This window comes from Triticum urartu, chromosome 7 (assembly GCF_003073215.2).
Source record: "Triticum urartu cultivar G1812 chromosome 7, Tu2.1, whole genome shotgun sequence".
Classification (NCBI taxonomy): Eukaryota; Viridiplantae; Streptophyta; class Magnoliopsida; order Poales; family Poaceae; genus Triticum; species Triticum urartu.
In genome coordinates, this window is record NC_053028.1 from 650,136,703 (window position 1) to 650,208,791 (window position 72,089).

Here is a 72,089-nt window from a genome sequence, read left to right on the forward strand (position 1 = left end):
GCCAGGTCCTCATCTGGATCTTTATAATCCTTCTCATTCCAGCCCGGGAACAAGAATATCTAGTGAAACTTCTTTAGGAGGGAGCTCCTCATATTTTCTATCTTCTGTAGTTTCTCATCGTTGATGGTGGCGGTTGTCTGTACGATGCAGCCTATTTGATTGCCGTAGCATCGACGTGCTTCCTCGGGCGCCGTTGGCTCAAAATTGTCGTTGTCCACCTCCGTGACCACCACTCTAGTAGTCCTGAGTTTGTTAGGAACACGTTGCCTCTTTGCTTTCGGTTCTACACCGGCTCCGCTCCCCGAGGCAGCGCCGGTCTCAGTCTCAGCGCCGGTCTTGATGCCGGTCTGAGTCTGAGCGCCGGTCTCAGTCTCAGCACCGGTCTGCGTGTCGGTCTCAGTCCCGATGCCACTGGTGGGCCCAGCAATAACATCGGTTGATCATCGGTAAGGCTAAAAAATTCGTCTGCCGCCCGGTAGGAGTCGTCGCAATCACCAGAACCCTGTCCTTCATCGTTGCTAGCCATGTTTCCTATGATTAAATCTAGTCAATTAATTCTAGACCTAATAAAATGAATAATGACATAAAAAAGGCCTATTGTTTTGCAGGAATGTTGACTCCTTCCTGGTGCGGCAAATCACGGGCACTCGATATGTCCTAGTTTGTAGCACAAGTCATGCCGAAATTCACGGAAAATTTCGGCATGAGCTTTTCTATAAAGTGGAAAAATCGAGAACCTGAAATTTGCCGGAAAAGAAATGAATCAACATTCTGGCAAAACATAGGCCACTAAGCATCATTCCCTGCAAACAGTGTCCAAATATACACGAGCAAACACATGTCCAAATTTCGCAAGCTAATTCAAAAACAAAGTGTAGAAGAAAATTCATTTAACTACTAATAGAACAAAATTCAGTTAACTTTAGTGCTCTATAATGATGAAAGGAAAAAAAATTCGGTTAACTACTAATTTCATTCATTTAGGTTATTCATTTAACATCACCTAATTAACCTACTGTACCAATACTACTAGCAGCACTACTAACCTAATTAACCTAGCAAAACTCTAGTGCCCTAACTGAAAAACATCTAATTAACATCTAATTTTTTCTCTAAAATACAGAGAGAGATGAGTGAGGGGGAGGGGTGGGGGACTTACAGAGAGGGGAGAGACGGTGGCGGGGAGGTGCTCGGTGACGGAGGCAGGGGCGGAGAGGGTGGGCTCGGGCACGGGCAAGGGCGGTCCTGGGCAGGCTTGGGCGGCAGTGAGGTGGAGGGCGCCAACGGTGACGTGGAGGGCGGCCTTGGGCGGTGGCTGTGAGGATGAGGGCGGCCTCGGGCGGCGGTGAGGCTGAGGGCGGCCTCGGGCGGCGGCGGTGAGGAGACGGCGGCGAGGGCGAGGGACGATTTGGGGAAGAATTGGTGGCCGGGGGGCGGGGTGGGGGGAAACCGTTGTTTAAGTGAAACGTAACGGTAGCGCGTTTCCGGAAACATGCTATAGCTAAGTTAGCTATAGCGCGTTTACTGAAACCCGCTACTGCTATTCCTTTCTCCTTTTTTCCCTTTTTTCACTTTATTTTATTTCCGTTAGCAGCAGCGCTTTACACGTAAGCGCACTGCAGCTAAGGAGATTAGCAGTAGCGCTGGGCCATTATACGCGCTACTGCTAGGTTGGGCTAGCCATGTGCGCCCAGTTCAAACGTAGCAGCAGCGCTTTTCGCTAGTACGTGCTACTGCTAAAGTCATAGCAGTAGCGCGGTTTATTTACGCGCGCTGCTACTAAGTAGCAGTAGCGCTTGATTTTGTACAGCGCTACTGGTAAAATTCTGTGTATAGGCTTTTCCCTAGTAGTGAAGAGTTCCCGGCGCCAGGTGTTATCGGACTCATCGTCCGATAACTCTGCGGCACACTCCTCCCCGAAGACGAGGAGGAAGAAGAAGATGCTCCCCCTCCAGGCGGGGGAGACAAGAAAAGGAAGGCCGCCCCAACTGGGGAGGCCGAAGGGTCCAAGAAGGGGAGGACTCTCCTTCCGGTCAATTCCACCGCCGCCGACGACGGCGAAGACGAGTGGTTGCCCCGGGCCAAGCCCCCAGGGAGATTGTAAGTATTCGGATACCAGAGTAACTCATATCATTCCTTCGTCGCACTGCTTTCCCTAACGCCGAACATGATTATGCAGGCCGCCGCGAACCAGCATCGATGTATCATCGGACGGCTCCCTGGGCTCGTCGGACATGGATAGCGATCCAGTCCCGACCGCCACCTCCCCTCATCCTGCTGACGACGCCGAGGTGCTGTCCCAAGAGGCACCGGGTCGAGGGGAGACAGTCCTGGAGGCGCCTCAAGGCGACCTTCTGGACTCCGGGAGCCGCGGGGACGGGGCCCCCGAGAGCTCCGAGTTCGGCCCTCAGCCGAACACCGCGCCGGACCCTCCAGCGGTTCCGGGCTCGGGCAGGCGGCCTCCTTCTAAGAGGGGCAAGACGCTTGTGCCGGTGACCTCTGTCCATCCAGAGGCACCGGACAATCTGCTGGAAGCGCTTCGCAGCGCTTCCATCGACGAGGAGCACCGCACTATCATGAGTGCGGTGATCCAGAAGGTTCAGTTCTAACAGGCTTTGAGGTAAGTGTTTTAAAATGTAGTAGAAATATTACCGCATAGACAGTAGCCCCTGATGCTTTGTTCGGTGTTCACAAAGAAAAGCCGAACAGAGGATCAAATAATATCGCAGGAGTCTAATATAAGTATGTCAATATGCGTATGCAGGCTTCGCTGCTGGCGTCCGCCGCACTGACTGCGGAGGTCGCCGTACTGAAGCAGGACCTCGAGGGGTCCAGGAAAGAGCTCGGTCTTGCCAAGAGGCAGCTCGAGGAGAACAGGGGTAAGTAATACCCCGTCTATAGATATTTATATATAAAAAAGGACGCGATTGCCAAATGACAGGATCATTGTATGTTTGCCAGGGGCCACAACCGAGGTGGCGACCTTGAAGCAAGCGCTAACCAAGGCAGAAGATAAAGCGGCCAAGGAGCGCACCGAGCAAGAGAGGCACGAGGCTCGAGTGGGCGAGGTGCAGCAAGAGCTCCAGGATCTCGTGACGAAGCACGAGGCGTTGGAGCTTGACTCGAAGACGCGAGAGTCTGAGCTTGTCGCGGCCCTTGAGAGCGCAAAGAGTGCCAAGGCCGAGGCCCAGAAGGCCCTCCAGGAGATCGACGCGATGAAGAAGATAGCGGCGGGTAAGGCTTTCTATATGCAAAGCAAGCATGTAAAAGTAAATTACCGATTACTTACCCGGATCCGGAGCTCTTCAGGAGCATTCGCAGATTTGCCCCGCAGTGCGTCTGATGCCGCACAATTTTACCAGGCCGAGGACGGAAGCTCGACGGAGAGGCTGTTCTGGTCTCAGTATGCTGAGGCCGAACATCCGGTGCCAATGACCGACCAGCTGAAGCAGATGGTCGAGCTGCACAAGGCGGCCGAACAGGCCATGAAGGGCCTTATAGTCCGGCTGTGGCCTGGCGACGTCCTTCCGAACAGCTACTTCGGCCTGGTGAGGCGGCTTGTGGATGCCTGCCCATGGCTGGAGGTCATCAAGCGGTCCATCTGCATCGAAGGTGCACGCCGGGCTTTCGCCCGTGTGAAGGTGCAGTGGGCCAAGCTAGACGCTGTGAAGCTGATCAAGGAAGGGCCGCCGCAAGGCAAGGAGCATCGCACCCCCGAAATTTATTATGAGGGTGTCCTGAAGGGTGCCCGTCTTGTGGCGGACGAATGTTCAAAGGATGTAATATTTGAGTGAACTTGCTCGTGTGATCCTGTATGATGAAAACTTGTTTCATATGCGCTATGCAACGCTTGTGTGAATTTAAAATATTACCTTCTGTTTGGCCGTTTATCCAATCTGAGAGATGGCTAGTCCTCGGCTTCTGCCCCCATGCCACGAGTGTTGGGGTGTTCGGGATAAACCTGAGCACTCTTGTTCCCATATTTGGGTCCTTCGAGGGAAGTGCTCAGCACAACGAACAAGACAACCGGACTAATAATGCTTTATCACTCTCACTTAGCCATAGAATTCTATAATTTTAAATTCCGGCGAAGCCCCTGGTATTCGGAAGGCCGAATTCGGGGCGCGATACATGCCTGTAAGTCGGACAGGGCCGGCCCCTCGCCCTAAGCGGCATAAGTCTTTAGGGACTCGAAAAAACCTCGCCGAACAGCGACTAGTCTCTCGCCTTATCATGACAGTCAGTTTTAGCTTTCTCTACTGAGGTGCTAAGCCCGGCAGAACCGGGGCACAATCGCAGTAGTTCTCCTAGCGCTACCTTAGACGATAGAGCGGAACGTAAGGTACCAAAACATAGGAGCCGGGCAAACCCAACATTTGACCAAAGACATGATTCGGAGCTGATGCATATAATGTTATAAGTTCGGGGTGCCGCACTTGTGAAAGTGTTCGGACTTTTCACACCGTATTGTGAGGTACATAAGCCCCTGGTGTATTAGTCGTACCAAGGTGTACGGTTGCAAGGTGTCATTAATGAACACACACACACACACACACACACACACACACACATATATATATAAAACAAGAATGCAATAATAGTCGTAATGTCATGCATTGTTTATTAAAAAATTGCGTTAAAGCAGAGTGATACAGATAGTGCGATAAGCAAAGAGTAGGACTATGTCCCTTCCAAGGGCAAGCTGAGGAATGATATTAAATTGAATATTTCACTCGTTACTGTAATCAACCTAGGAATTCCGTGGTATAACGTAGCTGTCTGCCTTCTTGGTTGCTGCATCATGTGTTCGGCAATAGTGTTGCCGGACAGTGTTTCCAGAGATTAAGGTCCTGAAAGAAAAAGGAAAAGAAAAATAACCAAACGGGAAGCCCTTAGTGCGGTTTAGGCCGCGTTTTGGGGCGTGCCGCAGTTGTGCCCCCCTCCCCACCTGTGCCCATGGTATTTTTAATGCGTAATTATGTACGCGCGACATGAATATCGCCGTTGGGCTGGGATTGGGGTGGCCGCCGTATTGCTACGCGAGCTCAGATCGCGCCAGGCGGTCTATTTGCCGATTGCCCCGAGCGCGCTTGAAGGTGTCCGGGCTTTGAAGCGCCGAACTGGTTGATTGCCTTGAAAGGCTGCTTTGCACTTCTGCTGCGAGGGCCGCGGTGTGCTCCTCTGTTCGGAGAGAGCGCTCTGTGTTTCCATTGACTGTAATGAATCCGCAAGGTCCTGGCATCTTGAGCTTGAGGTATGCATAATGCAGTACCGCATTGAATCTAGCAAATGCGGTTCGCCCGAGCAGCGCGTGATAACCACTGCGGAACAGGACTATATCGAAGATTAACTCTTCGCTTCGGAAGTTATCCGGGGATCCGAAGACCACTTCCAGTGTAATTGAGCCTGTGCAATGGGCCTCTACACCTGGAATGATGCCCTTAAAGGTAGTTTTTGTGGGTTTGATCCTTGAAGGGTCTATACCCATTTTGCGCACTGTGTCCTGATAAAGCAGGTTCAGGCTGCTGCCACCATCCATAAGGACTCGAGTGAGGTGAAATCCGTTGATGATTGGGTCTAGGACCAGTGCGGCAAATCCGCCATGACGGATACTAGTGGGGTGGTCCCTGCGATCGAAGGTGATCGGACAGGAGGACCAAGGGTTGAATTTTGGGGCGACTGGCTCCAACGCATATACGTCCCTGAGCGCACGCTTCCGCTCCCTCTTGGGGATGTGGGTTGCGTATATCATGTTCATCGTCCGCACTTGCGGGGGAAACCTCTTCTGTCCTCCAGTGTGCGGCTGCCGGGGCTCCTCCTCGTCAACGCTATGCGGCCCCTTGTCCTTGTTTTCGGCAATTAACTTGTCGGCCTGCTTGAACACCCAACAATCCCTGTTGGTGTGATTGGCTGGCTTGTCTGGGGTGCCGTGTATTTGACACGAGCGATTGAGTATACGGTCCAAGCTGGACGGACCCGGCGTACTTTGTTTGAATGGCTTTTTCCGTTGACCGGGTTTAGATCCTTTGAATCCGGCATTGACTGTCGTATCCTCAGTATTTTTGCTGTTAATGCGGCGCTTATGCCTGTTGCGACGTGACCTGTTATTACCGTCCTTGGTATCTGAGGTACCATGGTTCTTTGATATGTTATTACTGCGAGCCAGCCAGCTGTCTTCTCCCGCACAAAAGCGGGTCATGAGCGTCGTGAGAGCTGCCATAGATTTCGGCTTTTCCTGACCAAGGTGCCGGGCTAGCCACTCGTCTCGGATGTTGTGCTTGAAAGCCGCTAAGGCCTCCGCATCCGGACAGTCGACGATTTGATTTTTTTTGTAAGGAACCGAGTCCAGAATTGCCTAGCTGACTTTTCTGGCTACTGAATTATGTGGCTCAAGTCATTGGCGTCTGGTGGTCGCACATAAGTGCCCTGAAAGTTGTCGAGGAATGCGGCTTCCAGATCTTCCCAACAGCTAATGGAGTCCGCTGGCAAGCTGTTAAGCCAATGCCGCGATGGTCCTTTGAGCTTTAGTGGGAGGTATTTGATTGCGTGTAAGTCATCGCCGCGGGCCATGTGGATGTGGAGGAGGAAGTCCTTAATCCATACTGCGGGATCTGTTGTGCCGTCGTATGATTCAATATTTACAGGTTTTAAACCTTCTAGGAATTGATGTTCCATTACTTCGTCAGTGAAGCATAAGGGGTGTGCGGCGCCTCTGTATTGGGCTATATCACGACGCAGCTCGAATGGGTCTTGCCCGGTGTGTTCGGCCCGGCCGGATTTTCTTTTACTGTATCCGGCGTGACGTTTGTCGTCTCGCAGAGTGGTGCGCCCTCGTGATCCGTAGATCGTTCTTGAATGCTTTGCCTTGTCCTCCAATATGTCTCGCAGGTCTGGCGTATCTCCCCATGCCTTTTTATTTGAATGGCGTTGGGGTGGAGGCTGAGCTTTTGGCTGGAATGCCTCTCTATCGCGGCCATGAGGTGGCCGATCAGCCGTATCATACGCTTCTTCCTCCAGTCGGGGTAGTAACCCGAGCCTTGGGTAACTCTTGGAGGGGCGCTCGAGTTTATATTCCTCGGCTGCGAGGACTTCAGTCTATTTTTCAGCTAGCAGATCTTGATCAGCTTGAAGCTGCTGCTGCTTTTTCTTCAGGCTATTTGTCGTGGACATAAGCTGGCGCTTGAAGCGCTCTTGTTCGACGGGATCCTCTGGTACGGTGAATTCATCGTCGCCGAGGCTTGCCTCGTCTTCGGAGGGGGGCATGTGATCACCCTCCTCCTCTCCGTCTGCTTCTCTCTCAGGAGAGCTGGCTCCTTCATCCTCCTGCTCTAAATCTTGCTGGAGGGGATTGTTGTTGTCTTTGGCACTATCCGGAGTGTTATTATCTCCTGTGCCGGTATCACCACTTTTGCTTTGGCAGGACTTAGAGCGGCGCCGCTGACGTCGGCGTTTGGGTTGCTTCTTGGAGGGGTCATCCTCCGCTATCCCGTCGCCATTGCCTTCTTTGGGTGTATCCACCATGTATATGTCATATGACAAGGTGGCTTTCCAGTGCCCTATAGGTGCTGGTTCATGTTCATCTCCTACATCGTCGTCCATACCGTCGATGTCTTCGGAGTCGAAGTCGAGCATGTCGGTTAAATCATCAACAATGGCTACAAAGTGGGTGATGGGTGGGCGTCGAATTTCTTCGTCGTCCGCATCCCAATCATGTTGGCCATAATCCGGCCAGGGCTCTCCTGACAAAGAGAGAGACCTTAGTAAATTCAGAATGTCGCCGAAGGGCGAGTGCTGAAAGATATCCGCGGCGCTGAATTCCATGATCGGCGCCCAATCGAATTCGATTGGCAGGGGCGCGGGCGATTCGGAGTCAGAAAAAGAGTCTGGCACCTTGGAGTCACGGGCTGCGCAAAGGATTATGCTGGTGTTCGGCTCGATCGCCGTTGAGACTGCAGCCCCTGAGGCGGTGTCTAACCACCCATACTCGATTGGCGCAGTTGGCTCTGAACTAAGGGTCGGAGCTGATGCGGGCACGGCCTCTGGGGTACTGTTCGGCGGCAGAGCTAGGTCATACCCATCGCGACAGTGCGGCGCGCCCGGCTGTGGCTCGAATCCGTCGAAGATCAAGTCTCCGCGGATGTCGGCCGTGTAGTTCAAACTTCCAAATCTGACCTGATGTCCAGGGGCGTAGCTTTCAATCTACTCCAGATGGCCAAGCAAATTAGCCCGCAGTGCAAAGCTGCCGAATACGAAGATCTGTCCGGGGAGAAAAGTCTCACCCTGGACCGCAACGCTACCGATGATAGTAGGAGCCATCAAGCCTAACGGCGACGACACAGAGGAACTCTCAATGAAAGCACCAATGTCGGTGTCAAAACCGGCGGATCTCGGGTAGGGGGTCCCGAACTGTGCGTCTAGGACGGATGGTAACAGGAGGCAGGGGACACGATGTTTTACCCAGGTTCGGGCCCTCTTTATGGAGGTAAAACCCTACGTCCTGCTTGATTAATATTGATGATATGGGTAGTACAAGAGTAGATCTACCACGAGATCAGAGAGGCTAAACCCTAGAAGCTAGCCTATGGTATGATTGTATGTTATGGTTGTTGTCCTACGGACTAAAACCCTTTGGTTTATATAGACACCGGAGAGGGTTAGGGTTACACAAGGTCGGTTACAAAGGAGGAGATATCCATATCCGTATCGCCTAGTTTGCCTTCCACGCCAAGTAGACTCCCATCCGGACACGAGACGAAGTCTTCAATCTTGTATCTTCATAGTCTAACAGTCCGGCCAATGGAGATAGTCCGGCTGTCCGGAGACCCCCTAATCCAGGACTCCCTCAGCTAGGCTTGAGTGGCGGCGGAGGGAGGGAAGAGGCGGATGTGCTAGGGCTGGTGGTGTCGGCCGACTTAAATAGCCGGCTATGGCCTTGGTGGCGAGCCGGAGCAGCGCCACGCAGCGTTCACACCACGGCGACGGACGTGGCATCCGTCAGACCGCCGGGTTTCCGGGCGTTTCCGTGTGGGGCCACGCCGTCAGGCCGGCGTGGCGGGCATGCCCGGGCGCCCCATATCAGCCCCATATTTGGACATAATGTGGGGGGTGCTGGTCAGTCCGGGCATTTGAGGGCCGTTTGAGGGGCCCGTCTGTGTCAAAAAATCATGACCGTACAGTGACGGACGGCCCGCCCGGGCATATGAAGCGGGTTTGAGAGGTTTGTTTGTGGATGCTCTGAGTGATTGAATACCATATGTTGTTAGCAGTGGTTACTAGCATGAAGGGAATCACCCTTAGGAAAATTAATTGCTTTGATTATTCTTCAGCTGAGAGCTCGGGGTTCCGCATGATCAGGCAAACTTACTGATTGCGGAGTGGAAGCATGTAGAGGAGCGGCTAGAGAAACGTTTGAGCAGGTGGAAACGCAAGTTGCTCTCAATTGGAGGACAACTGATTTTAATAAACGATGTCCTAAAAAATATGGTTCTCTATATGCTTTCGTTCTTCCAGCTCCCAAAAGGGTTCTTGCAAAGACTGGACTATTTTAGGTCCAGATTATTTTGGCAAGGAGATGGTGAAAAAAAATATGGGCTGGCCAAATAAAGCGTGGTTTGTGGGCCCAAAGAACATGGTGGCCTTGGTATTCATGATCTTCATGTCAAGAATGAGGCCTTACTTAGTAAATGGTTGTTCAAACTTCTCACTGAGGATGGTGTTTGGCAAACCATGCAGCGCAACAAGTATGTAGGCCAAAAGGCGATGTCTCACATATATGTTTCTCCTTTGCAGGTTATTTTCCGTTGTTTTTAATGATGCACTCGTTTCGCACTCATTTCCGTTTTTAATGATGTTGTTTTTAATGAAAAAAATGTTTCTCCTCTGGAGTTGTTTCCTCGGGATGAAGCGTCCGCATTGAAACTGCGGCGACGCCTGAGAGGTCAAGTCCGTCTGTGCGCGCCTTCCTGTTCGGTCAAATCACGGCATCTATCAGTTGATGAAATGGTCACTGTTGATGGAGTTGTCTATATGTGACCGAGTCTGAAGCAAATAAGTAGTCATGAATGGAGAGACCCCATACAAACTATGTGGAGAACCAGCCAGTTCTATTCAACATTTAATTTTGTTCAGTTCATAATACACGCTCTACAACGGACCATTTGAAATCAAGACCATTTCAACGTTGTTAACCTTCAGAAGGAGGGCAGGTCGTCTGCTTGACTTGGTTTAGCTGCGCGACCTCCGGGGCATGCTATATCCTATCATCCCACCATAATTATACCACAGCGTACAGCGATTTAGGCATCGTACGGAAAATTCACAATATAAATATTATTTTGCAGACTCTATGACATGTGGGTCCCAACATTATTAAATGTTCGTAAAGGAGTATATGTATGCATTGGACTATTTTTGTAGGGATTGCTTGGATAGCAAGTTTATAGAGAATCGGTTCTCCTTAAACTTGATTTTGTAACAACCTAATATGTTGTTTGGATTAGTTAACAAAATCCTTTATATACAAAACCGAGCTTTGCAAAGTCAAAAAACCCCAGTTTATAGTCATTTTTCTAAAAAAAAAAGTTATCCGTAACAGGTGTCCCCGCGTCATACATTACCTTGGACAAGTCGAGCTACATCAGAGGTTCGTCTAAAGCGTGTTTCCCTCAAAATCCTTCAAAAACTGATTTAACACTCCACTATCCCAAAAACGACGTACGGTTTTCAGTCATGAAAATATATCAATAATTTTCAATACACGATGAACATTGGAAGATAAAGGTGTCAAATACAGAGTGACTATTTTTAGAATAAGCAATAATCAATATTTTAATACAACATTTTTTTACTGCAAGTAGACGGTGTGCTTTTTTCAAATATGCGATGAATTTGGCTTGAAATAATTATTTTTAATTTAATTTACAGGAGCGAACAAACAGCGATTTTTTTTTTGAAATTCACTAACCTTTTTTTAGTACTTGTTTTTTAGGGATTTTTTTAGTTTTTTTAGAACTAGGGCTTTTTTTTTACGGGAACTAGGGCTTTTTTTTAGTATAGTTGTAGCATTGGTTTCTGGGAGCGAACCAGGGATAAATGGGCCGGCCTGGCTATTCGGCGCTGAGCTCTCAAGAGACAGGATGCACCGAAACCCTGGTATGTTCCTCCGCGGCGCCGGCTCCCTTCTCCGCCCCACCGCCGGCGCGGTTCCACGAGCCGTGGCAAACACGGCACAGATTCCCCCACCGACGCGGCGTCTTCTCTTATCCGCACACAGCCGCTCCATCTCGAGGACTTCCTACGGCGCGGGCAAGGACGACGCTGCAGCTCCCGTGGACATCAAGGAGCAGTCGGGCGCCAACGAGTACGTGATGGACGTGCCAGGCCTCCGCGCTCGCGATCTCAAGGTAAAGCTTGTGCCGGACCGCGTCCTGCAAGTCACCGGGAAGCGCCTGGAGGAGGAGCCCTGCGTCAGGTACCTTCGGAACGATCGCCTCAAAGACACGCCTAAGGAGTGCTTCTGGTTCTGGCTCCCGCAGGATGCGGACCTAGGGAGGGTGTCGGCGGTGTGCCGTGACGGCGTGCTCCGGGTGACCGTCCAGAAGCTGCCGCCGCCAGGACCGGTCGAGATCCCGAGAACCATCGATGTCATGCCCTAGTTGACTGTATTACTATTACCTACCACTATAGAATTGAGAAAAGCATATCTACCATGCACGGGATATCCCGTGCATGTGCCTGGCCGTTGATTTTGTTGGAGATTCACCTTTATGCATGCATACTTTATTATTATTGCTCAATCCATCTATCGTATTCCATCAATGTGGTCATACCAACCAGTCACTCACAATAAAACATGTCAGTTGATGGTTGCATAATGTTTATAATCTTTTTTGGGGCTGTAGTTTCATAATGTTTATCATGTTTGCTGACTAAAATATCAAATCTTGTCAAAATATATTGAGAATGTTTTTGTTTCAAAGGCCACGTCACCAGGAACATTATTGAACTTTTCCCATGGAATTAACAAATTTCGATGAAACAAGTTTGAAGCCTGAGATTTAGTTGTCAGCAAATTCAATTTCAAAAAACATATTCAATATTGGTCTTGTTTTCAAGATTTTGCCTGGAAAAACACATTTGTGTAAACAGAAAGTAAAGCTAATTTTTATTTCAAAATATATCAGGCATCTACTCCCTCCGTTCCATAATATAAGAACGTTTTTGACTCTAGTGTAGTGTCAAAAACGTTCTTATATTGTGGGACGGAGGGAGTATTTGTTTGAATGAAACTTAATGACTAGACAATAACACATGTTAGGGGATAGAGAGAACACTATAAATGATATCAATGGCCCCATGGAATAAAAAATAAAAAATGTGCACGCATACACGGGATGTCCCCTGCATGGTAGAAATTCCACTCTCCTATAGAATTGTGCAATTGTTCGTGCGTATTATCCTCTAAAAAGAAGGTTTGTCAGCAACAGGCACCCAACAAGAAACGAGCACGCCACAACCCGTGAGCTAAAGTAGACGATCAGATGCTTTAGGTTCGGCCTATGTCTCTCTCATATCCTGTCTGTTTCGGTTATTCTTCAGTTCTAGAATCATCTACTTTTAGTGCAAGTCTAAGGTGTGTCCTCTCCTCCTAAAGAGATTCGTATACCTGCTGCATGATATGCATCTTTATATGCTCTGTTTCATTAATGAAATGCTCCAGCGTATTTTAGTTAGTGCATGCATGCATATCACTATTTAAGCTGTCTTTTTCTCCCTCATATGCTGTCTTTTTTTTTTGCATGGACTCATGCTGTCTTTTCTATGCCCTTGGGAGATATTGAACTGCTCTAACGAAAATACAGTACTAGCTAAACTCATTAAGCGTGTATCTTGCTTCTTAATGAACAGAGTCAATCATCGATTTCAGCTTGATTTACTTAATAAGCCTAACGGACGAGCTAACAAGTTTCACGTGCACATATGCACCTTCTTAAGCAATTCTTATCTTATGTGACAATATTTCATGGCACCTCAACTCATCTATTCAATCTAATCGACCCATCCCAGGCCCAACCCATTGTAGGTAGCAATTAGCACACCTCCTCATGTAGTCACCATCCTTCATAAAAATTACACCCACATACTCATTTCATAGGCCACATTGCAGTGTACTACTGAGCGCTCGCGAGCACTCACGAGCTTAACGAGCTTTAAATGAACAAAACCGAACAATTTTTTTGCTCATTAAGTTAACGAGCTGAGGCTTAACAAAACAGGCTTAATGCGTCGAACCTTAAAGAGCTGAGCAGCTCGTTAATCCACCCCTACTGCCAGATTGTTCTTTCAGTGTTATGCTGTCCGTTGGATCCTCGGATGGGATTTAGGTTGCTTGAGATGAATCTAAGGTCAGCTGTCAAACTATCATGGTCCATAAATTTCACATCACACTCAGCATAAACTCCGAACGTAAATATAGCTTTTTCCCTGAGCACTTTGTATGCTCCTTGTCATGAAGCCGAGAGACGTGATTTGTTTCTTCCTATGGATCAAGTTGTTACCGACTTATTGTTGCCTCTGGCCTCTGGATTCTTCTGGGGGACTAACATTTACAGACTTGATTACGAAAAGTCTAACATGGGAATATAGATTGGCATGTGATGGAAGCTTTTAAAAGCGGGATATAGCACTATGATAAAGAAAATGCGGGTGAGCACTATGATAAATTTACATTTATATCTATATATTAATATAAATGGAGCGATTTATTGTCCCTTAAATATTACCATTCAAATATTACTATGCTAACCAAGTTTAGCTTTAAAATCGAATCAACAAAGGTCGTTGGAACGATGCGGTGAATGAGAAATCTGTTGCATCATAGAAACGGTGGTAGTAATAGACAATTATTGTGTTCGTAATTATTATTATTACTACTAATCTATTGTCATGTAATTACCGCTATCTAATTATCTTCGAACACATGTAAATCGCCCCATTACATCAGTAGCCATATGATATGTATTAGCATGAATAATTCCTCTCACATTCATTGTATATGCTCTATTACTAAGAGAGCCAAAGGAGCAGATATCCAACCAATCTCGTCCATCAAACAATGTTAATCCAACGTCCTGGATTGCTCTAATGTTATGCACCCAATATATTAAGCGCTTACTTATTACTATCATATCTACCAATGTCAGCACTAGCCATGCAATTAACTCATAATTACTATACTACCTAACATTACATGGAAGTAATGTCCTATCTAATATAAATGTACTATATTTTTTAAAACTAATTGTCTTTTTGTAAACACTTGCCTTTTGTGTACAGCGAGACCCTCAAAACACGTACGTACATTGCCACTGATGGCAGCCGTGCTCGCGAGCGGCATCAATGACGAGGCGCAGCCCACGCGGACCGTGTGCCTGGCGCTCAAGATCGACGACACAGAGCGCCACCCGACCGTGGCGAGGGCCCGCGGGGACGGCAACGAGGACTACATCCCGGCGAGAAGCTTCACCGTGCTGGGCTACGAGTGGCAGATCGACTACGACCCGGACGGCCACCATCCCAACCACGTCGAACGCTACGTGAAGCTCCGCGTCAGCCTCGCCCGCACTCCCTCCCCGGTCGCCGGTACCATCACGGCGTCCTTCACCTTCTGCCTGGTGGATCCCAGACGGGAGGTCAGGCCGATGCCGGAGGTGGTGGCCGTGTGCCCTAGGTTCAGGCAGGGGGACTCCAAGGAGGTTCTGCTCGTGTCCCGGGCCGTGCTGGAGGCGTCGGGCCACCTCGGCCGCGACGGCAACTGCTTCGTGCAGTGCAAGATGGAGCTCTCCGGCTGCGGAAAGAACCGGCCTCCCTCCCCGCGACCTGGGCCAGGACCTCGGCGACCTCCTGCGGAGCCAGAACGGCGCGGACATCACCTTCATCGTCGGGACCTAGGCCAGGACCTGGGCGACCTGCTCAGGAGCCAGAACGGCGCAGACGTTACCTTCATCGTCGGCGCCGCGTCCTTCCGCGCGCACAGGTTGCTGCTGACCGCTCGGTCGCCGGTCTTCGGGGCGGAGCTCGCCGGAAGCTTGACGGACAGGACGCATAGGATCAAAGACATGGACGCGGACACCTTCCGGGCGTTGCTGATTTTCATCTACACGGACACGCTGCCGCCCCAGCTGGAGCACATGGACTGCTGGCTGGGGACCTGGAAGGAGGACCAGGAGGCGGTGTCCATGGCGCGTCGCCTGCTCGACGCCGCCGACCGGTATGGCGTGGAGCGGCTCAAGGTCATCTGCGAGAAGAACGCGTGCGTGAGCGTCGGCGTGGGTAGGGTCGCGGCGGACCTTGTCCTTGCGGAGCGGCGCCGGTATAGGAAGCTCAAGGCTAGGTGCATTGAGTTCCTGGTGGCCAGCCCGGCGGACCTGCACGCGGTAGCAGCGGCCGGGGGTTTCAAGCTTCTGGAGGCGAGCTGCCCCTCGGTTTTGACCCAGACTGTCACCGCTGTTCATTACTAGGAAAATGTTTATAGCTAGACATTTAGCAGTAGCGTTGGTTAGAGACTCCACGCTACTGCTATTAGCAGTAGCACCGGACAACACCAGCGCTACAAGCGCACGTTAGCAGTAGCACGGGATTTCCCAGCCAGCGCTACTGTTGATGAGCCACGCTCTCGCCCCTGTTGCAGTTTTAGCAATAGCGCTGGGCCTCCTCCCCGGCGCTACCGCTAAGCCCACCTCTGCTTCCTTCCGCACCGGCCCGTGCGCCCCTCTCCCCTCTAGCTCACTCACTCACACTCACACGCACACACTCACAGGTCGAATCCCTCAATCGTCCCCCGATTCGGCCACCGCTCCCGCGTCCTACTCCGGCCGCCCTCCCCGCGCGGGCCCCTCTTCCCCCATCGGCCGCCCTCCCCCGCGCCGGCCCTCCTCCACCGGGAGGTACTCCTCCCTCCTCCCTCCTCCCTCCCTCCCTCCCTCCCTCCCTAGTTATAGTTTTTAGAGAGTAATTATTTTGAATCCTATATAGTTGAAAAAATGTAGGTTCTTAGAATAATGTAGGTTATGATCGAACCCTAGCTAGGACAGATTATGTATGAACCCTAGGTTTTTAAATTTAGCTAGGTTTTAAAGTTAGGACAAAAATTTAGCTAAGTTTTTAATTAGGTGTAGTTAATAGAATTTAGGTGTTTTAAGTGTATTTAAAAGAGTTTTAGGTGTTCTAGTTGTTTTAGGTGTAGTTAACAGAATTTTAGGTGTTTTAGTTGTTTTAGGTGTAGTTAGCATAATTCTAGGTATTTTTTTAGTTAAAGCAATTGTTGTTTATTTTTTTTAGTTAAAGCAATTTTTCCTGTTATATGCAATTTTGTAGTGGACATGTCATATTTTTCCGAGTGGCCTATGTTTTGCCAGAAATGACGATTCGTTTACGTTCTGGCAAATTTCAGGCGCTTGATATGTCCTGCTTTTAGAAAAGGTCATGCCGAATTTTGCTAAGTGTTTATTAATTTTATTTTCATAATTAAGCATTTTGTTCTCGACGTCGACGATGCCTATCCCGCATCCTCGTCGTCGACTCGGCGGAGGACTCCTGCTTGAGCCGAGGGGCCATGTCCGGGACTGGGCTCCGCCGGGCTGGTACTGGGTTGTGCTACCTTCTGGTGAGCGCAGCTTAGTGAGGAGCCAACCCGCCGTCGACCCGAAACTTCTTTCGTGGCGGTCAAGTGGGCCTGCATCGGTGCAGAGGCTTGAGTCCCCCGCGCAGGTGGTACAGCACCGTGTCACGGAGGAGAACACGCATGTCCAGCGCTACATGGTTGTGTTGGCGAACGGCAGGTTCTCCAATACCTGGCAGATTCTTTGGGGATCTCACCGGAGCTATGATCCTGTGATGGTTCCTTCTCTTTAGGTGTCCACCGCGGCCCACTGAACGTAGAGGAGCTACTATTCGAGATGTATTAATGATATTATATGATGATCTTTGCTACAAACTAGGTTCGATGATGATCTTTGCTACAAACTACTACAAACTACAAATTTTAGGTGTTCTAGTTGTTATATGATGATCTTTGCTACAAACAACTATATATGTATTCGATGATGGATTATTAATTACCTATTAGTAAATGTCTGACGACGAAAGGGAATTCGCTATGTGCGAGTACTGCGAAGATGAGCGTGGTCTGTGCGACAGGCCTCACCTGGTAGAAGGTCGGCTCTTGAGCATCAAGCTCCAAGAGACCTTCGATGTTGAAACGGTACGCAACGATGACAAGTATTTTTTGTTATTTTTGCATGACTTCTCTGCTTCTTCAATGTGCAATTTCCGTCTTTTACAATTCGACTAGCTTATCCCATGTCATGCAAGGCGCTATATCTTGGAGAAGATGGGTTTGAAGATCATGAAAGCATGGAGAAGATAATTCAACTAAGGACTCATCATGGTTATGATTTTGCTGTAAATCTATACAATTCTGTGAACTCATCCAATTTTGGTTGCCTGAATTGGGAAGCCCTTTGCAAGGCATATGATTTTCATGAGGGTATGCTTCTCACCTTCGATCTTGGTGATCCTGACATCGACGAAAAGAATATGACCATTTTGGTCCTTTTTGACACGCTTCCAGTTCTACCGCTGTGTGAGTTTCTTAAACATATTTATTAAGTAATTTATATTGTTTATTTCAAAATATTTGACAGCTTATTTTTATTCTTCAAAAAATATACGGAAAATGGTAGACAGAACCTACTACTACAATGATGAAGCACAATTAACTAATAAGGAGAAAGATGGTCTTATCGCATTTTTGACTGATCTTGAGAATTACAATAGCTATTATCAAACTCCTCCACATTATGGTCAATACGTGCCACTAGTGCACACATTGAACTACGGTAACATCAATGGGGATAGCATGGTAAGATTTTCTACTATTACGACATCCGTGCATCTTTTGCATAAATTCTTCTAAAACTAAACTACATTGCTAACTACAAAGTTATTACTATGTTTTTGAACAGAAAATCCCGATGGATTGTGTGCCTCATCTGATGTTGCCGAGAGGTCGCGTTGATGTTATGAGCTTACGGCCACCACGGCCAGGTCAGCCGCAATATCCACATCACTCATATCCATACCGGATTTCTAAAAGCGAGGAAGCCATGATAATAAATGATTTCAAAAAATGTTTCGACCATCGTAGAGAGCTACTTGGAAGCAACATTGTGCGTAGGCCAAGACTTGGAGACAGGATGATCTCCGTTCTTTATTATGGAGAGTCAATTTTCTTTAATGGAGAGTCAATGTCTATCTTGTTTTATGATATTTTACCTAAGAGAGGGTAGAGTACGTCCTATGAGAGGAGTAGGTCATAGCTAGAATGTGTTATTATGTGCTACAATGTGTTAGCGTTGATAATGAGAAGGAGGAGTTGTGATTATGACTAGTGACCAACTTGTTATATGATGTCTCATTGACGAAACATTGTTTGGTGGTGATGACAAGTGGTAATGAATATGCTATTTAAACAGACTAGTTCATGATGAGTTGTTATTGTATAAAAGATATATCTGTTTAAACATATACAGCGCCAAAATGCGAAAAAAAACATAAATTTTAGCAGTGATGCGGGCCAAAATATTACCAGCAGCGCTCATTTACCAGTAGCGCTTTTCAGTGCCGCGCTACTAGTATCTGAACTTACCAGTAGCGCTGGCCTAAACAAGCGCTACTGCTAAAAAATAGCTGTAGCGCCGTAGCAGTAGCGCTGGCGCCCGGGCTACTGGTAGCTCAAAAACCAGCGCTATTGGTAAGGTTTTCCCTAGTAGTGGTCGCAGCTAGGAGCTGCCAGCTGCTAGGGCTTGGGAGGAGGTAAACGATATTCAACATTATGAGGTGCAAATTGTTCAAGAACGTTAGGGATCTGGTTTTCTATGTTGTGTAATGAGAGGATTCATTTCACTGTCCTAGCTGCTAAAGTGCTACTGATGGAAGAATAGGTGCTAAACCGCTAGCTAAGCTTTGAATATCTAAACAGTACTATATATTTCATTTAATTTGAGTTGCTACAATCAATTGTTGTAATTAACTTGTTTATATACTTCTATATATTTATACCTATTAATAAAGAAAGACATGGTATGTCTAGACGTGTCCTAGTTATTGCACATATCTAACTGACTTAAACAAGCATAAAAAGGAAAAAAAAATAAGGAAAAACGAAATATCCTTACGAATCTTCACGTAAGATCAATGACATATATAGGACTTAGATGTGTAATTCTAATGCCACATCTAGATGTGCTTTATACTATCCACAGTAGGAGTAATATAGATAGTAACATCATACATATCTAAATAAAATAGATGATGTGGCAAGCAATAAATGAAAAAGAGGCATGTGGTAACATAGCTAGTTACTTCTAGTATGAGTAACATCACACATATCAAGACAAGATTACCACACATATGTTACTCCTCACTATAGAGGCACTCCCTCCGTTCCAAATTACTCGTCGTGATTTTAGTTTAAATTTGAATTAAAACCACGACGAGTAATTTGAAATGGAGGAAGTAGTAACATGTGCATGTTACTACTCTATGTTACTACCTATTATGGCTAGTCTTAGCAAAACTGAGGAAGAATATATTTTTGGTTTGATTCGATTCGTTACGTTGCTTCAGTGTTTTTTTTTCATCCATGAGACGTGAACTCAGTGTAGCCGCTTCCTTTTGTTTCATTCATGAGACACTGACTCTGAGTTTTAGTCAAACTCCTTGTCACTCGCATCCTTCCCAAGGTGCTCCAGTAAACATCGGTTCGGTGGAGAGAGGGGTGGATCCGGTGGAGGCGTAGGAGCAGCACACGAGGAGGCTCTCCGCCTACGAACACGGTTTTTCGTACGCATGTAGACCTCCCCCGACCCCCATATGTGCCGCAACATTTCAGGAAGCAGGATTGGATCCGTATTGAAGCCTGCCACAACCCCCGGATTGGAGCTCATGGCTGCTCGCGATACACATGCAACTTACGCTAGCGAGGTGAAGTAGAGAGTTGTCAATAGAGGTCGTTGACGACGGATCGAGGGCGCCCGCGGCGAATCAGGTAGCTAGCCCTATAGTCTCCCACCTCTCCCTGTCGCATGGATATAGTTGTGGCGGCTGTGCTGATTTACACGCATGGCGTGCGACATCTCTGTCGGCTGAACTCAATTTTCTTACTCGGCTCTACCAGTACTTACACAATCGAATTGCCCTATTGTAAGATATTGACCTTTTGTTTGCATGCACTCAAATTAGGATCTAAAACATGTAATAACAAGAACTAACGTGTACAGATGCAGCGGGCTGATATTTGAGGTTGTAAACTGCATGTGTAGGTCACACAAGCACATATACAAGAGAAACGGAAGGATATTCCTAAGCGTTATTTAGTGATGAAAAAGACTTCCAAGTTAGTGGTCTCTTATTTGTAAGAGATCTGGCGGCCTTTCTTGCAAGGTCCAATTTGTTGGTATTGTTGATCCATCAAATTTTTTATTTTTGCTTTCCCAATTTGTATATCAGAAGAACAAGCAATTGTAGTTCAGTGAGACTGTGAGAAACGATGCGAACTAAATAGCTTTAAATAATGAAAGTTAGACACCCCATGCTTTATGTCACCCTGTGAATCGTTCAGTCCAATCACTTTGATATATCTTCACTTTTAGGCCGCCTTTGGTTTAGAGGAATTTCATAGGAATTCTGGAGGATAGGATTCTTATAGGATTTTTTTTTCCTTTAGAGCCCTTTGGTTCAAAGGAATGGATTCCTATTTCTGCATAGGATTGGTTCATATCCTCCACATTTCATAGGAAAATAAAAAAGAGCCTAGACTCAATGAAAAAATTCCTTTGGTGTCAACCAAATGACATCTTGTTTCCTATTCCTACTCATATAATTTGAGATACATGTCATCTCATTTCCTATAAGATTCCTATTCCTATGATAATCCTATCCTATGAACCAAAAGAGGCCTTAAAAGATTGTGTGGAGAATGGTAGTGTGCATATGGCGTTAATTGGTATTCTTGAGGAGTTGCATCTTAATTTGATAAGTTATTAGTATTTTGAACTTTTGGCGGGATGATTGCTGCTTTCCAACATACCAGTGAACTATGCAATATGTGGCAGGGTGGATTATGTGTGTAATTTTTTATTGCCATGAAATGAAAAGTATATGAACTATTTTTTGTCTATACTGGAACGATTGCACTTAGCGTTTGATTTGAACTACATGTTAAGTAATAATTAATATTGTCATTGTTTGAGAGATCTTTGATGATGGGACAACATAATACAGGCATGGTCTTTAGGTACAATGTATACATGGCCGATCCAGATGTATTGTCCCAAAGAGTTGTCTATTTTCAATGCCAATGGCAACATGCAACTTAGGTTTGTAGTATGTTGCACAATAGCATTATGATAATTATAAGTAGGGGTTGAAGAAAGGTATTCCATTATCCTACTGAACTCAATTTTCTTTATTAATTTAGTCCTTGCTAATGTCAACTACATTGCACATTCGTCTTTTTATAATATTATGTTTTTAATCTTTTTGTCACCCTTTAAAAATTCAATTTGTTGATATTTATATGCCCTTGGAAAGGAGGAGGTTTAATTTTGTAACCTACATTTTCTTTTCCAGGTTCACGAATATATATTCTCCCACCGCAACGCACGGGCATGTGTGTTAGTATTACTTATTACTTATAATCACTACCGCCTAGGATATCCTCTAAAGGATATGATAATAGAACAAACTTTGAAAGATGAATGGAAAGAGGAATCTACTATGTACGTTTCCATCTTAATCGTTGTGGCAGATATTTTTGGTTCTGCGAGCGATTCTAGAACAAAGAGTTATATATAACTGTAACTTTACCAAAGCATAGAAAGACTCTTGTGCTGCCTCCGTGGGCAGCCCAGGAGTGAAAACCCTAGACGTTGTCGGGTACCGCTCCACCATTGCTGCTTCCCGCACCTCCGCTAATGTACGCCACCGAGCAAAGTTGTGGCAGGGATGTTTATTCCTTTTGCACAAGGGAGAACGGCGCGGGCTGGCTCGATCAGGCTGAGGTGTGCGTTCGGTGTGGAGTGGCTGGCCGAGGTGCTAAGCGGGCCAAGATGGTGGCGCACTCCCACATTGTTGGCGTAGGGGCACGCGCCAGGTGCATCTGCAGGGCAGGGTGGTTGGCGCCTGCAGATGCGCATGGTGCAGATCTAGCCATAGTGGCCCTGGGTGACTGAGAGGCATGGCGTGGCCGGCGCATGTCGCTGATATGCATTGTGCGGGCGCAAAGGTCACAGCCTTCCGTTATGTGGTGAGTGTCGGCTGATCCTAGGCGGCGCATGCCCGTGGTACACAAGCGTCACTCCCAGTGTGGATCTGGAACCTGCAGAGAGCGCGAAGCACGCGGTTGGTGCTCCCAGAGCGGATCTACTTGGTGGCAGCCTTGTGGACTGTGATGGCTTGGTGGTTTTGCATGATGGCCCAACAGGTGGGCAGTCGGTTGTTGCCGTCTCCAATGTGAGCCAAGAGATGACTTTCATGAGAAGTTTGGCGTGGAGGTACGCGCGGAGGCTCCGGGTCTGCCAGAGGCGTGGTTTCCGCAGGCGGCAGTGACCGATCTACGTACCTGCGGGCCTGCGACAGAGGTGTCCTATATGCGTGCTGCGTAAGGCCAAGTTGTGGCGCGGTGCTTTCTCGACATGGGGATGGTTGGATGGATGGTCTGGCTGAGTCATTGCGTTTGGTCGGGTTTGGCTGCTGGCGAAATCTGTACTCCGGTTGCGGTCGGAATCTTCGACTCCGGAACCTACATGCACTGTTGGCATGGACATCAATGATGTAGTCCGACGCCCTCTCCCAATATGCTACAGGGTAAACCCAAGATCCGGTCTCTTAGATTGAACGATGATGGTGCTTCTGGCTTTGCTTTGGCATCGTGTTTCCTTTTGGGGGCATCGTCTTGGAGTTGGAATCGATTACACGGACTCAGGGCTTGTAGGGGTGGTCGATAGCAGTTTGCATTACATGTCCGTGAGAGCATTAGAAGCACCCCCCACAATCAAGGTACGTCAAGCGAGTTTTGGAGCGGCATATATTTTCTCTATTGGACATAGCGTTCCTCTTCAATGTCGTTGAGTTTCGCAGATATGCTTGTTACATGCCAGATTGATATGATGATTCTTGGTGTGCACTGTGACGGCGGCGAAGACAATCGAGTACCCGGCCGTGTGTTGTGGGGTGTTGTCTTCTGGAGTGTTGTATGTATTATGATGCTTTAGGTCTAGTCTAGCTAGGCGTTGCTCAGGTTTTTGCTTAGTTTTCCGTGAAAAACAGAGCAACATTTTTCTTATCTAATTTTTTGGCACTCTTCTTACGCTGTCTAAATTGTACCGTATTGGTCACAAGTCATATCAGTCACAATAACAGAAAATGGCGCCGTGTGCCCTTTTTCGAGTCGGCTTGTATTCAGCATGAGTCACAAGGGTAATTAACACACGATGGGAATAGTGCCACATGACTCACCAATTCGGCTCCCGAGCTCATTTGCTTCCTTGCTTGAACAGTAATATATAACAGCTAGAAAAATTAAAAAAACTGATATTTTTGGCATGAAAGATGTTTGAGTGTGTGATATCCATGTCTTGATGATGTGTGAACATTTGGGTAGCTCTGAGCAAAAAAAAAAATTGGGGTTATTGAGACAGTTAATGTTCACGCGCTATTTCAAACCGATTTTCTCTTTTTTGCCACGAGTTGCTCAGATGTTTGAACACGCTGAAATTTTGCCCGGACATCACGCATTCGAGAGTCTTGGTTGACAAAAAAATTCTATATTTTTTGAATTTTTCTTTATTTTTTTGTTTTTACTGTTCACTGAGTGTAGATGAGCCCGTGTCCAGAAATGAATATTTGCACGTGATTTTCATTTATACCGTACGATGTCATCCTTGATGTGCCATGAAAACAAAATTAACAAGTGGAGAATCTTAGCATGTGCTCGTTCTGTTTCTTTTTGGTCCGCAAATAAGATTTATCATATCAGATCCCTTAATGCCTGGCCAACATTATATATTAAAACATATCAACATTAGTAATATCAAATCAATATAAATTCAAAAATTCAAATATCATTAGATTCATCATGAAATTAATTTTTGTATTATATTTATTTATTTTCATGAAAATACGATCTATACATCAACTCTCAAGGTAATACAAAGAACACCAGAAGTAAAAGTTACATCCAGGTCTATACACCACCTAGCGACGACTAGAAGCACTGGAGCGAGCAGAAGGCGCATCGCCATCATCACCCGTCCCTCATCGGAGCTGGGTAAACATTTCTGTAGTTGACAGTCGGCAAGTCGTCGTGCTAAGGCCACATAGGGCCAGCGCACCAGAATATCAACCGCTGCCGAAAAAGAGAAGCGTTGATCGGAATGATGCAACCTGCAGATATATAGACGCAGAGGAACGGAGACTAGATCCAAGCTGATCCAAGAAGACAAACGCCTACCGGATCCTACGAGATCTGCCGGTGACATACCTCTAGGGCTGAGCCAAGAGGTCCTAGCTCACAATCTTGATGAGTGCTCAATAGTTCGGCTCGTTAAGTTCGTGACTCACCTCTTAGAGAATAGAGCTAATCATCGATTTCAGCTCATTAAGATTAACGAACTACCAAATTTCACAAGTATCTCGTTAAGCTCGTTAGTAACAACACAACACATATTTTCATCTTACGTGACAAAAAAATTGTATCACAGCAGCTCATCTTTTCAATCTAATCTAGATAGGAGGCAACAAACTAGTGTGTTTCCTTTTGTAGTCACAATCTTCCTTCTTAAAAACCGCATTTACACACTCATCATATAGACCGTAATACATAAGAAGTTGTTAACGAGCGCTCGCGAGTTTAATGAGCTTCAAGCAAACCGGGCCAAGCAAGGTTTTCTACTCGTTAATATTAATGTGCCGAGGCTAACGTGTACACGAGCTTAACGAGTCGAGTAGCTTGTTATCCACTCCTACATACCTTCACATGCCCTCTGACGACGCTAAAAGCATCACCAGGACGGGGGCTGGGCAGGGAGAACCTTATTCCATCTTCAGGGTGCCGCCACCGCCTCACCTTCATAATCATGGCACAAACCCTAACTAAACTCAGAAAAATACCTAAAAATGGAGCCCTCTTGCTGGCAAGGAATGGGATTCATCGCGCCTCCATGGTCCTAGGACCATATGAGACAAGGCGAATATATATCCTTCAGTATTTTCGATGTTGATATTTGTATAAATTTGATCAAAATTTATAAGCTTGACCCCCAACAAATTTTACTATAAAATATGCAAGGAAAAAAGAAAACCGAGGGAGTGCTGAATTCAAGATTTTTTTTAGCATCAGTACAAACACAAGCGCTCATATACACGCGCATACACTTATCCCTATGAACGCACACACGCACACCCTATCCCTATGAGCACCTCCGAGAGACTGAGCCGGCATATCATCTTGAGATTTACGAAGTCACCGTAGGCGCCTCGTCGTCGACGGGAACGTCTCCTTTGGCGATTTTCCTCTTACTGATTGTATTGTACTCCTTATACCCGCAAAAAAAAATTGTATTGTACTCGAAGAAACGAGAGACAATCGTCAGAAGGAAAAAGGAGGCTCTGGTCGTATCTCCGGCAGGTCTTCTTTTAACATTCCTTTTTGCGGCCCTGGGAAGACCCCGAGGACAAGTTTTTGGTCCTGTATAAGCATACCCCCGTACGTTCACCGGAGCAAAATAAAACGCGACGAGTCCCCCAACATCGACCGACCTTTACAGCCCGAGGCAAGATCCTCCTGAGAGCAGGTCCAACTCGACCGACCTTTACAGCCCGAGGCAAGATCGATCGCGACCCCAGAAGACCAAAGTACAGGTTCGCCGTTCACGTGCGATCGACACGCGCGACAATGAGCGTCGCCGGCTCAACCGATGCCGCCGGCACGCGGACGGTGTGCATGGCGCTCAAGATCCCGGCGACGACGGCCAGCGGGGACCGGAGCCAAGCCTACATCACGGCCAGGAGGTTCGCCGTGCTCGGCTACGAGTGGCAGATCGACTACCACCCCAACAGCCGCTACCCCTACCACCCCAGTAAAAGCTGGGTGAAGCTCCGCATCAGCCTCGTTCGCACTCCCTCGCCGGACGCCGGCGCCGTCACGGCCTCCTTCACCTTCTGCCTGGTCGATCCCAGCCGCACGCTCAGGCCCTTCCGGGAGGTGGCGGCCAATTGCCCTCGGTTCCGGCAAGGGACATCCCAGGAGGTCCTGCTCGTGTCCCGGGCCGCGCTGGAGGCGTCGGGCTACCTCGCCCGCGACGGCAACTGCTTCCTGCAGTGCAAGGCCGTGCTCTCCCGCGAGACGTACACGTACGGCGGCGACGGAGCCGAGACCGCCATCCATCCCCGTGACCTGGGCCATGACCTCGGCGACCTCCTGAGGAGCCAGAGCGGCGCGGACGTCACCTTCGTCGCCGGCTCGGAGTCCTTCCGCGCGCACAGGTGCGTGCTCGCCGCGCGGTCGCCGGTCTTCGCGGCCGAGTTCGCTGGAAGCCTGATGGAGGAGACCCACGAGGTAAAGGACACGGACGCGGACGCCTTCCGGGCCCTGCTCCGCTTCATCTACACGGACGCGCTGCCGCCACAGCTGGAGAAGATGGGCCGCTGGCCGGACACCGGGAAGGATGGCCAGGAGGCGGTGTCGATGGCGCGGCGTCTGCTCGAGGCCGCCGACCGGTACGGTGTGGAACGACTCAAGGTCATCTGCGAGGAGAAGGTGTGCGCCAGCGTTGGCGTGGGCACCGTCGCGACGGATCTGGTCCTGGCGGAGCGGCGTGGTTACAAGAAGCTCAAGGACAGGTGCATGGAGTTCCTGGTGGGCAGCCCGGCGGACATGCTCGCGGTGGCGGCGGTCGGGGGGTGCAAGCTTCTCGAGGCGACCTGCCCCTCGGTTTTGACTGAGATCCTCACGGCTGTCGCCGCTAGGAGCTGCCAACTCGCACTGGGAGGTGGTGCACTTAGTTAGCTGTGTTGGGTGCAAATTGTGAGAGCGTGGGGGAGGAGGTGTCTGTTTTCTATGAGCACTAGTAGATGACTTCATAATTTTATAATTATGTGTCGATTGTAAAAAGAAAATCAAGGAACTGGCAAATTCACTAATGGGGGTGGCTTCCGGGACGAGGAAAGGAATTTTATAATTAATCCCCCACTTTGATTCCTGTCCCGTTAGCATCTCCGATCCGAGAGTTGGGATGACTCCATGAATAATTACACTGAGCAATTTTGTCACCCCTATAATTTTATAATTTTGTCACTTTAATTTTATAATTTTACAGACGCAAGCGGTCATATATACGTGCATACACTCATCCCTATGAATGCATATATGCACACCGAGAACGTCTCCTCCCACTGAATGCGGATCACCGGAAATTCTAAAATAAATACAGGAATAAATACGAGCACCTAGATTTGAACCCTGGTGGGCTGGGGATACCATAATTCCTCTAACCATCGTGATGTAGACCTTTTTGCATTTGTACTCAGTAAACTGCCATGTCAATTACTATGTTCTCTTGCCATGGCACCTCGTATTTATTTTTGCCATGTTACATAGTCTTGATTTTGTGGAGACAAATTTCACCCAATTTTACAATCTGTAAACTGCCATGTCAATTAGTCGCGATTTGTTATCATGAGACTTGTGATTGGATTAGTTGCCAGGAGTATCGATAGGGTTCACGCATCATCATGGAAAATTTTAGAAATCTTGATAGTTACACGGCAAAATATTTTCACGCACAGCAAATTACTCGTTCAAAACACGGCAGTTTTAATTAAAATACCATGGCATGTTTTGACACGAATGTGCCATGGCATTTTTCTTGTTCATACTTTGCTTTTTAACCTTTTGTGTCTTCTTCACACTCGGCAAATTCCTCATTCAGAACACAGCAATTTTAATTAAAATACCATGGCAATTCTTGATATGAATCTGCCATGGCAATTTTCTCATTTTCATACTTGATTTTCAACTTTTTGTGTTTTTTTCACGGACAGCAAATTCCTTATGCAAAACATGACAATTCTTGATATGAATCTGCCATGGCAATTTCTTGTTTCCATGATTGATTTTCAACATTTTGTGTTTGTTTTCACACACGGCAAATTCCTCATTCAGAACACGGCAAATTTAATTAAAATACAATGGCAATTTTTGATATGAATCAGCCATGGCAATTTTCTTGTTTTCGTATTTGATTTTCAACTTTCTGTGTTTGTTTTCACACACAGCAATTTTAATTAAAATACAACGGCATGTTTTGATACGAATGTGCCAGGCAAGTTTCTTGTTTTCATACTTGATTTTTAACTATTTGCTTTTTTCACACACGACAATTTTATAACCCAAAAAATGTTATTTTTTATAAAAATAGCATGGCAAATTTTGAATATACATTTGCCATGGCATCTTTGAGTCATTTGTTTTTTGTTTTAATCACATACATGGCAATTTTTACCCAAAAGATGCCAATTTTAAGAAAAATAACATGGCAAATTTGAATACGCATTTGCCATGGCAATTTTGAATCATATGTTTTTCTGGTTATTATTCACACACATGGCAATTTTATTTCCCCAAAGATCACAATTTTTATTAAATGATAAAAATAGTATGGTAAATTTGAATATGCATTTGCCATGGCAATTTTGAATCATTTCTTTTTCTGTTATTACTCAGATACATGGAAATTTTATTACCCAAAAGATGGCATTTTTTATAAAAGTACCATGGCAAATTTGAATATGTATTTGCCATGGAAATTTTGATTCATTTGTTCTTTTTTTGTTATTACTAACATACATGCCAATTTTATTACCCAAAAGATGGCAATTTTTATAAAAATAGCATGGCAAATTTGAAATTTTGTTGTTGAAAATACCATGGAAAAATTGAACATGTATTTTTTTACCATGGCAATTTTTGATCAACTTTTTTTAGTACTTCACATTATTCACAATTGTTCTTCAAAAAGCATGGAAAATTTGATAAAAGTAGCATGGCATTTCTGAATATGCACTTGCCATGGCTATTTTGATTTTTTTTGTTGAATATGCACTTGCCCAGATTTTTCAAAGTTCATTTGCATTGCCACTTCTTTTGTTCACAAGCATTTTTGGTGTTTTTCAACATGTTGCTGCCATGGAAAATATCAGTCCAAACAAAAACTATTAGATTTTCAACATCATTCTCCATTAGCACATCATGCCATGTGTTTCTTCTGCATGGTGTATATATATGCATGGCAATTCATATTTAAGTGCCATGGCAAATCTGTCATGTAGTTATCCATTCATCGCACTTTTTATTATACAAAGCATGACACTTATAATTAAAACACTGTGGCAAATATTAACTTGCATTTTTTTGCCATGGCAATTATGTTCATAATATGTGCTACTTCACATACATGGAAAATTCCTCACACAAAAACACGACAATTTTTATTTAAAATAACATGGAATTTTCTTGTTCATATTTCTAATTTCAATCTTTTGTATTTTTCTCACACATGGCAACTTTCGCATACATTATATGGAAACTTAATTAAAAATACCACGACAATTTTAACTTATGAATTTCCCATGGAAATTTAATATATTTTTTGTATAATGGGAATTGCCATATATTTGTTTCTTTTGAGTCAGGAAAAAAACTTTTCGCCCATGGCAATTTTTCTGCTTTTAATAGTTGATCGCATTTTTTCATATCATAGCAAAAACTAGGCTTTAATATGTCAACGCAAAAAAATCTTGGGCTTTTGTTTTGTTTTGTTACTGGGCTTTTTGTCTTTTCTGTGTTACAGGGAAACAACCTGTAGGGGCGACCGGGAGGCCGTTCGGGCATGGGTCTGCTCGTACCGAACGAGATCGTTCGGTAGGAGGCAATGCCCGTTCGGAACGAAACGTTCGGTCGGCACCTGCCACACCGCCTGAAGTTTGGTGGTTATCGGTATCCTTTTTTATATTAAAATCAACTTTATTTTTAAAAATTTAGAAACCATCTACTCTCTCTCTCTCTCTCTCTCTCACACACACACACACACTCACTCACTCACTCACGTTGTGCTCCCATTCCCCTTCTTTTTCTCCCGTCATTTTTAACAGATACTTGTGCCTCACATAGATATAAGCAAAGTAGAGCATGATGTTTGCTTGTTGGTGCACGCACACAAGGTATTTGATGGAATCCTTTAAGTATTTAACTTACTTTGGTCGCCTTTGTTGAAGGTGTTGTATGCTTGTTGATGTGTTGGCCTTCAGTTGTTAGTCTCGGCAATTAGGATGTCAGCCAGACGCGGCGACAACAATACGAGGGCGTTTATCTTTTCTTGATGACATTGTTGCAGAAAAAGTAGATTTACTTGTAATATTTTATTCATATCTTGTAAGGAGTCTAACGTGGTTGCCTATGTTTTGTATTTCATTTGTGGATGTCTTTGTCCTCATTATCTTACATCAACTATAATAAAAATGGCCGTGTGCATCACAATGATGCAGAGGTAGGGGCTCCTACCCAAGAAATTGTCACAAGGATCCCATGTGACAAGTATGATGGTGGCCATAATGTTAAGTTTACCATGATGCTTACATATAATGGCCACCACACTCACAAATTTGGATGAATCAGTTAACTAGACCCTTAGAATGTCGTAGCAACGCAGTTGAGGACGACCCTGAAGAAAGGCTAGCGGCGTCGGTGTTGACCAATGAAGAGCGAGCACAACTGGAGCTGCACGTGGAGCTATCAATGGAGAAGGCCTCATATGGGCCAGAGGATGATGTGGGGTCCGGCACAGTCCACATGTGCAGCGCGAGCGCTGGTAGCCTCACCTCGTCGGACTGCAGGACGTGCATGGCCTGGGCAACGGACGGCCGCTTGCTCCGGTCTGGGTGCGCGCACCAGAGCCCAACGACGAGCACCCTCACCATCCACCGGTCATTGGCCTCGTCACCCCTCAGCCGCTCATCCACCGCGCCGAGGATCATGTTCCTGCCGTATAGTCCCCACACCCACCTGACCAGTGTGAAGGATTTCCCCGCGGTCTCCATCACCGGCCGCCGGCCAGATACGATCTCCAAGAGGACGACACTGAAGCTGTAAACGCCCGACTCGGTGCACGGTCGACGCGTGTTGACGAACTCCGGGTCGATGTAGACTACGGTGCCGAGCACGGCCTTGGTGGTCTGCAGCAACCCCGTGTCGTGGTCCACGAGCCGGGCTAAACCGAAGTCCCCGAGCTTGGTGCTCATGGATGAGTCAAGCATGATGTTGCCGGGCTTAATGTCGTTGTGCACGATGCACTGCTCCCACTCTCCATGGAGGTAGTGTAGCGCAGATCCCAAGCCAAGGATTATCTTGTACCTCTGTGGCCATGTCAGATACTTGCCGTCCTTGCTGTAGAGGTGCCTGTCTAGGCTGCCCTCTGTGACGAGCTCGTAGACAAGCAGAAGACCCTTGTGGTTGTCGCACCAACCCAACAGTTGCACAAGGTTTCGATGCTTCAATCTGCTGATGATCCTCTCCTCGGCCTCGAACTCCTTCCTCCCATGCGCCGATGACTCCGCCAACAACATCTTGACCGCCACCGCACGATGGTCGGTGGTTGCGGGTGTGAGCGTGAGATGACCCCGGTAAACGCTACCGAAGCCGCCTCGCCCGAGCTTCTCCTCCTCCGCGAAGTGTTTTGTTGCCGCAACCAGCTCGAGGTAGGTGTACCGTCTGGGACCGCCGGCAGCCACACCTCTCTCGAGATCAGCTCTGTTGACACACCGTTCTTGGATGTCCTTATTTGCTCTCATTTTCTTGCGGCGCCGCCATAGCACCACGGCCGCACGCACTAATAAAAAGGAGAAATGGGACTAGCACGGATAGTAGGATCATTACTAACTTTTTGTGGTTGTTCCTAGTCGGAAGAGGAGGTAGAGTGGAGCTAAATGACCATGACAGTATCTGGTGCAGCTCGGAGGCGTCGCCGGTCGTGGTGGAGAAGCCGGCAGCGACCTCCTCCGGTAAGCATCTGCGCTAGACCTGGCCATCCTCCAGGCCAGGCCGGGCCTGACCAAGCCCGAGGTAGAAAACTCAGGCCCGAGCCCGGCCCGGCCCGACCGCCGGGCCTAGTTTTCAGGCCCGAGCCCGGCCCATCACAGCAAAAACACACCGGGCCTCTTCAGTAAATGGCAGAAACAGTGGGCCCAGGCCTGGCCCAACCTAGCCTTCGGGCTCAAATCCTAGTCCCAGGCCCGGCCCGGGAGCAGCGTCGGGCCGGGCTTTTTCGGGTCAGTACGGGCCGGGCTGTTCGGGCCGGGTGGCCCATGGCCAGGACTAATCTGTGCTGAGATCGACGGTTGCATTGACCTGGTACAAGGCATCGTCGATGAGGAGATAAACGGCCAGCATCCGGGACTCGTTATGGTACCTCACAGTGGCCTCCATAACATAGGATGACGTGAGGTTCCTGCCCGGCCTCGTCCTCGTGTCCGTGGACGCCACGAAGTTGACGGAGCTGATGTTGCTGCCGATATGGTTGCCGTTGATGTCGGCATAGTGCGAGTTGCGGAGAGTGTCAAACTCCACGGCCACGACGCGGGTGCGACCCGTCCTGTTTGTTGGGTAACGTAGTAATTTCAAAAAAATTCCTACGCACACGCAAGATCATGGTGATGCATAGCAACGAGAGGGGAGAGTGTAATCTACGTACCCTTGTAGATCAACAGCGGAAGCGTTATGACAACGCAGTTGATGTAGTCGTACGTCTTCACGGCCCGACCGATCAAGCACCGAAACTACGACACCTCCGAGTTCTAGCACACGTTCAGCTCGATGACGATCCCCGGACTCCGATCCAGCAAAGTGTCGGGGAAGAGTTCCGTCAGCACGACGGCGTGGTGACGATCTTGATGTACTACCGTCGCAGGGCTTCGCCTAAGCACCGCTACAATATTATCGAGGACTATGGTGAAAGGGGGCACCGCACACGGCTAAGAATATGATCACGTGGATCAACTTTTTTTTCTCTAGGGGTGCTCCCTACCTCCGTATATAAAGGATCAAAGGGGGGGTGCGGCCGGCCAGGAGAGGGCGCGCCAGGAGGAGTCCTACTCCCTCCGGGAGTAGGAATCCCCCCTTTCCTAGTTGGAATAGGATTCGGGAGGAGGGGAAAGAGGAGAGAGAGAAGGAAGGGGGGCGCCGGCCCCCTCTCCTTGTCCTATTCGGACTAGGGGGAGGGGCGCACGGCCCAGCCCTGGCCACCTCTCCTCTCTTCCACTAAGGCCCACTAAGGCCCATATACCTCCCGGGGGGTTCCGGTAACCTCCCGGTACTCCGGTAAAATCCCGATTTCACCCGGAACACTTCCGATATCCAAATATAGGCTTCCAATATATCAATCTTTATGTCTCGACCATTTCGAGACTCCTCGTCATGTCCGTGATCACAACCGGGACTCCGAACAAACTTCGGTACATCAAAATGCATAAACTCATTAATATAACTGTCATCGAAACCTTAAGCGTGCGGACCCTACGGGTTCGAGAACAATGTAGACATGACCGAGACATGTCTCCGGTCAATAACCAATAGCGGAACCTGGATGCTCATATTGGCTCCTACATATTCTACGAAGATCTTTTATCGGTCAGACCGCATAACAACATACGTTGTTCCCTTTGTCATCGGTATGTTACTTGCCCGAGATTCGATCGTCGGTATCTCAATACCTAGTTCAATCTCGTTACCGGCAAGTCTCTTTATTCGTTCCGTAATACATCATCTCACAACTAACTCATTAGTTTCAATGCTTGCAAGGCTTATGTGATGTGCATTACCGAGAGGGCCCAGAGATACCTCTCCGATAATCGGAGTGACAAATCCTAATCTCGAAATACGCCAACCCAACATGTACCTTTGGAGACACCTGTAGAGCATCTTTATAATCACCCAGTTACGTTGTGACGTTTGGTAGCACACAAAGTCATAGGAACATGTATAAGTCATGAAGAAAGCAATAGCAACATACTAAACGATCAGGTGCTAAGCTAATGGAATGGGTCATGTCAATCACATCATTCTCCTAATAATGTGATCCCGTTAATCAAATGACAACACATGTCTATGGTTAGGAAACATAACCATCTTTGATTAAGGAGCTAGTCAAGTAGAGGCATACTAGTGACGTTTAGTTTGTCTATGTATTCACACAAATATTATGTTTCCGGATAATAAAATTCTAGCATGAATAATAAACATTTATCATGAAATAAGGAAATAAATAATAACTTTATTATTGCCTCTAGGGCATATTTCCTTCAGTCTCCCACTTGCACTAGAGTCAATAATCTAGTTCACATCGCCATGTGATCTAACATCAATAGTTCACATCTTTATGTGGTTAAGACACATAGTTCACATCGATATGTGACCAACACCCAAAGGGTTTACTAGAGTCAGTAATCTAGTTCACATCGCTTATGTGATTAACACCCAATGAGTACTAAGGTGTGATCATGTTTTGCTTGTGAGATAATCTTAGTCAACGGGTCTGTCACATACAGATCCGTAAATTTTGCGAATTTCTATGTCTACAATGCTCTACACGGAGCTACTTTAGCTAATTGCTCCCACTTTCAATATGTATCCAGATGAAGACTTAGAGTCATCCGGACCAGTGCCAAAACTTGTATCGACGTAACCCTTTTACGACGAACCTTTTGTCACCTCCATAATTGAGAAACATATCCTTATTCCACTAAGGATAATTTTAACCGCTGTCCAGTGATCTACTCTTAGATCACTATTGTACTCCCTTGCTTAACACAGTGTAGGGTATACAATAGATCTGGTACACAGCATGGCATACTTTATAGAACCTACGGCTGAGGCATAGGGAATGACTTTCATTCTCTTTCTATCTTCTGCCGTGGTCGGGCTTTGAGTCTTACTCAATTTCACACCTTGTAACACAGCCAAGAACTCTTTCTTTGACCGTTCCAATTTTTAAACTACTTCAAAATATTGTCAAGGTATGTACTCATTGAAAAAAACTTATCAAGCGTCTTGATCTATCTCTATAGATCTTGATGCTTAATATGTAAGCAGCTTCACCGAGGTCTTTCTTTGAAAAACTCTTATTCAAGTATCCCTTTATGCTATCCAGAAATTCTATATCATTTCCAATTAGTAATATGTCATCCACATATAATATCAGAAATGCTACAGAGCTCCCACTCACTTTCTTGTAAATACAGACTTCTCCAAAAGTCTGTATAAAACCAAATGCTTTGATCACACTATCAAAGCGTTTATTCCAACTCCGAGAGGCTTGCACCAGTCCATAAATGGATCGCTAGAGCTTGCACACTTTGTTAGATCCCTTTGGATTGATAAAACCTTCTGGTTGCATCATATACAACTCTTCTTCCAGAAATCCATTCAGGAATGCAGTTTTGACATCCATCTGCCAAATTTCATAATCATAAAATGCGGCAATTGCTAACATGATTCGGACAGACTTAAGCATCTCTACGGGTGAGAAGGTCTCATCGTAGTCAATCCCTTGAACTTGCCGAAAACCTTTTGCGACAAGTCGAGCTTTGTAGACAGTAATATTACCGTCAGCGTCCGTCTTCTTCTTGAAGATCCATTTATTCTCAATTGCTTGCCGATCATTGGGCAAGTCAACCAAAGTCCATACTTTGTTCTCATACATGGATCCCATCTCAGATTTCATGGCTTCAAGCCATTTTGCGGAATCTAGGCTCACCATCACTTTTTCATAGTTCGTAGGTTCATCATGATCTAGTAGCATGACTTACAGAACAGGGTTACCGTACCACTCTGGTGCGGATCTTACTCTGGTTTACCTACGAGGTTTGGTAGTAACTTGTTCTGAAGTTACATGATCATCATCATTAGCTTCCTCACTAATTGGTGTAGGTGTCGCAGAAACAGATTTATGTGATGAACTACTTTCCAATAAGGGAGCAGGTACAGCTACCTCATCAAGTTCTACTTTCCTCCCACTCACTTCTTTCGAGAGAAATTCCTTCTCTAGAAAGGATCCATTCAAAGCAACGAATATCTTGCCTTCGGATCTGTGATAGAAGGTGTACCCAACATTTTCTTTTGGTTATCCTATGAAGACGCACTTCTTTGATTTGGGTTTGAGCTTATCAGGTTGAAACTTTTTCACATAAGCATTGCAACCTCAAACTTTAAGAAACGACAGCTTAGGTTTCTTGCCAAACCATAGTTCATACGGTGTCGTTTTAACGGATTTAGATGGTGCCCTATTTAACGTGAATGCAGCCGTCTCTAATGCATAACCCCAAAACGATAGTGGTAGATCGGTAAGAGACATCATAGATCGCACCATATCTAATAAAGTACGGTTATGACGTTCGGACACACCATTACATTGTGGTGTTCGAGGTGGCGTGAGTAGTGAAACTATTTCACATTGTTTTTAACTGAAGGCCAAACTCGTAACTCAAATACTCTTCTCTACGATCAGATTATAGAAACTTTATTTTCTTGTTACGATGATTTTTCACTTCACTCTAAAATTCTTTGAACTTTTCAAATGTTTCAGACTTATGTTTCATCAAGTAGATATACTCATATCTGCTCAAATCATTTGTGAAGATCAGAAAATAATGATACTTGTCGCGAGCCTCAATATTCATTGGACCACATACATCAGTATGTATGATTTCCAACAAATCTGTTGCTCGCTCCATTGTTCCGAAGAACAGAGTCTTAGTCATCTTGCCCATGAGGCATGGTTCGCAAGTATCAACTGATTCATAATCAAGTGATTCCAAAAGCCCATCAGCATGGAGTTTCTTCATGCGCTTTACACCAATATGACCTAAACGGCAGTGCCACAAATAAGTTGCACTATTATTATTAACTCTGCATCTTTTGGTTTCAATATTATGATTATGTGTATCACTACGATCGAGATCCAACGAACTATTTTCATTGGGTGTGTAACCATATAAGGTTTTATTCATGTAAACAGAACAACAATTTATTCTCTTACTTAAATGAATAACCGTATTACAATAAACATGATCAAATCATATTCATACTCAACGGAAACACCAAATAACACTTATTTAGGTTCAACACTAATCCCGAAATTATAGGGAGTGTGCGATGATGATCATATCAATCTTAGAACCACTTCCAACACACATCGTCACTTCACCCTTAACTAGTCTCTGTTTATTCTGCAACTCCCATTTCGAGTTACTAATCTTAGCAAATGAGCTAGTATTAAATACTGAGGGGTTGCTATAAACACTAGTAAAGTACACATCAATAACATGTATATCAAATATACTTATGTTCACTCTGCCATCCTTCTTATCCGCCAATCACTTGGGGTAGTTCCGCTTTCAGTGACCAGTCCCTTTGAAGTAGAAGCACTTAGTCTCAAGCTTAGGACTAGACTTGGGCTTCTTCACTTGAGCAGCAACTTGCTTGCCATTCTTCTTGAAGTTCCCCTTCTTCCCTTTGCCCTTTTCTTGAAACTAGTGGTCTTGTCAACCATCAACACTTGATATTTTTCTTGATTTCTACCTTCATCGATTTCATCATCATGAAAAGCTCGGGAGTCGTTTTCGTCATCCCTTGCATACTATAGTTCATCACGAAGTTCTACTAACTTGGTGATGGTGATTAGAGAATTTTGTCAATCACTATCTTATCTGGAAGATTAACTCCCACTTGATTCAAGCGATTGTAGTACCCAGACAATCTGAGCACATGCTCACTAGTTGAGCGATTCTCCTCCATCTTTTAGCTATAGAACTTGTTGGAGATTTCATATCTCTCAACTCGGGTATTTGCTTGAAATATTATCTTCAACTCCTGGAACATCTCATATGGTCCATGACTTTCAAAACGTCTTTGAAGTCCCGATTCTAAGCCATTAAGCATGGTGCACTAAACTATCAAGTAGTCATCATATTGAGCTAGCCAAACGTTCATAACGTCTGCATTCGCTCCTGCAATAGGTCTGTCACCTAGCGGTGCATCAAGGACATAATTCTTCTGTGCAGCAATGAGGATAAACCTCAGATCACGGATCCAATCCGCATCATTGCTACTAACATCTTTCAATACAACTTTCTCTAGGAACATATCAAAATAAACACAGGGAAGCAACAACGCGAGCTATTGATCTACAACATGATTTACAAAATACTACCAGGACTAAGTTCATGATAAATTTAAGTTCAATTAATCATATTACTTAAGAACTCCCACTTAGATAGACATCCCTCTAATCCTCTAAGTGATCACGTGATCCAAATCAACTAAATCATGTCCGATCATCACGTGAGATGAAGTAGTTTCATTGGTGAACACCACTATGTTGATCATATCTACTATATGATTCACGCTCGACCTTTCGGTCTCCGTGTTCCGAGGCCATATCTGTATATGCTTTGGCTCGTCAAGTATAACCTGAGTATTCTGCGTGTGCAACTGTTTTGCACCCGTTGTATTTGAACGTAGAGCCTATCACACCCGATCATCACGTGGTGTCTCAGCACGAAGAACTTTCGCAACGGTGCATACTCAGGGAGAACACTTCTTGATAATTAGTGAGAGATCATCTTAAAATGCTACCGTCAATCAAAGCAAGATAAGATGCATAAAAGATAAACATCACATGCAATCAATATAAGTGATATGATATGGCCATCATCATCTTGTGCTTGTGATCTCCATCTTCGAAGCACCGTCATGATCACCATCGTCACCGGCGCGACACCTTGATCTCCATCGTAGCATCGTTGTCGTCTCGCCAATCTTATGCTTCCACGACTATCGCTACCACTTAGTGATAAAGTAAAGCATTACAGCGCGATTGCATTGCATACAATAAAGCGACAACCATATGGCTCCTGCCAGTTGCCGATAACTCGGTTACAAAACATGATCATCTCATACAATAAAATTTAGCATCATGTCTTGACCATATCACATCACAACATGCCCTGCAAAAACAAGTTAGACGTCCTCTACTTTGCTGTTGCAAGTTTTACGTGGCTGCTACGGGCTTAAGCAAGAACCAATCTTACCTACGCATCAAAACCACAACGATAATTTGTCAAGTTGGTGTTGTTTTAACCTTCGCAATGACCGGGCGTAGCCACACTTGGTTCAACTAAAGTTGGAGAAACTGTCACCCGCTAGCCACCTTTGTGCAAAGCACGTCGGGAGAACCGGTCTCGCGTAAGCGTACGCGTAATGTTGGTCCGGGCCGCTTCGTCTAACAATACTGCCGAACCAAAGTATGACATGCTGGTAAGAAGTATGACTTATATCGCCAACAACTCACTTGTGTTCTACTCGTGCATATAACATCAACACATAAAACCTAGGCTCGGATGCCACTGTTGGGTAACGTAGTAATTTCAAAAAAATTCCTACGCACACGCAAGATCATGGTGATGCATAGCAACGAGAGGGGAGAGTGTAATCTGCGTACCCTTGTAGATCGACAGCGGAAGCGTTATGACAACGCGGTTGATGTAGTCGTACGTCTTCACGGCCCGACCGATCAAGCACCGAAACTACAGCACCTCCGAGTTCTAGCACACGTTCAGCTCGATGACGATCCCCGGACTCCGATCCAGCAAAGTGTCGGGGAAGAGTTCCGTCAGCACGACGGCGTGGTGACGATCTTGATGTACTACCGTCGCAGGGCTTCGCCTAAGCACTGCTACAATATTATCGAGGACTATGGTGGAAGGGGGCACCGCACACGGCTAAGAATATGATCACGTGGATCAACTTTTTTTTCTCTAGGGGTGCTCCCTGCCTCCATATATAAAGGATCAAAGGGGGGGGGGTGCGGCCGGCCAGGAGAGGGCGCGCCAGGAGGAGTCCTACTCCCTCCGGGAGTAGGATTCCCCCCTTTCCTAGTTGGAATAGGATTCAGGAGGAGGGGAAAGAGGAGAGAGAGAAGGAAGGGGGGCGCCGGTCCCCCCCTCTCCTTGTCCTATTCGGACTAGGGGGGAGGGGCGCGCGGCCCAGCCCTGACCACCTCTCCTCTCTTCCACTAAGGCCCACTAAGGCCCATATACCTCCCGGGGGGTTCCGGTAACCTCCCGGTACTCCGGTAAAATCCCGATTTCACCCGGAACACTTCCGATATCCAAATATAGGCTTCCAATATATCAATCTTTATGTCTCGACCATTTCGAGACTCCTCGTCATGTCCGTGATCACATCCGGGACTCCGAACAAACTTCGGTACATCAAAATGCATAAACTCATAATATAACTGTCATCGAAACCTTAAGCGTGCGGACCCTACGGGTTCGAGAACAATGTAGACATGACCGAGACATGTCTTCGGTCAATAACTAATAGCGGAACCTGGATGCTCATATTGGCTCCTACATATTCTACGAAGATCTTTTATCGGTCAGACCGCATAACAACATACGTTGTTCCCTTTGTCATCGGTATGTTACTTGCCCGAGATTCGATCGTCGGTATCTCAATACCTAGTTCAATCTCGTTACCGGCAAGTCTCTTTACTCGTTCCGTAATACATCATCTCACAACTAACTCATTAGTTGCAATGCTTGCAAGGCTTATGTGATGTGCATTACCGAGAGGGCCCAGAGATACCTCTCCGACAATCGGAGTGACAAATCCTAATCTCGAAATACGCCAACCCAACATGTACCTTTGGAGACACCTATAGAGCACCTTTATAATCACCCAGTTACGTTGTGACGTTTGGTAGCACACAAAGTGTTCCTCCGGTAAACGGGAGTTGCATAATCTCATAGTCATAGGAACATGTATAAGTCATGAAGAAAGCAATAGCAACATACTAAACGATCGGGTGCTAAGATAATGGAATGGGTCATGTCAATCACATCATTCTCCTAATAATGTGGTCCCGTTAATCAAATGACAACACATGTCTATGGTTAGGAAACATAACCATCTTTGATTAATGAGCTAGTCAAGTAGAGGCATACTAGTGACGTTTAGTTTGTCTATGTATTCACACAAGTATTATGTTTCCGGATAATACAATTCTAGCATGAACAATAAAAATTTATCATGAAATAAGGAAATAAATAATAACTTCATTATTACCTCTAGGGCATATTTCCTTCACTGTTGGTGAAGGCCGGGAGGAGGCCGAGGCCGCCGCCTTTGCTGCTGGGCGAGATCTCTGAAGGGAAATGCGCAACGAAGAAGGCCATCCCGTCACATCCTGTCCCCGTCAGGTCGGCCTTCTCCAGCATGATTCAGAAGGAGGAGTTGGCGGTGAAGCTGGCCATCTCGCCGGTGACGCAGTTCCACAGCGGCACTTTGTGTCTTTACGACGCCCGGCCGACACAACTCAGGACGTTTTTTGTCAGCTCGAGCATGCATCGCCGACCAGGTCGACCCATGAGCCGACGCTGGGGTCGGAGAAGTCGAGGTTGAAGGAGAGCGAGAAGGCCCAGCGAGGCACGTAGTAGAGGTGTAGCAGCAGCACCAGGACTAGGGTGGTAGGAGTAGGACGATGGCAGGAGCCTATCGCTTAGACTAGCCACGGTGGGAGTAACTTCAGCAGTAACATCGAGTCCAACTCAGCAAAATTGCTTATGTGGCAATGAGTTAATGAGAAGAGAGATAGTTTGAATAAATTAGCTAGTTACTGTAACATCACATCTCCCAATGCAATATGAGTCTATAACCTAATAAATAAAACTTTGCATGACACCACACTTATGTTACTACCTCCATCCGGGTTTTTAAGTCCCACAGACCAAAACGCATGGACCAAGGCGCTCTCTGTTGTACCTGCGCTGAGATATGGAGCGGCCAATAAGCTTCGTGCAGTAGTCACTACATGCATCGAATTCCTTCACACGCGTGCATTCCTAGTACTCCCTCCGGTCCTTTTTAGTTCGTATATTAGATTTGTCTGAAGTCAATCCTCGTAAAGTTTGACCAACTTCATAGAAAAAAATATCAACATTCACAATGTGAAATCAATACCAGTTTATGCATTAGGACTTAAATTTTCATATTGTATAACTTTAGCATGATAGATGTTAATATTTTTTCATATAAATATGGTCAAACTTTTCAAAATTTGACTTCAGACAATTCTTATATATAGAGTAAAAAGGACCGGAGGGAGTACTAGTACTCTTTCTCTCTCCCTTGAGTACTCGCTCTCTCTCCCTTGCATGCATGCAGCGCATAATTACTCCCTCTCTCTCTTCTTTGCATGCAGCGCGGCTCGAGGTAGCGGCCTTGTAAATATAGTACAGGCGTGGGATGCTGAGGGGATTTAAAAACCCGGATGAAAGTGGTACTACCCACTATGAAGGTAATAACATAGTTTAGGAATATGTATATGTTACTAGTCTGTGTTGCTCTCCATTCTGGCTAGTCTTACCCTTGGTAGTTGGTACGGTGCTTGGCACTGGCAGCTTAGGAAGGAGGAAGCTCGGGGAGCATTATAAAATATACTCCATTCTCTCTGGTTTATAGGGCTTATCTTAAAATCTTACTTTTTCCATTTTATAAGACTCAACTTGGTTGTTTCCCATCACAATTTTAGATTCGAAGGTGCATTAAATAATTGCATGCAAGTATTAAGAGAAAATTGACCTATGCATGTACTTTATGCATGCATGCATTGCAATTAATATATTGATAAACATAATTCTTTTTAGGAAAACAAGAGCATTAATTGGGTGTTTTTGTAAATTATAAAAAGTTTTCCACCACTCATCATCTATCTTGGTTGGTGAGATTTTTGAATTGAGCCCTATAAACCGAAAAGGAGGAAGTATAGAGGGAAATTTTATAGCTCATCGACATTTCAAACCGGCGAGCGGACAACAACGCGGAGTTCAGTGGAGACAAGAGTGAGTAGCTTGGACCTATGAACGTCATGGAATTAGTTGGTCGTCACGTGAGTTTCTTTTTTTAGGGGTATAGCTAAGCTTTATTATCATAGTCCATATGAAGTGATATACAAAAGGGATCATGGGATGGATGAACCATATATGCTGCCCCTGACGAAGAGTTTTTGAAACTTAACTAACCTATCTGCATTATTTTTTGATGCCCGACTTTAAAAATAAATTTACAATTAATTAAATTAGCTTGCTGCTTAATCTCGTTAATGATATAACCATAATTGCTACTAGTGACTCGTTCAATGTCGTTCACCGCCTGCTTTGAATCAGAGGCAATTATAACATTTTGGAATCATCAAGTCTTCTGTCAGAGCCAAAGCTTCTCTGCATGCCATCGTCTCGAGTGTGGCTACATCGATGATTCCCCAGACAATCAGAGAGGAGCTTCCCAATTATCGTCCATCATCATCTCGACACACTGCAGATGCCGCTCCTCTCAGCTTGGATTTTGCCACCCTTGCATCAACATGGATTTTTGCGTATCCTCAAGGCGGCACCCTAGGCCTCGCCACTGTTCTTCTGATCTCAGCCGGTGCCCTTGTCTCCTTCTCTATTGTCATCTCTAGTTCTGATATAAACCTCACGTCCCAAGCAGGCAGTTCTGGGCTCTTTTAGACGACGATTGGGAGTCACTAGGAGAGCGGGAGGCGATAGTTCATCGGCGCAGACAGGGCAACAGTGGTGAGATCTGTCCATCACTACTGCTGGTGCACCGCGCTGAGGGCCATGGGCAGTGTTTCTCGCTGGTGGCTGGGTTGGGTCCATATGAGCCTCAGACCAATGCCGGCACGCGGTTTTCCGATTGGAGACCCGCTCGTAATTCCTGCTCTGACTAGGCACACCAAGTCGCTGTCATTGGTTTTGTCGAACGGAGGGGGCTCGTAGTGCTCGAGCCCGTCGGCGGTGGTCCTGCTCGTAGCATGTACCCGCGGTCTGACGCGAGGACTCCTATTCAGCATGTAGCGTGCTGGAGGAGTCCCAGCGCGCACCCCCTCGCTCCCCCACATGCAGCCGACCCATGAGCAGCAGCGGGGCGCCCCCTTTTTTTCTTATTTAAATAATTCAAGAATTTGAAATAGTTCCAAAATTTTAAGAAGAATAATTTTTGCGAAAAAGTTCGTGGCGCCAAAAAATTCATTATTTAAAAAATTCAAGTGAATTTGGAATGTTCACGAGTTTGAAATGTTTGTGATTTGAAAAAAATTCATTATTTAAAAAATGCAAGTGAATTTGGATATTGCGGAACATTTTTTGAATTTGATGACCTATTTTTAAACATTATGGTGAATAAATTTTGAATATGATGAACAAATTTTTTTTGAAGAAAAATGTATGAACAAATTTTGAATTTGATGAACATTTTTCGAAATTGATGAAAAAATGTCAAATTTGATGTATTTTTTTAAAACGATGAACAAATTTTGAATTTTGATGAAGAAAAAATGAATTTGATGAACATTATTTGGTATTCAATCAACAAATTTTGAATCCGATGAACTTTTTTATCCTTGATGAACAAAATTTGTAATAATAGAACACCTTCTTGGAAAAAAATAGATGAACAAATTTTTAATTCGATGAACAAAAAAATGCTTGTGGAATTGAAAAGAAAAAATGAAGAAAGGTGAAAAATTGTAGAAGAATAAAGAGAAAGAAAAAAAAATAAAAAAATAAAAGAAACGAAAAAAAGAAGAAGAAAGGAAAGAAAAAATTAGAAAAATGGGCCAGCCCATACGACACCCGCGCTGCGAGGGGGGTACACGCTACCTCTGATCGCGAGCTCCCTACGCGCTGTATAGGATTCCCTGTCTGGCAAGGCTCCACGGGTTGCTTGAGCTGGGTTTCCATCGATCTCGCAGATGGGACCGAGGCCCACATACCTTGTTGGGCTACCGGGGATTGTTGGGTTGGAGCAGGTGCTTGATTTTGGTGTTAGTGATTTTGTGAATTATAGAAAAGAAGAGTGATTTCGTGAATTCATGGGTGTCGGCGGGCTCCTGCAAAGGTCACTTTTCTTTGCTTAAGAGCATGTCAAATGGTGCACCCAACCACCGCCACGTGTTGCACTTTGAGCGGGTTTTTTTTTTCTTCAGAAAGCAACACTTTTCAGCGAGCTGCAGGAAGCTCAATTGTGCTTTAAAGAAAAGCACGGCCTAGCACCTACGGAAGCACCTATGTGCTTCTCAAAATGGAAAAATATAGTTGTACTTCGTGCCTCCTGAAAGGGAAAAGCATAATTGTGTTTTCATCGGCAAAAAACAGGAAAATACAGTTTGTGCTTCTGCCAGAAAGCACCGCTGTGATTCCACGAGAAGCACAACATGTGCTTCCCAAAAAAAAAAGAAAAAAATGCAATTGTGCTCGTGGGCATGTTGTTTTTTCTTCCGGTTTTTTGTTTCCATTTTTTTGGTTGGCAGTCTTTTTTGTTTTTGTTTTTTTTTGTTTCTTTGGGTTTTTTTCAGTTGGGAAAACCATAACTAAGGTTTACAAACCTCAATCTTCAATGCCCTGATGCATCCATTATTCATATTGTTTTTTGCGGGGGATATTCATATTGGTCTTGCGGAGTAGAAATTATGTTCACTGGATGGATGAAGGTGCATCCACCATCGGTTTCTTCTTCGGCAAATTAGTCGGACAACATAAAGAAAAGTAGGGCGTGTCAATAAGAGCGGTGCAGCAAACGCTCACTTCCAGTAAGTACACTATGCTTTCTAATTTTGGAGTTCTCTGATTCAATTGAGGCGTCAATCTTTGATTCACGATTTTGACCAGGTTAATGATTTTGATTGATGTTATTTTGAATTTGGTGGTAGTTTTATTCATGTGAGGTGTTCAATTTTGCATCTAGTTCACAATTAAGACCGGTCAACGATTTTGATTGAGGTGACTAATTTTGAATTTGGTTCATGATTTTGACCGGGTCAATAATTTCTCAAATCGTCCGGCAACAACACAAGAGTCCTGCCCACCTCCTCATTACCTGGCAAAAAAATCATCAACATGTGACACTATAGCATCAATATAGTACATGTGGTCGCCAACGCAAGAAATTTTGCCACATACATATGGATAGATTAGCAGTTAACACAGAATCACACTTCTAAAGGGCCCACCAAAATATCAATTTTTTAAAAAAGACATACACCATCAACTCCCTCGCATGCCAAACTAAAAGAAAAAAAATCCCGACAACACAAACGGCGCAGGAAAGCATGGACAACCCTTCTAGTAATGAAGTATATAAGAACTTATGACATTTAACATTAGGAGGATAAGCATAATTTTAATTTATTTTGGTGGACCATAAAATCAATCTCATAGATCGCCATAAAGGCAAAAGATCCGTAAATTTGTTTAGGTCGCTCACCTGAGGCGGCAAAAACGTCCGTCGTCAATCGATGTGGCATCGGACATTGAGGCCGATGTCGGCAGGGGGGGGGGGGGGGGGGGGGGGGGGGGGGGGGGGGGATGGTGGTGGTAGTTGGGTAGGGACGAAGCTAGAAAAAAAACACTTGATGTGGTCATATCCATGGCAATGGGGTCATCTTCCATAAATCAACAGTGATTAGTACTAAGTTACTGAAGGATTTAGTACTTTCATTGAGTCAATTGACCCCAATGCCTATGGATCTGTATCCTCTAACATTGAGAAGGGAAGTTAGAGAAGCTACAGTACCCTAACTTTTCTTCTTTTTATCCATATAATTAAGGCTAAAATGACTTAAAGTAATTTGCAAATTGATGATCTATTGTGTACATGTATAGTAATTACATATAAACAAATTGATGGTGAAATAAAATTAATTTAAATTATTTATATCTACAGTAAACAACCTGGTAACTACCTACTAACAGTTCTAACTTTCTTTTATCATTTTACACTAGGCTAGCACTGTAGCGTGGTGACTTTCCTTCTCTATGTTAAAGGATCCGGTTCCAATGCCTATATGCTAACTCCGTCCCTGTAGTTGGCAGGGTGAGCGTGAGAGACGACCACGAATCATACGTGACTGATTTTCTAGGCGGATGGGGCGACCGACAGTTTTCCGGTAATTTGCTTAACAAATAGGGGTAATCCCCTGAAGTGGACTTTTTGTATTAACTTGATGGCCAAAAGCAAGAGAAATTTTGTTTTTCTGGATTTTAGATTACACTAGGATTCTTCAAAATTCTTTGTTAAAAAAGGATTCTTCAAAATTCTTTGTTAAAAAAGACTTCAAAATTCTTATAAAAAGGTTTCATGCCAAACCGAGGTTTTTTTTGTGATCTTGATTCAAAAGGATTAACCCTCATAGCATCTTCACTAACACCCTCAGGCCACTTTTTAAAGGCCGGCGAGCAAAAAAAAGGCCCTAGAAATTTGGCATCGGAGCCACTTCACTGCCGGGCGGAGAAGTATAGAAGGGCTCTACACTAGAGTGCGTACCCTGGCCTGATCCCCACTCCCAAAAGCGCCGCAAATCACATCCCCATCCCCAAATCGAGTTCCCCTAGCGAGTGCTCACGGTGACCCGCGACTCCCACGCGTCCCCATCCCCGCCGCCGGCGGACCCGCAAGTTGTGATCTTTGGAGGCTGCATCCATGGAGAACATGCCGGAGCAGCGGCGGCCGAAGCTCTCCGACGCCGCGGATGCCGGAGGCGGCGAGGACCGCCTCGGCGCGCTGCACGACGACATCCTCATCCGCATCCTCCTCAAGTCCGGCGACGCAGCCGCAGCCGCTCGGACCAGCGTCCTCGCCCGCCGCTGGCGTCACCTCTGGGCCCTTCTCCCGGCGCTCTACTTCTTCCGCCCGACCGACCCCCGCCGCATACGCTCTGCCCTCGCCGCCCACCAAGCTCCGGTGCTCCAAGCGCTCGTCGTCATCGCACAGGGCGCCTCTCCCGGATCCGCGGGGGCGTGGCTTCCCATTGCCGCGCGCCGCCTCTCCGGCCCATTGGTTTTCCGCGTGCTGCGGCGGAGCACAGCTAAGAAAAGAGCCGCCTTGAAGCTGCCGTGCTTCGAGAAGGCCACCAAAATCGTGCTGCGACTAGGGTTTCTCCGCCTCGCGCTGCCGCCTTCCGGTGTATTCACCCGGATCCATCTTCTCATGCTGATGGAAGTCCGGCTGCGTGGTCCGTGTGGGCTCGGCGAGGCTGTCTCCTCGCCGCGGTGCCCATCCTTGCGGAGACTCGTCGTGAAGGATGCCTATGGTCTGGGCGACCTCACAATCCACTCAGAATGCCTTCTAAAACTGGAGCTATTTCGTCTGCCTGACTTGCAGAGTCTCACCGTCGTGGCGCCAGCACTCCAGCTGTTAAAACTGGATAATTGCTTTGCTCTGAGTTCGAGGCAACCAGTTGCCAACATCTCTGCCCCTCATCTGATGTGGCTCGCGTGGATGGATGATTATGATCAAAACTCTGTCCAGCTTGGTGAGATGGCATACCTGCAATCGCTTGTCACCCAACATTTTATCATGTACGGAGAGGATTACCATTCTTCACACAATCGCAATGGTGTGTGTCTTTTGCGGCACTTTGAGCACCTCCACCGTCTTGTTCTCACACTTCAGTGTCCTAAGGTGAGTTCATCCTTATGTTAGTTAGTACAGTAGTATATGCCACCATTGTAATATGCTAGCAAATCACTAGACCCATGCAGTTCAGCTTAAATGATACAAGTATGTTTTTTGAGAGACATTCTCACTTGTTTTGTTTTGTATGGCTTACTGCACCTACTCAGAAGAATGAAGTGAACTTGAATTAGTAAATCACCTCAACTGATCGAGTGCCCTCCCTCCTGCAGCACACCCGCACAAGAAAATGTGATTTTCTTTTCTTATCGAACTCTTATATATGATACTTTTGTTTCTGACTTCTTACGAATAGGACATAGCAAACAAGAAATACTTCATGGAGCAAATAACAAGGCTCCCTAACATTAAATTATTGGAACTGGGAATAACAGCATGTGGACATTCCTTTGGAGCCAGCTTATTCCATGTTATGAGGATGTGTACTGCAATAAGAGCGCTAGTTCTTGGACTTAATGTTGCACTTGAAGATGAGGTACGCTATTCTTAATTTGTTTATCTAATATTCAGATACCAGGAATGTCACATAAAAGCAATGTATGTATTTGCATTTTTAGGCAACTCAAGCTTGTAATCCCCTCTAGTTGTTTGCTTGATACTTAAACTTTGCTCCAAATTGTATCGGCGGTGTACATTTTGGGTTAACTTGTTAATTAACTTCTTTTGAAAGTACTGTTAGTCTATTGAAAATGAGAAGAACTAGTAGACAGGGTCCCGTTTCCATGAAATAGATGGGACCTCTCTTCTCCTACTCTCCTTCAGCAGGAAATTTAAGATCTTGTTAAATGTGTTATTGATAGCAGCAATTTAATATTGGTTCAAACACTTCCTATTTGAATATTGGAAGCATCACATTTTATGCAATAGGTTGCCTTCAAACTAATCTCCCCATGTCACTCTTTTGTAATTTTGTAGTAGATGACATATCTCGAAATATTCAGCCGGACTAATAATTTCCAGTTTCATCTCTACGCTCTTTAATGTCATCAAACCAGAGCAGTTGTTCTTATTAATCTGATGTTCCCCTTGTTTCAGGAAGAAACTCTGTGCCCGTCAGATTGCATTTGTGATCAGCCACCAAGCTGGAAAACCGAGGAACTCGTGCTGAATCGCCTCGAAGTAGTAGAAATCTCTGGCTTCAGAGGAACTGAACATGAAATCAATGCTGTGAAACAGATATGCAGTTGGGCAACCGTGCTAAGAAGGATGACAGTGAAGTTCCATGACTCGATCACTGAAAACAAGGCTGAAGTGCTCTGCGAGTTGTTAGTAACCTTCTCTAGGCTAGGATTAGACATGATTTTTATTTATAGGATGCCGTGAGAAAGTTCTGTATGCTCGAGAAGATGCCAAATTTCCAGCAACTTATGTGGGGCTGGACCCGACTTGTTTGAATTAGTGGCACTTGTTTGAATTATTTGTGTCTGATGAGAAAATTTTCTTGGCACTGGTTGTCCCCTTGTTTTCGTGAGAGGTTGGACCGAATCCTGGAGACACTCTTGTGAGCGTTCTGTCAGCTGGTAATCTTTATCTGCCTCTCTGCTCTAACTAAGTCTGGTGCATAGTGATTTTGATGCACTCTGATTTTGTGATGTGCACAGTGATCTATCAAAATCAGGTTTGAGTGGATTGCTGCTGTTGCAATGCCGGAATAATTAACTGCAATATTCAGTTTGTGCAGCTAGAAATGAGCGGTCGTTTGCTGCTAGTTTCCCTGTTTTTAATTTATGGTTTGATACTGATGCTTGCTGTGAATTTTACAAGTGGTCAATTTATCCCTTATGCCTCTTAAAACAACAGCAATTTACCCTTCAAGTTTGAGAAATTAGCACGCTACTTTGGTTAGTAAGTTTGTAACAGATTTCAGTTTAAAAGTTTGCCAGTTTGTTGGAAAGGAAATGTTCGGAACTGATTTCATCTCCTCTGCTTTCCCTCGGAAAATTGAGATCTTGGATATGGTAACCGATGGCTTCAATCTTACACTTACGTGTTATTCGTTTGTCGAAAAAACATGTTATTCTTTTGTAAATCTGTTTTTGACGGCGCAACTCAAAGTATTGCGTCAGTTTATTGATTTCCAGTTTCATCTCCCTTGTTTCAGTTCTCAAGAAGTTGCCAAAATGCATACCTTTTGTATGGGAAGAAAATACATGGCTATCGATGAAATCTTTTGATGTCACCGCACATTGTAAGCAGCTAACTTACCACAAAACAATCAACTTGGACGGAGAAAGCGAAAATGCTTGAGCAATTAGCATGCGCACATGACGGACGGCGCTTGCTCGCCATTTGCCCAAAAACTTTAGTCACTGGCTAGTAGGGTCCCCCGTTTATTCAGGCACACATACCAGCAAATGTGGCCAACGGCCCGGCCCATCAAACCCACAAACGGGCCTCTCACGACATGACACACCGAGACCAGTTTATAAACGGGCTATGTTGTGCCGGCATGTGGGCCTCACCTCCTTGGACGAGCACGGCACACGTACTAAAAAACTCTGGAACGACACGACATGACATGCGAATATCCGTTTATTGGCGGGTCATGTCGTGTTGGCACACTGGCCTCGCCTCCTTGGACGAGCACGGCACATGTACTAAAATACTCTAGAACGACATGTCACGCGAATACCCGTTTATAAGCGGGTCATGCCGTGCTGACAAGCTGGCCTCGCCTCCTTGGACGAGCATGTCACATGTACTAAATACGGTGGCCTAGGCCCGTGTGACACTTATGGGCAGTCATCATTTTTGTCCAATTAATTTGAAAAATGTAAAAAATACATAAAATTCTAAAAACAATATGGCAAAGTATCATATGAGATAAATATTGAGCTTTATTAGTAGATGCCTAATTAAAACCTTTCATTCCTTTTTTTCAGTAAAACTTCTAATCTATTCATTTTCAATCATGACAGTAAAACGAACACTAGAAATTATAATAATTATATCCAAATTTATAGACCACCTAGTAACGGCTACAAGCAACTGAAGCGGGCTGAAGGCACGTCACCGTCATCACCCCTCCCACGTCAAAGCCGGGCAAATTTTATTGTAGCAGGCAGTCGGGAAGTCGTCTTACTAACGCTCCATAGGACCAACGCACCAGAAAAACAACCGTCACCAATGAAGAGAGCCGTAGATCAAAAGGACCCAACCTGAAAACACATGAACGAAAACCGGATTCGAGTAGATTCATCAAAGACAACCACCAATCAAATCCCACAAGACTCGCCGGAGACACACCTCCACACGCCTCTGACGCTGCTAAACGCACCACCGGAAAAGGGGCTAGGCGGGCGAACCTTGTTACATTTTTAGGGAGCTGTCGTTGTCTCGTCTTTCTGAGTAGGACACAAACCCTAATAAAACCAAAAAAACATCTAAAAATGAAGCCCTCCCGCCGGCGAGGGTCAGGACTCATCGCGTCCCCATGGCCCTAGGGCCACCGAAGACGAGGCGGACTGGCCGGAGACAAAGGAACCCTAGCTTTTTTGGAGGAAGCGGCGGTGGCTGCGTGTAAAGCTTGACAAAAGGGGATGTCCACGTTGAGTTTCAAAGGATCTGGCTAATTAGAGATGTGTCAAAACCTTTCATTCTTAGGAGGAAAAAATAAAAAGCTTACTATAAATTACAAAAAGATAAAAACATTACAAAAGAAAAAAGAAAAATTACTTGTGCCAGGCAGGCCGTGCCTGTGCCAGCCTGCTACTAAGGGTCAGTTTGATTGCTGCCCTGAGTACTTTGTGCCTGAGCTGGAGGCTGCCTGAGACTTGCCTGAGTGTAGGCTGCCATCATTAGCCTGCCTTGAATCACGTGCGGCACAATTAGCCTGGCCCAAGCGTCCACCATCGAGCGCCTGGCCGCTGCCTGGGCTACTAATCCTAGGTGAGAAAGGGACCCACAGAAGACTTTTCAAGGCATCTAGCTTTTACTAATATAAAAGCGTTTAGATCACTACTTTAGTATTCTAAACGCTTTTATATTAATTTATGGAGGGAGTAGCTTCTAAGCACCTACCCAGGTCAGGTTGTGAACCAAACATGTGCATATCAGATTTGCCTGGCCAGGCAGGAAACATCAATGACTCAGGCACATACAAGGCACCCTTTTTTCTCCAGGCACGGATCCAGGGTAGCAACCAAACTAACCCTAAACGTGCCATGCCCGTGCCTGGCACACGGGCCTGGCCTAGGCAGACGAGCCCAACACACAGCTTGCCACAGGCCAGGCAGAGAGCTCCTATACGCCGCCCGTGTGCGTCCGATCGTTGCGACTGTGCTGAAACGACGCGCACATGGGCCGGCCGAATCATTTCGCTATGAGCTAAAAATCGAAAAAAGAAGCGAATGTGTGGGGATCGAACCAACAGCCTCAAGCTAGAATCCAGGGAGGCTAACCAGGTGAGCTAGCTACTACATGCATCACCAATTTTAAAGTAGAATGCACAGCGGCAAATCCTTTAACAAGAACGTTCAACATTTTTATGATATACGTTGAAGAAATTTTAAAATACAGTGAACGTTTATGTAAAAAATACTCAGAAAATTTAAAATATTAAAATAGACATTTTATGGGTATATGTTAAACAATTTTTTAATATATATGATGAACAAAACATACACAATGAACATTTTCTAATATATGTTGAACAATTTAATAATATACAATGAACATTTTTGTAATACACAATGAACATTTTCTAATATACATTGAACAATTTAATAATATACAGTGAACATTTTTGTAATACATAAATGAACATTTTCTAATATACATTGAACAATTTAATAATATACAATGAACATTTTTGTAATACACAATGAATATTTTTACAGTGCAAGCTGAACTATTTCATAATATATGATGAGTATTTTCTTAATACATTGAAGATTTTTGTAACACACGGTGAACTTTTAATATAAATACACAATAATGAGAAGAAGAACATAAACAGAAAATAAAAAAGGAAAGTAAAAGAAAGAAAATGAAAGTACAAAAAGGAATCAAAACAGAAAAATAAAAAACCAGAAAAAAGCAGCTGAAAACCAACCAAAACAGTGAAAAAAATGGAAGCAAAAAAACCAAAAAAGAAAAACGAAAAAAAACCCGCAAGAAATAAGGAAACATCAGCGTACGAAATCTGTACATGGGCTGGCCCAAGTGGAGCTATTGAACTTGAAAGATCGTGGATGTCGCCTAGAAGTGTGGGGAGGGGGGGGGGGGGGGGTGAATAGGCGCTTTAAAATAATTACGGTTTAGGCTTGAACAAATGCGGAATAAACCTAGCGGTTAATTTGTCAAGCACAAAACCTAAAACAATTAGGCTCACCTATGTGCACCAACAACTTATGCTAAGCAAGATAAGCAACTATGTGATAGCAAGATATATGACAAGAAACAATATGGCTATCACAAAGTAAAGTGCATAAGTAAAGGGGCTCGGGTAAGAGATAACCGAAGCACGCGGAGACGACGATGTATCCCGAAGTTCACACCTTTGTGGATGCTAATCTCCGTTTGGAGCGGTGTGGAGGCACAATGCTCCCCAAGAAGCCACTAGGGCCACCGTAATTTCTTCACGCCCTCGCACAATGCAAGATGCCGTGATTCCACTAAGGGATCCTTGAGGGCGGTCACCGAACCCGTACAAATGGCAACCCTTGGGGACGGTCACCGAACCCGTACACTTTGGCAACCCTTGGGGGCGATCACCGGAACCCGTCAAATTGCTCGGGGCGATCTCCACAGCCTAATTGGAGACCCCGACGCTTGCCCGGAGCTTTACACCACAATATTTGAGCTCCGAACACCACAAAGGTTGGGGTTAACTCCCCAACGACACCACGAAACTTCACCACAATGGAATATGGCTCCGAGGTGACCTCAACCGTCTAGGGCGCCCAAACACCCAAGAGGAACAAGCTCAAGGGTACCAAGCACCCAAGAGTAATAAGCTTCTCAACTTGTAACTTCCACGTATCACCGTGGAGAACTCAAACCGATGCACCAAATGCAATGGCAATGGCACACGGAGTGCCCAAGTCCTTCTCTCTCAAATCCCACCGAAGCAACAAATGCTAGGGAGGAAAATGATAGGAAGAACGAAGGAGAGAACACGAAGAACTCCAAGATCTAGATCCAAGGGGTTCCCCTCACATAGAGAAGAAAGTGATTGGTGGAAACGTGGATCTAGATCTCCTTTCTCTTTTCCCTCAAGAACTAGCAAGAATCATTGGAGGGATTGAGAGTTAGCAAGCTCGAAGAAGGTCAACAATGGGGGAAGAACACGAGCTTAAGAGATAAGGTTGAATGGGGAAGAAGATCCCCTTTTATAGGAGCTCCCAAATCCAACCGTTATGTGCCCAGTCCGCGCACGAGCGGTACTACCGCTCAGGGGAGCGGTACTACCGCCCGGGAGGTAGAACACGGAGAGCGGAGTGAAACAGAGTGTGAGGCGGAGCCGTATGAGCAGCACTACCGCTCCACGAGCGGTACTACCGCCGGAGGAGCAGTACTACCGCTTAGCATGGTCAAAACACCCCAACGAGAGAGAAAAACACGAGCTGAAAAAACTGCCAGAGAGGTAGAGCAGAATGAGCGGCACTACCACTGTAGCCAGCGCTACTACCGTTGGCCGCAGCGGTACTGCTGCTTGGCCTAGCGGTACTACCGCATAAGAGAGGTACTACCGCTCCTACTACCGCTTCTACTGCCGCTGAACCCGACACGAGAAGAGCAGGACCCAAACTCGAGGCAGTAGAAGAGTGGCACTGCAGCGGTACTACGGCTGAGAGCTCCAAGCGGTACTACCGCTTGGGCTCACGGTACTACCGCTGGGACTAGACAAAAGCCACTCTCAAGAAACAAGAACTGCCATAACTTCTTCATACGAGCTCCAAATTGAGCAAACTCAAGCTTGTTGGATAAAAGACGACGAGTAGCATCAAAACAAGGATTGAAAGCCTAACACCGAAGAAGAACTGCCATACTAAGAAGAGGCAGGGGAGGAATGCCTAACAAAAAGAGGATTGAAACCTCTGTTGGGGAACGTTGCAGAAAACAAAAATTTTCCTACGGTTTCACCAAGATCCATCTATGAGTTCATCTAGCAACGAGTGATCGGATTGCATCTACATACCTTTGTAGATCACGCGCGGAAGCGTTCAAAGAACGGGAATGAGGAAGTCGTACTCGACGTGATCCAAATCACCGGAGATCCTAGCGCCGAACGGACGGCACCTCCGCGTTCAACACACGTTCGGTCAGCGTGATGTCTCCTCCTTCTTGATCCAGCAAGGGGGAAGGAGAGGTTGATGAAGATCCAGCGGCACGACGGCGTGGTGGTGGATGCAGGGGTCACCGCAGCAGGGTTTCGCCGCTCTACTGCGAGAGGGAGAGGTGTAGCAGGGGAGAGGGAGGCGCCAAGACTAAAGGGTGCGGCTGCCCCTCCCTCCCCCCTTTATATAGGCTCCCCAAGGGGGGGAGCCGGCCCTAGGAGATGGGATCTCCTAGGGGGGGGGGGGCGGCGGCCAAGGGTGGAGTGGCCCCCAAGGCAAGTGGGGCGCCCCCCCAACCCTAGGGTTTCCAACCCTAGGCGTAGGGGGTGGGTCAAGGGGGCGCACCAGCCCACTATGGGCTGGTTCCCCTCCCAACTTCAGCCCATGGGGCCCTCCGGGATGGGTGGTCCCACCCGGTGGACCCCCGGGACCCATCCGGTGGTCCCGGTACAATACCGGTGACCCCCGAAACTCTCCCGATGGCCGAAACTGCACTTCCTATATATAATTCTTCACCTCTGGACCATTCCGGAACTCCTCGTGACGTCCGGGATCTTATCCGGGACTTCGAACAACTTTCGGATTACTGCACATTCATATCTCTACAACCCTAGCGTCACCGAACCTTAAGTGTGTAGACCCTACGGGTTCGGGAGACATGTAGACATGACCGAGATGGCTCTCCAGTCAATAGCCAACAGCGGGATCTAGATACCCATGTTGGCTCCCACATGCTCCTCGATGATCTCATCGGATGAACCACGATGTCGAGGATTCAAGCAACCCCGTATACAATTCCCTTTGTCAATCGGTACGTTACTTGCCCGAGATTCGATCGTCGGTATCCCAATACCTCGTTCAATCTCGTTACCGGCAAGTCACTTTACTCGTACTGTAATGCATGATCCCGTGACCAGACACTTGGTCACTTTGAGCTCATTGTGATGATGCATTACCGAGTGGGCCCAGAGATACCTCTCCGTCATACGGAGTGACAAATCCCAGTCTTGATCCGTGTCAACCCAACAGACACTTTCGGAGATACCCGTAGTATACCTTTATAGTCACCCAGTTACGTTGTGACGTTTGGTACACCCAAAGCACTCCTACGGTATCCGGGAGTTACACGATCTCATGGTCTAAGGAAAAGATACTTGACATTGGAAACACTCTAGCAAACGAACTATACGATCTTGTGCTATGTTTAGGATTGGCTCTTGTCCATCACATCATTCTCCTAATGATGTGATCTCGTTATCAATGACATCCAATGTCCATAGTCAGGAAACCATGACTATCTGTTGATCAACGAGCTAGTCAACTAGAGGCTTACTAGGGACATGTTGGTGTCTATGTATTCACACATGTATTGCGATTTCCGGACAACACAATTATAGCATGAATAAAAGACAATTATCATGAACAAGGAAATATAATAATAATCCTTTTATTATTGCCTCTAGGGCATATTTCCAACAGTCTCCCACTTGCACTAGAGTCAATAATCTAGTTACATTGTGATGAATCGAACACCCATGGAATTCTGGTGTTGATCATGTTTTGCTCTAGGGAGAGGTTTAGTCAACGGATCTGCTACATTTAGGTCCATATGTACTTTACAAATATCTATGTCTCCATCTTGAACATTTTCACGAATGGAGTTGAAGCGGCGCTTGATGTGCCTGGTCTTCTTGTGAAACCTGGGCTCCTTGGCAAGTGCAATAGCTCCAGTGTTGTCACAGAAGAGTTTGATCGGCCCCGGCGCATTGGGTATGACTCCTAGGTCGGTGATGAACTCCTTCACCCAAATTGCTTCATGCGCTGCCTCCGAGGCTGCCATGTACTCCGCTTCACATGTAGATCCCGCCACGACGCTCTGCTTGCAACTGCACCAGCTCACTGCCCCACCATTCAAAATATACACGTATCCGGTTTGTGACTTAGAGTCATCCAGATCTGTGTCGAAGCTAGCATCGACGTAACCCTTTATGACGAGCTCTTCGTCACCTCCATAAACGAGAAACATTTCCTTAGTCCTTTTTAGGTACTTCAGGATATTCTTGACCGCTGTCCAGTGTTCCTTGCCGGGATTACTTTGGTACCTACCTACCAAACTTACGGCAAGGTTTACATCAGGTCTGGTACACAACATGGCATACATAATAGAACCTATGGCTGAGGCATAGGGGATGACACTCATCTCTTCTATATCTTCTGCCGTGGTCGGACATTGAGCTGAGCTCAATTTCACACCTCGCAACACAGGCAAGAACCCCTTCTTAGATTGATCCATATTGAACTTCTTCAATATCTTATCAAGGTATGTGCTTTGTGAAAGACCTATGAGGCGTCTTGATCTATCTCTATAGATCTTGATGCCTAATATATAAGCAGCTTCTCCAAGGTCCTTCATTGAAAAACTCTTATTCAAGTAGGCCTTAATGCTGTCCAAAAGCTCTATATCATTTCCCATCAAAAGTATGTCATCTACATATAATATGAGAAATGCTATAGAGCTCACACTCACTTTCTTGTAAACGCAGACTTCTCCATAAGTCTACATAAACCCAAACGCTTTGATCATCTCATCAAAGCGAATTTTCCAACTCCGAGATGCTTGCACCAGCCCATAAATCGAGCGTTGGAGCTTGCACACCTTGTCAGCATTCTTAGGATCGACAAAACCTTCCGGCTGCATCATATACAATTCTTCCTTAAGGAAACCATTAAGGAATGCTGTTTTGACGTCCATTTGCCATATCTCATAATCATAGAATGCGGCAATTGCTAACATGATTCGGATGGACTTCAGCTTCGCTACCGGTGAGAAAGTCTCATCGTAGTCAACCCCTTGAACTTGTCGATAACCCTTAGCGACAAGCTGAGCTTTATAGATGGTCACATTACCATCCGCGTCTGTCTTCTTCTTAAAGATCCATTTATTTTCTATGGCTCACCGCTCAACGGGCAAGTCAGTCAAAGTCCATACTTCGTTTTCATACATGGATCCTATCTCGTATTTCATGGCTTCCAGCCATTTGTCGGAATCCGGGCCCGCCATCGCTTCTTCGTAGTTCGAAGGTTCACCGTTGTCTAACAACATGATTTCCAAGACAGGGTTGCCGTACCATTCTGGTGCGGAACGTGTCCTTGTGGACCTTTGAATTTCAGTAGGAGCTTGATCAGAAGTATCTTGATCATCATCATTAACTTCCTCTCTAATTGGTGCATGCACCACAGGAATATTTTCCTGAGTTGCGCCACTTTCTGGTTCAAGAGGTAATACTTCATCAAGTTCTACTTTCCTCCCACTTACTTCTTTCGAGAGAAACTTCTCTAGAAAGGATCCATTCTTGGCAACAAAGATCTTGCCTTCGGATCTGAGGTAGAAGGTATACCCAATAGTTTCTTTAGGGTATCCTATGAAGACGCATTTTTCCGACTTGGGTTCGAGCTTTTCAGGTTGAAGTTTCTTGACATAAGCATCGCATCCCCAAACTTTTAGAAATGACAGCTTAGGTTTCTTCCCAAACCATAATTCATATGGTGTCGTCTCAACGGATTTCGACGGAGCCCTATTTAAAGTGAATGCGGCAGTCTCTAAAGCATAGCCCCAAAATGATAGCGGTAAATCGGTAAGAGACATCATAGATCGCACCATATCTAACAGAGTGCGATTACAACGTTCGGACACACCATTACGCTGAGGTGTTTGAGGCGGCGTGAGTTGTGAAACTATTCCACATTTTCTTAAGTGTGTGCCAAATTCGTGACTCAAGTATTCTCCTCCACGATCTGATCGCAGGAACTTGATTTTCCTATCACGTTGATTCTCAACCTCACTCTGAAATTCCTTGAACCTTTCAAAGGTCTCAGACTTGTGTTTCATTAAGTAGACATACCCATATCTACTCAAGTCATTAGTGAGGGTGAGAACATAATGATAGCCACCGCGGGCCTCAACACTCATTGGACCGCACACATCAGTATGTATGATTTCCAATAAGTTGGTTGCTCGCTCCATTGTTCCTGAGAACGGAGTCTTGGTCATTTTACCCATGAGGCATGGTTCGCATGTGTCAAATGATTCGTAATCAAGAGACTCTAAAAGTCCATCTGCATGGAGCTTCTTCATGCGTTTGACACCTATGTGACCAAGGCGGCAGTGCCACAAGTATGTGGGACTATCATTATCAACCTTACATCTTTTGGTATTCACACTATGAATATGTGTAGCATTACGCTCGAGATTCATTAAGAATAAACCATTCACCATCGGAGCATGACCATAAAACATATCTCTCATATAAATAGAACAACCATTATTCTCGGATTTAAATGAGTAGCCATCTCGTATTAAACGAGATCCTGATACAATGTTCATGCTCAAACTTGGCACTAAATAATAATTATTGAGGTTCAAAACTAATCCCGTAGGTAATGTAGAGGTAGCGTGCCAACGGCGATCACATCGACCTTGGAACCATTCCCGACGCGCATCGTCACCTCGTCCTTCGCCAGTCTCTGTTTATTCCGCAGCTCCTACTTTGAGTTACATATGTGAGCAACCGCACCGGTATCAAATACCCAGGAGCTACTACGAGTACTGGTAAGGTACACATCAATTACATGTATATCACATATACCTTTCGTTTTGCCGGCCTTCTTGTCCGCTAAGTATTTGGGGCAGTTCCGCTTCCAGTGACCACTTTCCTTGCAATAAAAGCACTTAGTCTTGGGCTTGGGTCCATTCTTTGGCTTCTTCCCGGCAGCTTGCTTGCCGGGAGCGGCAACTCCCTTGCCGTCCTTCTTGAAGTTCTTCTTACCCTTGCCTTTCTTGAACTTAGTGGTTTTATTCACCATCAACACTTGATGTTCCTTTTTGACTTCTACCTCTGCTGATTTCAGCATTGCAAACACTTCAGGAATGGTCTTTTCCATCCCCTGCATATTGAAGTTCATCACAAAGTTCTTGTAGCTCGGTGGAAGCGACTGAAGGATTCTGTCAATGACCGCGTCATCTGGGAGATTAACTCCCAGCTGAGTCAAGCGGTTATGTAACCCAGACATAGTGAGTATGTGCTCACTGACAGAACTGTTTTCTTCCATCTTACAGCTGAAGAACTTGTCAGAGACATCATATCTCTCGACCCGGGCATGAGCTTGAAAAACCATTTTCAGCTCTTCGAACATCTCATATGCTCCGTGTCTCTCAAAACGCTTTTGGAGCCCCAGTTCTAAGCTGTAAAGCATGCCGCACTGAACGAGGGAGTAATCATCGGCACATGTCTGCCAAGCATTCATAACGTCTTGTTCTGCAGGGAGAACAGGTGCGTCACCTAGCGGTGCTTGTAGGACATAATCTTTCTTGGCAGCTATGAGGATGATCCTCAGGTTCCGGACCCAGTCCGTATAGTTGCTGCCATCGTCTTTCAGCTTGGTTTTCTCTAGGAACGCGTTGAAGTTGAGGACAACGTTGGCCATTTGATCTACAATACATGTTGTAAAGATTTTAGACTAAGTTCATGATAATTAAGTTTATCTAAATCAAATTATTCAATGAACTCCCACTCAGATAGACATCCCTCCAGTCATCTAAGTATAACATGATCCGAATTAACTAGGCCGTGTCCGATCATCACGTGAGACAGACTAGTCAACATCGGTGAACATCTTCATGTTGATCGTATCTTCTATACGACTCATGCTCGACCTTTCGGTCTTCTATGTTCCGAGGCCATGTCTGTACATGCTAGACTCGTCAAGTCAACCTAAGTGTTTGCACGTGTAAATCTGTCTTACACCCGTTGTATGTGAACGTTAGAATCTAACACCCGATCATCACGTGGTGCTTCGAAACAACGTACTATCGCAACGGTGCACAGTTAGGGGGAACACTTTCTTGAAATTATTATGAGGGATCATCTTATTTACTACCGTCGTTCTAAGTAAACAAGATGCAAAACATGATAAACATCACATGCAATCAAATAATAATAGTGACATGATATGGCCAATATCACATAGCTCCTTCGATCTCCATCTTGGGGCTCCATGATCATCTTGTCACCGGCATGACACCATGATCTCCATCATCATGATCTCCATCATCGTGTCTCCATGAAGTTGCTCGGCAACTATTACTTCTACTACCATGGCTAACGCGTTTAGCAATAAAGTAAAGTAATTTACATGGCGTTTCTCAATGACACGCAGGTCATACAAAAAATAAAGACAACTCCTATGGCTCCTGCCGGTTGTCATACTCATCGACATGCAAGTCGTGATTCCTATTACAATAGCATGAACATCTCATACATCACATATATATCATTCATCATTCATCACAACTTTGGCCATATCATATCACAAAGCACTTGCTGCAAAAACAAGTTAGACGTCTTCTAATTGTTGTTGCAAGTTTTACGTGGCTGAAATAGGGTTCTAGCAAGAACGTTTTCTTACCTACGTGAAAGCCACAACGTGATTTGTCAACTTCTATTTACCCTTCATAAGGACCCTTTTTATCGAATCCGCTCCAACTAAAGTGGGAGAGACAGACACCCGCCAGCCACCTTATGCAACTTGTGCATGTTAGTCGGTGGAACCGGTCTCACGTAAGCGTACGTGTAAGGTTTGTCCGGGCCGCTTCATCCCACAATACCGCTGAAGCAAAATAAGACTAGTAGCAGCAAGAAAGTTGACAACATCTACGCCCACAACAAATTGTGTTCTACTCGTGCAAAGAGAACTACGCATAGACCTAGCTCATGATGCCACTGTTGGGGAACATTGCAGAAAATAAAAATTTTCCTACGGTTTCACCAAGATCCATCTATGAGTTCATCTAGCAACGAGTGATCGGATTGCATCTACATACCTTTGTAGATCACGCGCGGAAGCGTTCAAAGAACGGGGATGAGGAAGTCGTACTCGACGTGATCCAAATCACCGGAGATCCTAGCGCCGAACGGACGGCACCTCCGCGTTCAACACACGTACGGTCAGCGTGACGTCTCCTCCTTCTTGATCCAGCAAGGGGGAAGGAGAGGTTGATCAAGATCCAGCAGTACGACGGCGTGGTGGTGGATGCAGGGGTCACCGCAGCAGGGCTTCGCCGTTCTACTGCGAGAGGGAGAGGTGTGGCAGGGGAGAGGGAGGCGCCAAGATTCAAGGGTGCGGCTGCCCGTCCCTCCCCCCTTTATATAGGCTCCCCAAGGGGGGGCGCCGGCCCTAGGAGATGGGATCTCCTAGGGGGGGCGGCGGCCAAGGGTGGAGTGGCCCCCAAGGCAAGTGGGGCGCCCCCCCACCCTAGGGTTTCCAACCCTAGGCGCAGGGTGTGGGCCAAGGGGGCGCACCAGCCCACTATGGGCTGGTTCCCCTCCCCACTTCAGCCCATGGGGCCCTCCGGGATGGGTGGTCCCACCCAGTGGACCCCCGGGACCCATCCGGTGGTCCCGGTACAATACCGGTGACCCCCGAAACTCTCCCGATGGCCGAAACTGCACTTCCTATATATAATTCTTCACCTCCGGACCATTCTGAAACTCCTCGTGACGTTCGGGATCTCATCGGGACTCCGAACAACTTTCGGGTTACTGCACATTCATATCTCTACAACCCTAGCGTCACCGAACCTTAAGTGTGTAGACCCTACGGGTTCGGGAGACATGTAGACATGACCGAGATGGCTCTCCGGTCAATAACCAACAGCGGGATCTGGATACCCATGTTGGCTCCCACATGCTCCTCGATGATCTCATCAGATGAACCACGATGTCGAGGATTCAAGCAACCCCGTATACAATTCCCTTTGTCAATCGGTACGTTACTTACCCGAGATTCGATCGTCGGTATCCCAATACCTCGTTCAATCTCGTTACCGGCAAGTCACTTTACTCGTACCGTAATGCATGATCCAATGACCAGACACTTGGTCACTTTGAGCTCATTGTGATGATGCATTACCGAGTGGGCCCAAAGATACCTCTCCGTCATACGGAGTGACATATCCCAATCTTGATCCGTGTCAACCCAACAGACACTTCCGGAGATACCCGTAGTATACCTTTATAGTCACCCAGTTACGTTGTGACGTTTGGTACACCCAAAGCACTCCTACGGTATCCGGGAGTTACACGATCTCATGGTCTAAGGAAAAGATACTTGACATTGGAAAAACTCTAGCAAACGAACTATACGATCTTGTGCTATGTTTAGGATTGGGTCTTGTCCATCACATCATTCTCCTAATGATGTGATCTCGTTATCAATGACATCCAATGTCCATAGTCAGGAAACCATGACTATCTGTTGATCAACGAGCTAGTCAACTAGAGGCTTACTAGGGACATGTTGGTGTCTATGTATTCACACATGTATTGCGATTTCCGGATAACACAATTATAGCATGAATAAAAGACAATTATCATGAACAAGGAAATATAATAATAATCATTTTATTATTGCCTCTAGGGCATATTTCCAACAACCTCCAACCGAGAAGAACCAGCAAAACCTCCAACACCGAAAACATCATAGAAGATGCATGTGAACTCTATTTTCGATGAACTCGAACTTGTCATCAAGATGACCAAAAGCTCTAAGACTCACAAAGAGAACCAAATAAGAACCAAGAAAGATGATGCAAGGATGCAATGGTTTGAGCTCTCTACGAACGATACGATCAAGCTACTCATCGAGAGCCCCCCTTGATAGTACGGAAATTGATCCTATAACCCGGTCTCCCAACTACCATCATGAGACCGGTAAAATAGAAAACCTATCAAGGGCAAACATTTGCCTTGCACATGGTCCACTTGAGCTAGATGATGACGATTTTGAGTCCCTCAAGTTGGACCACCTTTTTTGATTGTGTTGACTCAATGAAGACTAGTTGATTGCTCCCCCATACTCCACCTTGGGTGAGCCACTCTTCCGCACATCTTCACAAGTCCATTGTCACCACACAGGACGGCAAGCTTTAAGCATTGATCTCTTCGTGATGCTCCACTTGAACTTGCACACCGCAACCTAACCCCACAAAGAACTCTCACGAAGACCATGGGTTAGTACACAAAGCATAATTGACAATACTTACCATACCATGGGATCACTTGATCCCTCTCGGTACATCTTATACGCTTTGTGGGTTGATCAACTTGATTCACTCTTTGACTTAGTCTTGATCAACCTCTCACAAGACCAATCTTTAGATAATTCCGTGAATAACACCTTGGTCGGCACCAACTATCCTTGAAACCAACACATGTACTCCAAAAAAAGCGTATGGACAAAACCTTGGTCAGCACCAACTCTCCTTGAAACCAACACATGTACTCCAAGAAAAGCCTATGGAAAAAACCTTGGTCGGCACCAACTCTCCTTGAAACCAACATATGTACTCCAAGAAAAGTCTATGGACAAAACCTTCAAATATAACTCAAGGCAACCATTAGTCCATAGAGATTGTCATCAATTACCAAAACCAAACATGGGGGCACCGCATGTTCTTTCAAACTTCAGGCGCACAAAAAGTTCAGAAAGAGTGCAAAGCGATCGGGACTCGAACTCGCGACCTCCTTCTAAAAGTGGAACTAGCCAACAGAAGTAGTGAGTCAAACTGATTGATACATGGCGTGAAACATTAAGTACCGAACTTGCTTTGAAAAATTCGTTGAACATTTTCTTAATATACAATGAATAATTTAAATTATACACAATGAACATTTTAATATATGATTAACATTTTGGAAAAAAAACCATAAATATATGTGTTGAACAGTTTTTGAAAATGCATTGAACATTTGTAATATACGTTGAACAATTTTCAATATACATTGAACATTTGTGTAATATAAAAACATAGGGACTACTTTATATTCATTGAACAATTTCTAAATACACGATGAATATTTTGTAATGCATGATGAACTTTTCGTAATATACCATGAACATTTCCTAAATATACAATCAACATTTCGGTAACACGTAATGAACTTTGCCGCTCGCAGGCGGCAAATAGGAATTGCCGGCCAGGCACAACCTGTTTAGTCTTTTTTTAGGGATACCTGTTTAGTCTCAAGCCAAGCCAGGCCCATCACTTGCATGCTTGCGGGCCGTTTATCTCTGCATCTCTGTGGCCACATCGGCGATGGGCCTGCCCGGCACAGCGCCAAAAGAGAAAGGCAAAACAGAAAGCTCACCACCTTCCGGTGACTTCCTCAATCGTATACAGCGAGTTTCCTTTCCACAACTCCACTCCCATCGCACCCCACCGAGTCTGAAAATCCCCGCAAGCCCGATCGATCTCTTGCCTGCATTCTGGTTATACTAATAATCCTAACACTTATCCATAGTACACGCCAATAGTACGGATAAACCTTAATAATTACTAGTTTAATCAGAGTAAGGATAAACCTCTATGATTAGTACGTACTATGAAAACACATCACAGTCTTCAGCTCGGAAATGCAAGAACAGAATCTATTCGTGGTGAAAATAGAAGTACTCACTCATAGTAGTAATACTAGCCTCTTGCAGAGGGAGGGCAGTGACTAATAACTTGTTCATTATATATATTCTGAGGAGTAGAGGTAAGAATCTCATAACTATAGGCCATTATCAGTACCACAAATAAGGAACCAAGAGGAGTACAGGCCATAGTTTGCTGTAGTAAATATCTGGATACTGAATTCTGCGTGCAACAAGATTCACTCGGTGGAATACCAGGCTATGTGTTATGTCAGGTACTTAAGAAGAAAGCAGCCTAGTGGCAGGCGCCAAACCAAATCATCCAGGAGATTTCCGCACAAAAAAAGGTATTACATAAGAACGGTATCATCCCTTGGATCTCATCTTATCATTGGCATTACATAGGTACAAAATTTCATATAAGTTAAGTCAGTTACCCTGAACAAGTCATCGTGGGAGAACGGAGGATCAGTAAGGCAGAGGGAGCCTTGAAGGTGATGAAGTCAGCCAAGTGTTTGATAACTTTCAGAAGCAACGGTGACAAGTGGGGGCGGCAGCACTAGAGGATTTCATTTTTGGTGGTGCTACTCGGGTGCCAAGTCATGTTTTTCAGGGTGAAAACCTAAGATCTGACCTTCATTGGTTGTGCCTGACAATTGCCTTGCTGAAGGTATTGTTTGAGAGCTCAAACTTTTTTCACGGAAAACCTAAGATCTTCAATCGGATGATTATGTCGCTTGTGCACTGTTTTCTTCTTGAAGGCATCGCTTTTGGAGACCTTTTATATTTTCGGGTGTTGTCTTTGATGGTGGTTTGTGTGCTGTTGCTGAGAGGAGTTGATCACTAGACAGTGCCTTTGTCCTTTTTCTTTTCATTTTTATTTTCTTTACGGGTTGTGTGCATCCTAGATGTCTTTGAGACATTTTGTTGGTGCAGGGGCTTTGATGTAATTGGTATCTTCACGATATTAATATTATTATTTTTTAAGAAAAAAAGTTAAATCCCTGAACTGCTGTTCGTATAAGATGTTCACTCATCTTGTTGCCATGATATAATAACATATTGTTACAGTTCTAACAAGAGACTGTACCATCGGAGTCAAGGCGGATATGGATTTAGTAAAATACTAGCTGTAACTCGCGGAAGCAAAGGGTACACAAGTCGTGGGTGGGATCATGCTCTGTTTGAATGGTGGTCCGCTTCGGTTCGGCCCAAGCCTCCTGACTACGGGTCTTGCTCACTCCGTCAGAAGTTAGCCTTTCTTCTGAATTTGAATCACAACTTTAACAATGATCATTATTTGTTTCAGCTGCATATCTATCTAATGAAGCTATATCCTCGAAGTTCATTGCAGGCTAGTGGGGTTGTGTATCTTCCTCCCCAATTTCATGCTACTTGAAACGCCAGCCCATGGTCTCCCGCTCTCTGAAGGTGAGTATCCCGCCACGGCCATGGCCAATGCCATTGCTGAATGTTGTTGTCTCCGGCAGCTACTCGGCGAGCTGTGCATCGACGCACGAAGCTCAACATCCACATTGTTCGTGAGAAAGTCGGCCTCGGGCAGTTCCGGGTGCTTCTTTTTCCAAACATGTAACTCATGGTTCTAACTGATTGACCAGGTCACCATCTTGTAAGCGCACGATGGACAACTCCCTCCACGTAGCCGTGCACGTCCTGGTATCGATCACATGTGCTATATAAGCCGAGGAATAAACGGTGATCCTGCCAAATGCTCTGAAAAAGTCATAGGTTTTGATCTGTCATACTCACTACATACTAGCGGGGAAAATTTAGCATGTATTTGCGAAACTGCGTCATACTCTAAAAATGTGTACTGAAAATTATATATTTTTTGGTTCCTCCGCAATTCAGAAACATCCACTGCAAGATAGGCATTAACAACCATTGAATATGAAAATTGTAGCTAGATGCATTAGTTAGCTCAATTTATACATATGAATTAATGTGTTAAGAAGTAGTCATTCTTTTGATGAGATTTAGGAGGCCATCTTAACCATGAGATGAAAAAGACATCGACGACCCACACACAGTTTGGCAAACGTCTGCTAGTAAGTGTTTCCCTTTTGAAAACGAATACAAGAATTTAGGAGGCCACCTTAACCATGAGATGAAAAAGACATTAATGACCCAAACATAGTCTAGCAAATGTCTGCTATCAGATGGCTGATAGTAAGTGTTTCCCTTTTGAAAACGAATAAAAGGATTTAGGAGGCCATCTTAACCATGAGATGAAAAAGACATCGATGACCCACATATAGTCTGGCAAATGTCTGCTATGAGACGGCTGCTAGTAAGTGTTTCCCTTTGGGAAACAAATAAAAGGAATTAGGAGGCCATTTTAACCATGAGATGAAGAAGACATCGATGACCCACACATAGTCTGGCAAATGTCTGCTGTCAGATGGATGGTAGTAAGTGTTTTCCAATAGATGTAGTGAGGTTTTTTTCCCTTTGATCGCCCGTCTGTGGCTAATTGATCCACCAGATTTTGTAACCTTGCTTAGTGGTGGAGCCAGAAACTCAATATAGAAGGGACCAAACATGTTATATAATGTTAGACGGGACCAAATCTTTTAAATCTTGCTAATTATGTTTGAAAAATGAACAATTAAGAGCACATATAGCTGTATTTGTAAGAGCACAGGGGGGGCAGGGCCCCTGCCAGCACCCCTGCCTCCGCCACTGACCTTGCTTGCTACCCAATGAATAAAAACCCTACCTTCCCCTAAAAAGATGACAAAAAATAAGGAAGCCTTCAGGGCGGCACGCTTTGCATGCCGGCCGGTCCAATTTGCGGGCGGGCTGGTTCGACACGGGAGGAGGTTGCTAATCCGACAGCTAGCTTAATCTTTTTTTTTGAACACTCTCCACCCACCACCCTTAGCCTCCTCTTTATTCAAATGGCGAAGGCATATCAGATTGCAACACGCTATCTAGGTAGTCAGCGATTACGTCATACAGTAGTTTTCTTGCTAGCTTAATTTCTAACATATGCTGCTGCTGCTGCTGATGGCGAGTCTGAGGTTATATATATATGGCTGAGGAATACCTACGTAGAATGAGTAGCACCACAGGCCTAAATTTCTACTCGATCACATTCTTCTTTTATACTTCTATATCGAAATATGTATTTGGCAACCCTGTGCCCGATTGCAAAACTGCCACACGGTTCCTTCAGCGTTCGATCCGCATCACATGGCACCTTTTTTCTTCGTCCGGTGAAGCTCGTTCGCATCCTCGTCCCGCGGGACGGGGTCGTCCCCGTACCTGAGAAAAGCGGGGGCCTTCCTCAACCTCCCGACTTTACCTCACATACCTCGCGCCGCCGCCGCACTACCTCACGCGCGCCGCCGGCTCTCTATCGGCCACCATCATCACACCACTGCACATCGCCACCGCCTGCCTCGCGCCGCCCCTCCCAGGCTTCATCGACCGCCGCACCAGCATCGCTTTCTCCTAGGAAGTGGATGCCCAGGGGCTGATGCCGTTGGCAGAGCTTCCAGCCCCGTCCCACCCGGTTCCTCAACTCCGGCGACTGCGCAGGCATGCACAGCCTCCACTCTTCACCAACGCAGCCTGCCCAAGTGCTCCTCCGTCGAGGACTCCCATCGCCGCCCTCTCTTGTTCTCCAACGTGCACTGACGGTCATGCTCGCCTCACCCACTTCTTCCTCAGCGCCTGGACGCCCCCGAACATAGTCGCCATCCCGTGCTCCGCCACCTTCCCAACCTCAGGGAGCTCGGTCTCTGCATCGTCGCCCTGGATTTTCCCTTGTGTTTAACATGTTAATTGAGAGAGGGTTGAGCTCATCATATGAACTGAAACATGCTTCTTCTCGGTTGACATGTTTGAGCTCGACCTGTCTCAATCTCCGGGAGGATGTTTTCATATCACAACACGCACATACGTGTACTACTGGTTTGACAGCCTAGTTGTAGGTTCCACACCAACTAAATTTGGTCGCTCGATCTGCATTCACTCCGGTCCATTGGGTGGTTCGTTCCAACACTACACACACCTGCTACTGGATTGTTTTTTGGACATGTCAACTAGGAGACATCAACCAGGGTCTGCCCCTCATCGGCGGAGAAGAAGAGCACTGCCACTACAAGAAATATGTCAACCTGTGACCCTCACTATTGGCCGCTGAAAGGCGATAGTTTTTCATTTGCGACCTTTCTGATGAGGTGGCGCCTAGTCATAGCAACCCACCATAATTTACAAGGTTATGACCATTTATATTGGTCATGGTCAGCTAGAAATAAGGTAGAGGACCAGTGCTATATGCTTTATGACCATTTCGTGTAAGGAAATTACGACTTTTCTGACCAAAATGGTCGTTATAGTTTAGGGTTTGGAGCCCCCCGAACAGCTTTTGACCAATTGATCTCAAATGGTCATAGATTTATGACCAATTCTTCCAGGGTCACTAACAAAAGGTCACTAGTTGAAATATTTCTTGTAGTGTGCTGGCTTGTATAGTAGGTTGCAATTTCAGAAGGAAAATCGGGATAAAAGTTCAAGTGCCGCTGACAGACGCACGTTGATGTGGACGTCCTCGTCAACCGATGCAGGCTGCTACTCTATATCCATCACCGTCTCTCTTTCTCTCTCTTATGTGAATTTTGGACATTGCCTACTTATGCACTTCACCGTTGATGCAAAAAAGCTACTACCCCGCTTAGAACTGTTTTTTTTCTTGCATCAGAATCTCAACATTCTTCTGAACCTCATTTGAACCTATCTCCCATGAAGCAGGCACCCAAGCCGGGACACTCCAGCACGTCTTGATGTTCCATGTAGGCCTACGTTTGTTTTAGATTGTGGATTTTTTGCTACTGCCGACAGAGAACAAGAACGCAGCAACATTTTATTTTGAACTTCCATCTCTTTTGTTGCACATTGTTTAGGATATTGCTAGTTCTAAGCATTTTTTCTCTGAACTATTTATCCCAGTAAATCTCGTGTTAATAACACGGTAATATATACACGAAAACCTGATAACTTACATACAAACATAGTGATAGTTTGAGCTAGAATTTTTTTGTTTAAAACATACTCCTGATAATGTTTGTGTAAATAACATGGTAATACACCCACAACAGAGTTGATAACCCACGTATAAATATCACGGTAACTTTTTTGATTCGGGAGAAAAGTTGTTGGAAAACATACACCCCATTAACTTCTGTGCAAATAGCATGGTAATATGCACACAACTAAAGTGATAATTTATGTACAAACACCACGATAACTTTTTAACCCCGAAGAAAGAAGTTGTTGAAAAACATACCCTCTGGTAACTTCAGTGCAAATAGCATGGTAATGTGTAGACAACAGACGTGATAACTTATGTACAAACACCGCGGTAACTTTTCGTCTCCGGAGAAACAAATTTGTTAAAACATACCTCCGGTAACTTCAGTGTAAGTAGCATGATAATATATGAACCGTAGACCTAATAATAACTTACATACACACCTCGGTAACTTTGATCAGGGGAAAGAGTTGTTCAAAAACATACCCTAGATAAACTGTAAATAGCATGGTAATATACAAACTGCATATTTGATAACCTGGATGTAAATACCTCGGTAACATTGACCAAA

General features: G+C 45.6%; 2 protein-coding genes and 2 pseudogenes across 2 annotated transcripts; 3 read left to right on the forward strand and 1 right to left on the reverse strand.

Annotated features, from left to right (window-relative positions):
- Positions 1 to 14,369: 14,369 nt before the first annotated feature.
- Positions 14,370 to 19,193, forward strand: LOC125524223 (annotated as a pseudogene).
- A 6,366-nt stretch (positions 19,194 to 25,559) lies between these two features.
- On the forward strand, positions 25,560 to 27,289 carry LOC125523952 (BTB/POZ and MATH domain-containing protein 1-like). The gene has a single exon (XM_048689024.1). It carries the CDS (start codon positions 26,015 to 26,017, stop codon positions 27,125 to 27,127), a length of 1,113 nt encoding a protein of 370 aa, XP_048544981.1. The 5' UTR covers positions 25,560 to 26,014; the 3' UTR covers positions 27,128 to 27,289.
- A 3,500-nt stretch (positions 27,290 to 30,789) lies between these two features.
- On the reverse strand, positions 30,790 to 42,050 carry LOC125519291 (annotated as a pseudogene).
- Positions 42,051 to 47,524: 5,474 nt separating this feature from the next.
- On the forward strand, positions 47,525 to 50,160 carry LOC125522388 (putative FBD-associated F-box protein At5g56390). The gene is made up of 3 exons (XM_048687446.1): positions 47,525 to 48,694; positions 49,002 to 49,181; positions 49,742 to 50,160. Exons 1-3 carry the CDS (start codon positions 47,714 to 47,716, stop codon positions 50,027 to 50,029), a joined length of 1,449 nt encoding a protein of 482 aa, XP_048543403.1. The 5' UTR covers positions 47,525 to 47,713; the 3' UTR covers positions 50,030 to 50,160.
- The last annotated feature ends 21,929 nt before the right edge of the window (positions 50,161 to 72,089 follow it).

Excerpts from the sequence above, each read along its gene's own strand:
- LOC125523952 (XM_048689024.1), top strand. The coding sequence starts at position 26,015 with ATGAGCGTCGCCGGCTCAACCGATGCCGCCGGCACGCGGACGGTGTGC.
- LOC125522388 (XM_048687446.1), top strand. The coding sequence starts at position 47,714 with ATGGAGAACATGCCGGAGCAGCGGCGGCCGAAGCTCTCCGACGCCGCG. Across the intron at positions 48,695-49,001 it reads TCACACTTCAGTGTCCTAAG|GACATAGCAAACAAGAAATA; the intron begins GTGAGTTCATCC and ends TCTTACGAATAG. Across the intron at positions 49,182-49,741 it reads ATGTTGCACTTGAAGATGAG|GAAGAAACTCTGTGCCCGTC; the intron begins GTACGCTATTCT and ends CCCTTGTTTCAG.